This window comes from Aotus nancymaae, unplaced genomic scaffold (assembly GCF_030222135.1).
Source record: "Aotus nancymaae isolate 86718 unplaced genomic scaffold, 86718_ANA_hifiasm-v0.15.2.pri h1tg000011l, whole genome shotgun sequence".
NCBI lineage: Eukaryota > Metazoa > Chordata > Mammalia > Primates > Aotidae > Aotus > Aotus nancymaae.
The window spans coordinates 32,828,239-32,899,768 of NW_026988422.1; the positions used below are offsets into that span (position 1 = coordinate 32,828,239).

Below are 71,530 nucleotides of genomic sequence, written 5' to 3' on the forward strand. Positions count from 1 at the left end.
TTTAATTCTCACAACCACCTCATGCGGCATATGTTATTATCTCCATTTTATAGGTGAGGAAACTGAGCTTTAGAAAAATTTAATTTATTAGAGATCACACAGTATATTGCGAGGGCTGCTATAACTACAAACTACAGACAGGATCGCTTAAACAGCAAATTCATTTTATCGTAATTCTGGCGGCTAGAAGCCCAAGATAAAGATCTTCACAGGGTTAATTTCTTCTAAGGCCTTCCTCTTCCCTCCCTCCTTGGCTGACTGTCTAATTTTTGTATTTTTAGTAGAAACAGGGTTTCACCACGTTGGCCAGGCTGGTTTGAAACTCCTGAAGTGATCCACCCGCCTCGGCCTCCCAAAGTGCTGGGATTACAGGCGTGAGCCACCATGCCCAGCTAGTTTTTTATTTTTATTTTTTGTAGAGACAGTTGTTTTACTATGCTGCCCAGGCTGCTCTCAAACTCTTGGGCTCAAGCGATCCTCCCGCCTCTGTCTCCCAAGTGTTGGAATTACAGATGTGACCTACCATGCCTGGCCCCAGGAATCTATCTACTTTTAAACAATTTCAATATTATTTTACAGAGCACAGAATTTTGATGTTACCAGCTGGGAAGAATTTCATAATGGATTTTTATGAGTACTAAAACCTGGAATACAGAATGTCATAAATGAATGTTAGATATTTAATGGGAATTTTAAAAGAATATTGTACTTTCTAAGAGTTTCTGAAATCACACAATAGGAGGCAGGGCAGTGTGGTGGTTGAATTTGGGCTCTCAAGTTGGATGGCTGTTGTCTCAATCTGTTTTCTGTTGCTTATAACAGAATACCTGAAACTGGGTCACTTATTTATTTGTTTATTTATTTATTTTTGGAGACAAAGTCTTACCCTGTCGCCCAGGCTGGAGTACAGTGGCACAACCTTGGCTCACTGCAACCTCCACCTCCTGGTTTCAATCAATTCTCCTGCCTTAGATTCTTGGGTAGCCGGGATTACAGGTGTGCACCATCATAACTGATTAATTTTTTGTATTTTAGTAAAGATGGGGTTTCACCATGTTGGCCAGGCTGGTCTTAAACTCCTCACCTCAAGAGATCTGCCCACTTCAGCCTTTCAAAGTGCTGTGATTACAGGCATGAGCCACCGTGCCAAGCCTGGGTAATTTATTTATTTAGTTTTTGAGATAGGGTCTCACTCTGTCACTCAGGCTAGAGTACAGTGGCACAATCCTGGTTCACTGCAACCTCTGCTTCCCGGGTTCAAGTGATCCATCTTCCCACTTCATCCTCCTGAGTAGCTAGGACTACAAGCTCATACCACCATGCCCAGCTAATTTTTGTATTTTTAGTAGAGATGGGGTTCCACCATGTTGGCCAGGCTGTGGATAATTTATTTTTTAAATAAATTTATTTTTTTCAGTTATGGATGCTACGAAGTCCAAGGTTAAGGGGCTGTCTCTGGGTTGCATCTGAACTCCTTCTTTCTGGAAGGGACACCCTGTGGTGTTCCAAGGCATTGCAGGACATCGCATGGCCGGGAGGGTGATCATGCTATCCTCAAGTCTCTTTTCCTTTTCTTTAAAGCCACTAGTTCTCCTCCCATGATAACCTATTAAGCCATGAATAGATTAATTTATTCATGAGGGCAGAGCCCTCAGGATCCAGTCACCTCTTGAAGGGCCCACTTCTAATGAAGATTAAGTTTCTCGGCCACTTTAGGGATTAAGTTTCAATATGAATTTTGAAGGGGACATTCAAACCATAGCAACCAGGGTCTGAATTCTGACTTTGTTGCTTGCTAAATAGACAAATTCCTTAATCTCTATAACTCTGTTTCCTTTTTTCTTTGGTGAAATAGTTATAATGAAAGTGCCTACATTCTTGGGGTAATGTGAAGATTAAACAAAGTAATGAATATAAAGTGCTTAGCAGCATTCCTGGTTTATAGTAAATATTCAAGAAATGTTTTGACTCTGGAAGTTACAATAAATCACTTATGAAACAATAAAGTGGCATTTGATGCTAAATATTGGGAAATTTGGGGCAGTTAAACTCTAAAGTGGATTGGAATAGGTAATAATTTCTAGTAAGGTGGAAGCAGGGTGAATAGGATGAAATTATTAAAAAATGAGAACTACTGTGAGTTAGAATTGTATCATTTCTTCATATACCTTGAATCTTTATACTTCAAATATTTGCACATTACATGTATATTTGTACCTATAACATATATTTGTATATGCATTCCCTATTATATATTATAATGGTACTTATTAATACTATTAATACTAATGATGATGAATATTGTGCTAGTGAGTCCTCTAATTATGGCTTAAAAAGAAATCTTTCAGCTTGGGCACCATGGTGAAACCTTTTCTCTACAAAATATACACAAATTAGCTGGGTGGGATGGTGCACGCCTGTAGTCCCAGCTACTTGGTGGGGTGCTGAGGCAGGAGGATCGCTTGAACTCGGGAGGTCAAGGCTGCAGTGAGTCGAGATTGGAACACTGCACTCCAGCATGGAACACAAAGTGATACCCTGTTTCAAAAAAAAAAAAAATTTTTTTTAACACACTAAGAACATACACTTTAACTGGAGGGGGATGTTAGGAGTCAAAACAATTGCTTAATCTCTTATGTCCTCAGCACTGAAGGTCATTGTTTTGGTCTGGAGGTGTGTAAAATGTACACTTTGCTCTCTAATTGTTTATAGTCTACTTGGGAAGATAAACCTAACAAGAAATATGTAATAACAATAACGGCTAACATTGTTGAGTACTATGCACCAGGCATTGTACTGAGTACATTATATAAATTATTTTACTTAAAACTCACAACAATCAGAGTAGGAAGATTTCATAATTTTTCCCTCTTTTTATAGTTTTATAGTTTTTATATAGGCTTAGATGTGTGCAAATAAGTGGCAAGTTTCGGATTCAAAATCAGCTAAATTTTATTTAAAGCCTGAAATACTTAACCACCTATCTTTTATCTACTAAGCTTGTTAGTTCAAAGATTACCTGAAGGTAAATTTTATCAAGCCAGCTTTGGATTTTGGGGGAAAAAAAAAATGAAGGTAAATTTTAACTTGAATGGATCTAGACTGTTTATAATGGAATCTGTTGCCTAGCATCAATTGTGACCATGCTGAGGTCACAAAGGATAAGAAATTACCCTTAAGGGATGAAAATTCTTTGGAATGGAATGCAGTAGGCCCACACAAACAGGAATGTGTATAAATAGCTTAAATTAGCCTGTGTTTGCGTAAGGACATTAACTGCAAAGGAAACTTGGTTTAAGAAGTTCACTCTAAAAATTGTGCAAGAAGCATCACTGGTCCATAAAGAGAGAAGGGTGGAGTAGGTTACGTCATTTCAGCACCTTTTAAGGTAAAGGAGGAGGGAATCCTCTTGAACTCATTAGCCAATCAGGTTCTGAAGACACTTCTTGAGGCCACTTCCTGTCTCTCCACTTTCTTTCCCTCTCCGTTTTGGTGGGCTGGTGAGTGTGCACTTAATTTTGCTCTCTTTAATTGTTTTGAATTTCTCTTCCATTTATGCCATATACCGAAGTGGCAGGCCTTTATTTCAAGCCGGCATTGGAGTGTGTGTGAGTCGCAAGGCGATTAATTTAGGCTCTGTGGAGGTTGAAAGAAGACAGTGAAATGCTCTGCCTGGCTTGTTTCCACGTGGGCCTCTGCAGTACCGGGATTTGCCTTCTTTCTCTGAGTCCCGGTGACCCAGGAACAATAGATTCTGCTTCATGCGTGTGGTCTTGGAAACCGCCCGGCTTTATTTCGCTGGGAGGGAGAGATACTGTTATCATCCCAATGCTGTTTTGATTTGTATCTCCCTGCGTGAGGTCAGATCTCGGGAGAAGGCATTCAGCTCAGTCGATTTTTTTTTTTTTTTTTTTTGAGACGGAGTTTCGCTCGTTACCCAGGCTGGAGCGCAATGGCGCGATCTCGGCTCACCGCAATCTCCGCCTCCTGGGTTCAGGCAATTCTCCTGCCTCAGCCTCCTGAGTAGCTGGGATTACAGGCACGCGCCACCGTGCCCAGCTAATTTTTTGTATTAGTAGAGACGGGGTTTCACCATGTTGACCAGGATGGTCTCGATCTCTTGACCTCGTGATCCACCCGCCTCGGCCTCCCAAAGTGCTGGGATTACAGGCTTGAGCCACCGCGCCCGGCCAGCTCAGTCGATTTTAATTCTCCGGAGAGTGTGTTAAGAGGGCCCAGGTCCTTACCAGGTTTGTGAAAGCTGCAGCGGATCTTGTCTTTTTCCTGGCCTTAGCTCAGATCATTTCGGCTTTCTTGGTGAACCTGGGCAGCAAACTCTGAAGACAGATAAGCCCTAAGAGGAGCTCCTAATTTTTAATGTTGCCACAGTGGTGAATGTGTCCTAAAAAGCTTTGGAAAAAGATCCGGGGACCTTAGTTTAGGGCAAGCCTCTAGATTCAAATTCCAGCGCCACGGTTTACAGCTCTGGTGACCTTGGGAGTAGCAGTGAGCCATTCCCAGGCTTAGCTTTCCAAGATCAGATAAAATATATAAAAACTAGGCCCTAGTTGGTGTGTAATAAATGTTAGGTACCTTTAGAAGTAAGCAGCACTTATTTTCCATAGTATTTTGGATATCTGTTTTCTCATAAAAAGTTTTGTCTAGTGACCTCGAATGTAATTTCACTGCATTCCTTTCTTTTGATAAATGTTAGTTTTTATATGATGTATGTGTTGGGTATCCTTATAGATAGAAAGCATGAGAAAGACAAATAAACCAGTTAATTGAATGTAGTAATAGGCATTTGTAGGCCTCCCATAATTTTTATAATTCTCAAACGGTTATAATTGATTTTTTGAATAGGTAATATATTCACATGGTTCAGAATTCAAAGGAAATCAGTTTCTTATCTCCTTCCCTAAGCCATCCAGTTCCTCTCTCGCATAACAGTGTTACTAAGATATTTTATGCATGTAAGCAAATATGTGTGAGTATCCTTCCCTTTTTCTATATCTACTCTACTATATGTCTTACTTTTTCAACTTAATAATTCCAAGAGTAGTGTCCACATTCTTTATAATGGTAACAGTATTCTTTAAAAAAATTTTTTTTAAAAATATTTTTTATTTCAATAGGTTTTTGGGGTATAATGGTAACATAGTATTCTACTTTGTGTACATGCCATAATTTATTTAGCTTTTATCAGTATTTGGATAGTTTATGATCTTGATATTTCTCCCTAAATGAATAACTTTGTAAATAAGTCAGTTGGCATATAGGCATTTCAACTGGGTTTTGGCATATTCTTGTTTAAAGAGAATCTAGATTTTTGCACAGCTTCCTATTTATGTTTATTTTGTACACATAGTGGTGATTAGAAACCAATCAATACTTTAAATGTCTTGATTGAGCAGTAAAGGATTTTCTACTGAAAGCACAATCATCTTGATGGCTTTTATGTGGGTATATATTTATCCACTTTGGTTTGACTAGGGGATGGTTTATCTTGTTATGAGCACGTGTTTTTTTTAATCTTTCTTTATTTTATTTTTTTGTTTCTTTGAGCACATGTTTAATGTTGGGAAGAAGTGACAGCAGTGGCCAAGAACAGCCAAGTCATCTGTATTCAAAGGGGCAGAAGGGGCATGCTTTCAATGTTTTCTTAGAAAATGTGTGCTGGATATGCCCCTGAACTTATGATGTTGAGGGAGTAGACCCATTTTAATGTTAAGTCAGGAAAAGCTGAAATATGTTTTAGGATATAGATATGCAAAATGAAAAAGGAGACTGGGAATTTCTCCAAAGCTGTTTCAGTCTTAAGAGGCTTAGTTCTGGTTTGTTAGGTGGTAGTTTTGTGAGTTGGGAAAAAATTAGGTTCTTTCCAATGGAAGCCTCCTTTTGTTAAGAAGTAACTTTATGGCGAGGCACGCCTGTTAATCCTAGCACTTTGAGGGGCCAAGGCGGGCGAATCATGAGGTCAGGAGTTTGAGACCAACCTGGCTAACATGGTGAAACCTTGTCTCCACTAAAATGACAAAAAATTAGCAGGGCTTGGTGTTGAACGCCTGTAATCCCAGCTCCTGGGGAGTCTGAGGCAGGAGAATAGCTTGAACCTGGGAGGAGGAGGTTGCGGTGAGCCGAGATCGCGCCATTGCACTCCAGCCTGGGCAACGGGAGCAAAACTCCGTCTCAAAAAAAAAAAGAAAGAAAGACACAACATCTTGGAGTTGGAAGGGCCCTTATCAGTACTATATGAGTGGCCTTTCTGGCTTCTGGGCTATTGTGAGAGAATAAATTTTTGTTTTTGTTAAATTTATATTTATTGTAGATTCATGGGGTACATATGCAGGTTTGTTACAGGATATATTGCATGATGCTGAGGTTTGGGCTTCAATTGATCCTGCCATCTAGGTAGTAAACATTGTACCCAATAGAAGTTTTTCAGCTCTTGCTCCTCTCCCTCCTTCCCTCCTTTTGGAGTACCTAGTGTTTATTGTTCCCAACTTTATGTCCCTGTGAACCCAATATTTAGCTCCCTATCCAAGATTTAGCTCCCACTTATAAGTGAGAATATGCAATACTTAGTTTTCTGTTTCTATGTAAATTCGCTTAGGATAATGGCCTCTAGCAGCTCCAGTTGCTGCAAAAGACATGATTTTTTTTTAATGGCTGTGGAAAAGTGTGAAATTTTTAGGCAGAATACTTGCCTTTCTACTCATTAGCTGGTTGAGCTTGGCCAAGTAATAGAAATAACATATTAAACATTTAACTCCATGCCAGCTACAGTGTAAAGTATATTTATTACCTCATTTAATCTTCACAGAAGTTTTAAGAGGTAAGCAGTATTTGTTCTCATTTTACAGAGGTGACAACTGAGGTTTAGAGAAGTTGCATGACTTAACCCATGGGCACAGCAAATACACAAGAGAGCCAGGATTAAAATCTAGTTTTGTATTATTTCAAAATTTATTATTTTAGGGAATCTTAATTAGTGCAGCTATTATGGAAAACAATATGGAGATTTCTTAAAAAATTAAAAATAAAACTACCATATAATCCAGAAATCCCAATTTCTGGGTATATTCAAAGGAAGTAAAATTAGTGTCAGCGATACCTACACTCGCATGTTCATTGCAGCATTATTCACAAAAGCCAAGATAAGGAATTGACCTAAAGGTCCATCAACAGATGAATGGATAAAGCAAATATGATACCTTTTTATAGTGGAATACTATTCTGCCTTTAAAAGGAAGGAAATTCTGATAGTGGGAAATAAAACTCAGAGTCTGTTCTGATAGCAGTGCCTTATATAACTATCTCTAAAGAAAAGTATGCCAAGCTATCAGTTTAATATTTACTTCCTATGAACAAAATTTTATATTGTTTTCATTTGTTTCAGGTTGAAGATGAAATCCACTGAGGATGAAAGGCCTGGCTCTTCAGCACTCTGTGTGCCAGTTCAGAACTGGTCCATCTACAGACTCCCTGAAAATCAATTGGGCTTGGATTTGGACATTCTCAATAGAAAGGGTTAAAGGCTAATGGGACGTAAAGCCTGGTACTTGAATTTTGATCAAGATAAACTGTCTTAAGTTCTCTTCACTACATGTATGTGTGTCTTTTCTCTCTAAAAAGCTCAGCCTAGAGATTCTTTGAGTTACCATTGTATCCTGTAATGCTAGGTGGCACTGTGTAAATTGGAATAGAGTCAAATGGCATGGTAATTAAATCTTAACACAGTATCTGCTGATTTAGTATCAATTTGTAGTTTGTATTAGGCCTTCATGAAGCATCTGTTCACACATATAAAATGTACTTTTTGGCTACGAACACCAGTACTTTGAAGTGATTACTGCCCGCAGTCAACAAAATGTTGGGATCATTGATTGTTTACGGAGCATTTACAAAATACTTAGTAAATATGAAATGTCCTTTGTATGGTGGAATGAACTTGTCGAAGCATGCATGACTAGAATCCTGCAGGGAGCATTACACGTTGGGAAAGTTATCACATATTTAACATCAGGTTTTATGTGCTAGGCTTTGTGCTGTGTGTTAAAGACAAAAAGGCCAGGCCTCTTGCGTTTTGTTTGTGAGTTGAGATTAATAGAGAAGTTGTTCCTTTCAACCTATAATTACCCTGTAGGAGGTTTTTTTTTTTTTTTTTTTTTTTTTAAATACCCAAAGAGTCACCTCATACAGGCGGTTTTTTTTTTGTTGTTGTTAATTTCTTTTTTAAAAAAATTTATTTTAGGTTTGGAGAGATCAAGGAGTTTTAAGGTTGACATCGTTAAAACTGTAGAAACCTTTCCCACCATGTCTTGCTTCTTGTCTACATTCTCTTAGTTAATCTTGCATCCTCTTGATCTGAAAACATTTTACATAGTGAAAGCAGTGTTGAAATACAGGACAAGGATGGAGTAAAATAACATTTTGATCATATCCGTCTGAGATATTTAAAAAGCTTCAGTTTCTTTCCAACCTACTGAGCTAGTATGTCATTGCATTACATTTTAAAGCAAACTATCTTCTTTAGCTCTGTTTATTTCCAGTAGGAAGTACCATGATGAAGTAAAAAGACTATGGAGTTTTGATGTTATTGAATTTAAATCCTAGCTCTTACTAGTTAGGTGACCTTAAGGAAATTTATTTAATTTTTTTGAGGCTCCATTTTCTTTGTAAATAGGGGGTCGTAAAATTGGAATGATACAAATTCTATAGTGCTTAACAAATAGCATTTCTTTTTTTTTTTTTTTTTCTGAGAATAGGATTTTTTTTTTTTTGAGACGGAGTCTCGCTCTGTCACCAGGCTGGAGTGCAATGGTGCAGTCTCGGCTTACGTAAATCACTTAAATCCCTGCCTCCTGGGTTTAAGTGATTCTTCTGCTTCAGCCTCCTGAGTAGCTGGGTCTACAGGCTGCACCACCACGCCCGGCTAATTTCTGTGTTTTTAGTAGAGATGGGGTTTCACAATGTTGGCTAGGATGGTCTTGATCTCTTGACCTCATGGTCCGCCCACCTGGGCCTCCCAAAGTGCTGGGATTACAGGCGTGAGCCACCGCACCCAGCTTGACAGATAGGATTTCTAAAGAATGATAGCCACTGTTTTATTTCTGTCAGCTTATTTTAGACCCATCCTTAAAGGCACTGATGTCCAATGGAGCCTTCTGTTAGGATGGAAATGTTTTATGTTTGTACTGCCAATATGGCTATTGAGTAATGTAATGAGACTATGGTAATGGAGAAATTTAATTTTTAACTCTTAAGTGGTACTTATTGGACATGCAACTTTAAGGTCCACTCATGACCCACTTTTTTTGCTTCATGAAGCCTTCCTTGACCAATGCTACTTCTTTTCTTAACCTTACTTTCTTTCTACTACTTTTTTCGTGGTATGTTAATTTCTGAGTCTTGTCTTTCTGGCTATATTGGATCTGAGGTTATGGATTTTTTTTTGTTTTTGTTTAAGATGGGGTTTCACCATGTTGGTCAGGCTGGTCTTGAACTCCCGACCTCATGTGATCCGCCTGCCTTGGTCTCCAAAGTGCTTGGATTACAGGCATGAGCCACCATGCCCGGCTGAGGTTATGTATTTTTAAATCTCCATGTTGCTGCATGAAAAAGAACATAATGATACAAGTACAACTGTAGTATTTTTAGTTAACAAGTTTTAGATGATCATTACAAGTAACACAAAAAATTTTCTAGCTAGTAATTAGGTGAAGAGTAGGGAATAGTGTGAAGGTTCGCTGCAAAGATAAACTGTGTAACTAGTATGTATTTGACCTGAAAGTTCAGATTACACTCAAACGCTGGAAGAGGAAATTGAAGCCTCTTTCTTACATTGCCATTTTGTGGCAGACTTGGGTTCCAAATGATACTAATTCAGTTTTCCTGTATAAAGGGAAGATTTTCTTCAGATTATTTTGACAAAGGATTACAAAGAGTAAAGTTTAAATACAGTCCAGCATTGGCTGAAATGAAATTGAAACACACTTTGAAAGAACTGACTATTTTGGATATTTCCTCATTTATCTGAATCTTACAAGTTCTTAATTCCTTCCTTTTGCATAACTGTTTTCTTTTTATTTATTTATTTATTTATTTATTTATTTTTTAAAGATGGGGTTTCACCATGATGGCCAGACTGGTCTTAAACTCCTGACCTCAGGTGATCCACCCGCCTCAGCCTCCCAAAGTGCTAGGATTACAGGCGTGAGCCACCACGCCCAGCTGCATAACTTTTCTTACTATGAGGCTGTTGACTTTTATAGCCTTTCAGAAGTTGGTTAGACTATTGTACAGTTTTATCCAAACTTGTAAATTTATACAAAATTAAGCTAGTGTAGAGGTCCTACTCTTTTTTTTTTTTTTTTTTGAGACGGAGTTTCGCTCTTGTTACCCAGGCTGGAGTGCAATGGCGCGATCTCGGCTCACCGCAACCTCCGCCTCCTGGGTTCAGGCAATTCTCCTGCCTCAGCCTCCTGAGTAGCTGGGATTACAGGCACGCGCCACCATGCCCAGCTAATTTTTTGTGTTAGTAGAGACGGGGTTTCACCATGTTGACCAGGATGGTCTCGATCTCTTGACCTCGGGATCCACCTGCCTCGGCCTCCCAAAGTGCTGGGATTACAGGCTTGAGCCACCGCGCCCGGCCTTTTTTTTTTTTTTTTGTTAATTTTTGTTTTGAGACAGAGTATTACTCTGTTACCTAGGCTGGAGTACAGTATCATGATCACAGCTCACTGTAACCTTGAACTGCTGATCCTGACCTATTCAATATTGAGCTTGGGCATTTGATGACATTCTCTAAACAGATGAGTCAATAATTTATATTACTGAATGGAGAGGCAAATAAAGTTACTCTAAATTTCTTGTGACTTGGTGTGTAGAACATGCTGGTGTGAGTTGTCATATAATCATAACGTTTGTGAATTTACTTATTTTTTTAATTTTCCAGAGATGATCTTAGGTAATTGATAGATCCCGTGGTTCAACTTGGTTTCTAGATAGAAGCTGGATTCATGTGATGCCAGATGTAAGTGTAAGAGCAGAATCTTCATTTTTTGCCTCGTTTGAATTTCTAATCACCTAGCAAGACTTGGGACTCAGTGTTATTAGTGGATGGAATTGATAGTTGAAAAAATCCCCAGTTTTAACCTTAAGAGGATTTTCCTATTTAGGGATGAGGAGCCAGTGCTGGTTTGCCCTTCACCAGTCATTTACAGTTTGCCATGATGAAATGCATGTTAAGTCCGTGTTTCAGCTGATCAGTCTGATTAAACACATGCTCTGAGCAGACTAAAGCTAGGGGCAAACACCTACAATTGAATTCTGCTTGTTGAAATTTTTACTGAGATTTAGCCTGTAATCCCATGTAATTCTTTTTGTTTTGTTTTTTTGTTTTTTTGAGGTGGAATCTCGCTCTGTTGCCCAGGCTGGAGTGCAGTGGTGTGATCTCGGCTCACTGCAGCCTTCACCTGCTGGGTTCAAGCGATTCTTCTGCCTCAACCTCCCGAGTAGCTGGGACTACAGGCGTTTGCCACCATGCCCGGCTCATTTTTGTATTTTTAGTAGACATGGGGCTTCATCATAGTGGCCAGGCTGGTCTCGAACTCCTGACTTGGTGATCTGCCTGCTTTGGCCTCCCAGAGTGCTGGCATTACAGCCATGAGCCACCATGCTCAGCCAATCCCGGGTAGTTCTTAAATCTTAATAAATTACCAATTTGAGACTAATATTTTGTTGTGCTTTGATCTTTTGTGATATCTCTATATCCCCAAAAAATCACTTTTGTGAGTTAAAACTAGAGTCAGGAATCCTTAATCTAAAAGTTCAAACACTACAGAAAAAGCACTGATAACTGGTATAGTTCTATTAGCAATTTAGCCTGGCAGTTTTCAACTAATCACTATTCTGTTAATCTATATACATAGATTAAGGGAAACACAGAGTTGGTTCGATCAATTTTGTGAAGACTATACAATACAATACTATACAGTCACTTAAAAGTTATGATACAGGTTTATGTTTATTGAAATGGAATGGTATTCATGACACATGAAAAACAGGTTATGGAGCAATATGTTTCTGCTTAAATATTTTTATATGCATATGTTTGCTTAAGAAATCTAAAAGGATATATATGCTAAAATACTAGGGGTTATTTTCTCTAGAATTGGATTCTACAAGTAATCTTGTGTCATAAACTTCTATTTTCTAATTTTATTGTGTATTCATGTATTGTAATATAGTAAAAGTAATTTTAAGTAACGTAAGACAAGCTTATATTCTTTACCCGTGCCTGCATTTTCAGCAGAGAATTAGTTAGATATAAGGGTGAAATACAGGAAATACAAACAACTCAATGTTATATCAGAAGAACTTGAAATAATTTTTTAGCTTTTTTTGTCTTTTACAGAAGTAAAATTTCAAGAGACCAAAACCAGATCTGAGTCTCCCTGTTCCATTCTGGACCTCTTTGGTGCTGTAAATCCTTGATCTACAGTAGACAATTACTGCGTTTTATGGTAAGGCTTAGGTTGCGATTGAGAAGCTTTGACATACATGAGTCTGAAAATTCAGTTTTATGATTTCACAGCTAGCTGCTAAGGTGCTGTAAATTTCATTTTTAAAAGTCAGTTGATCCCAGGCATGGTGGCTCATGCTTGTAATCCTAGCACTTTGGGAGGCTGAGGCAGACAGATTATCTGAGCTCAGGAGTTCGAGATCAGACTGGCCAACATGGTAAAACCCCATCTCTCCTAAAAAAAAATACAAAAAGCTGGGCATGGTGTGGCATGCAACTTTTAGTCCCAGCTACTTGGGAGGCTGAGGCAGGAGAATCCCCTGAACCCAGGAGGCGGAAGTTGCAGTGAGCAGAGATCGCACACTGCACTCCAGCCTGGGTGACAGAGCAAGATTCTGTCTCCAAAAAAAAAAAAAAGTAAATTAAAGATGTTGAGAAGTAGCATTGTATAGTGGTTATATATGGGTTCAAACCCATGCTCTGTCACTTTACCAGTTATGCAACATTGGCAAGTTTCTTAATATCTGTGTCTTAGTTTTATATTTTAGAAGATGGCAATAGCATTTGACTCAGGATGGTTATTTTGAAGATTAAATTAGTTAAGGTGTGGGTAAAGCATATATGATAAATGCTCAATTGGTGTTAACTATTTTGTCACCAGAACCATGTGTATATTTATTTTAGATACTGTACTACCTGGCAATTTCTGACATCTGCATAATAGATTGACAAAAATTCTTTGTTTTGGCCTGGTATGGTGGGATTTTGGGAGGCTGAGGTGGGCAGATCACCTGAAGTCAGGAATTAGCCTGGCTAACATGGTGAAACCCCGTCTCTACCCAAAATACAGAAATTGGCTGGATGTGGTGGCGTGCACCTGTAATCCCAGCTACTTGGGAGGCTGAGGCAGGAGAATTGCTGGAAGCTGGAAGGCAGAGGTTGCAGTGAGCTGAGATCGTACCACTGTACTCCAGCCCAGGTGACAGAGCTAGACTTTGTCTCAAAAAAAAAAGAAAATTCTTTGTTTTTATTGCTTATATATCTTTCTGCTAATTAGACTACCCCTCATTACCTTCACCCGGGCCCTCAAAACTTAATTTAAGTTTTAGAATTAGTCATAGGCACTATCGTGTGTATCTTTATATAATTGTTAGAAAAACATTTTCTTTAGTTGATTAATCTTGGTTTTGGTACTAACTTGTTATCTAGTTTGTGATTTTCCCTTGCTAGATCAGTTGATATTTAATGATTCTTTCTAGTTCTTACTTAGATGTAATGATTTCTCTTATAAGAGTCCTTTGATGTCTTCATTATTACTTAAAAAAATTTTTTTTTTTTTTTAATATAGAGACTGAGTTTTGCCATGTTGATCAGGCTGGTCTTGAACTCCTGACATCAGGTGATCTGCCCGCCTCAGCCTCCCAAAGTGCTGGGATTACAGGCATAAGCCACTGTGCCTGGCCTATTTTTTTTTTTTTTTTTTTTTTTGAGACAGGGACTCACTCCATTGCCCAGGCTGGAGTGCAGTGGCATAATCAGGGCTCACTGCAGTCCCAGCTTCCCAGGCTCAGATAATTCTCTCACCTGAGGCTCCCAGTAGGTGTGACCACAGGCTACTATGCCTGGCTAATTTTTTGTAGAGATGGGTTTTTTTTTTTTTTTTTTTTTTTTAATTTGAGAAAGAGTTTCGCTCTTGTTACCCAGGCTGGAGTGCAATGGCGTGATCTCGGCTCACCGCAACCTCCGCCTCCTGGGTTCAGGCAATTCTCCTGCTTCAGCCTCCTTAGTAGCTGGGATTACAGGCACGCGCCACCATGCCCAGCTAATTTTTTGTATTTTTAGTAGAGACGGGGTTTCACCATGTTGACCAAGATGGTGTTGATCTCTTGACCTCGTGATCCACCCTCCTCGGCCTCCCAAAGTGTTGGGATTACAGGCATGAGCCACCGCGCCCGGCAGAGATGGGGTTGTGCCATGTTGCCCAGGTTGGGATGTCTTTATTTTTTATAAACGTGTCTTAAGTTAATGTGGTTGGAGGTAAACTTTGATGGCTGTTCCTCTCACTGCTTGGAGCCTTAGGCAGTGGGATTTTGATCCATCATATATAAAAAATGTCTTATCTTCACTCAGGGCACCATGTGGACGGGCTGGCTGTCCGTTAGTGCCTTCTGAATGTTGCGGAGTCAAACAATTACTAAACAGGTGGTGATTCTAGATTAAGAAAATGTACCTGTGATTAAAAAAAGAAGCAGCTTAGTTTCAGAACACAAGCGTATAGTAATTAGATAGCTCTCATCTAGCACTACGAAAGAAAGCTGTGGTCAGTTGATTCTGGGAGTTACTGAAACATTATACTCTAAAGTCATTCACGGTTAAGTTTTAAATGGTTTACTCAGTTTTCTAGAGCAGTTGTTCACACACATGTCCGGGCAGTTTTAAAAATACACTTTTTGGCTGGGTGCGGTGGCTCACACTTGTAATCTCAGCACTTTAGGAGGCCAAGGTGGGCGAATCATCTGAAGACACAAGTTTGCTACCAGCTTGGCCAATGTGGTGAAACCCTGTCTCTATTAAAAATACAAAAATTAGCCGGGCGTGGTGATGCGTACCTGTAGTCCCAGCTACTCAGGAAGCTGAGGCAAGAGAATCTTTTGAACCTGGGAAGGGGAGGTTGCAGTGAGCCACTGCACTTTAGCCTGGGTGACAAAGTGAGATACTCCATCTCAAAAAAATAAATAAATAAAATTAAAAATTAAATATATATATGTATATATACACATACTTTTCTTCGCAGTATGAAGGTAGATAATTCTTCAAGTTAAAGATGGACTTTTCTCACCAGAAATGGCTTCATAGAATCAATTTGCAAAAATGTAAGAGGTGGCAAAGGAAAGAATAAAATGATATTTTCATTTTCTTCTGTCATTCTTAGATCCTTTGGTAGATTGTAAGCTCCATGAAATCAGGATACCTTCCTTTTACTTAAGGCCTGTCCCAGAAGAAATACCAACAAATATTTGCTTATATACTAACTTAGTCTCTGGGTGTTATTCTTGGGATGTGTGCTGAAGGAGACATGTACAGAACGTTCACTATAGTATTTTTAATTGTAAACCTAGAATCAATGCCTATTATAAGAATGAGTGCCAAAACAAACCTATTTATGTGAGGAACAGATACATAAAAGCTTACTGGTATTTAGTAGGAAATCTTTTATTGTTAACATGTTTTTTACAATCTTATTTGATATTTATCATTGACTTAAATTGCACATACCATTCAGGTATGGTTAAAAACTCATTTCTGCTTTGTACTGAAGTATTCTCAATTGTTTTGGCTCAAGTATACTGTCCTATATGCAGTGTTTATGTCCATGATGGTATATTTAACATGCAAGGGATACAAAATAAAAATCCAAATATGAAAGTCGGATATACTTAACTGTTTTTGTATTGAGATTTGATACTCGTGGTTTTACCAGAATCTCACAAATGGTATGCAACTGTTATCACTTGTATTGACCAGAATATGAAACCTATTCTTTAGATTAAGATTCTTGAAATTGCTTCATCAATAATATACATTTCATGAATGTTCAGTAGTTTCTCTAAAAACAGTAAACAACTGAATTAAACCATTTCACAAATGACAAGAAATATGTTAGGTCTTCAGGTTGTCAGACTTTTCTGTTGCAAATCTCAACTTTTGGCTATAAAAACAAGGTATGAAAATAAACAGTGAGGAAGTTACTTCTGTGTGTTAAAATATAGCACAACCTACTACTTGAAACTCAATGCCTTTTCTCCTTCATTACGGTATCTTCAGACTGCTTTTCTATATAGATTCTCATTGAAAGTGTTTCATATCTTTTTGAGTCTGGTTCTGTTGCCCAGGCTGGAGTGTGTGTAGTGGCATGATCTTGGCTCACACTGCAACCTCTGCCTCCCAGATTCAGGCTATTCTCCTGCTCAGCCTCATGAGTAGTTCAGACTACAGATGCCCACCACCACGCCTGGCTAATTATGTATTTTTTCATAGAGATGGGGTTTAAACATGTTGGCCAGGCTGATCTCGAACTCCTGATCTCAGGTGATCCCCCTGCCTTGGCCTCCGAAAGAGCTGGAATATAATTTTGTTATTCTGAGTAGTTTTGTCTTTGTGGTTGGTTGTCTTGTTTTGTATAGCCAATACAAATGATTAAGTATCATTTTAAAAGCAAAGGAATTACAACATTTTGAATATTTTGATGTATATTGTATCCTTTGCATCGTAAATATAACCTAGGAATGTAACCAGACTACCACTTCCATCAAAGAGTGAAGTTGTTGGAATGTTTGCTTTCTTGAATGTTGTGGTCACTCTGGCCTTCACAACTCTTATTGTAAGTTATTCAGACTCTTTATGTTAGGAAGAATGCATTAAAGATTTATATATGAAAAGCAAAACTTTAAAACTATTGAAAAGCAAGAATATGATATTGGAGTAGACGTAAGTACAAAAAGGAAAAGTTGGTAAATTTGTGTACAATAAAATTCAAACTTATGCTTACATGCCACCATTTAACTGTTAAATGACTCCATAGAAATCAAGAAAATCATCAAAGGATATGAACGGGTAAATCACAGATGAGAATCCCTGAGTAGTCATTCAGATGAAAAAATGCTCACTCTTATGAGTAATAAAATAATTGTACATTAAAACACTGAGATACCATTTCACTGTCATCAGATAGACACCAATGAAATAAAACAATTGGACATGTCTGCATGTTGCTGAATTTATAGCATTGGGCTCTCATATACTTTGCTGGTGGCAGTGAAATTTATGCCTTTACTTTGGAGAGTGGTTTGGCAACATTTAGTTGATTTGAAGTTGCTTATATACTAACCCAGTCTCTGGGTGTTGTTTTTTGAAATGTAGTCTTGCTTTGTTGCCCAGGCTGGAGTTAAGTGGAATGGTCTCAGCTCACTGCAACCTCTGCCTCCTAGGTTCAAGCGATTCTTCTGCCTCAGCCTCCCGAGTAACTGGGACTACAGGCACGTCTCACCATGCCTGGCTAATTTTGGGGTTTCACTATGTTGGCCAGGCTGGTCTTGAACTCCTGACCTCATGATCCGCCAGCCTCGTCCTCCCAAAGTGCTGGGATTACAGGTGTGAGCTCTGGGTGTTATATTCTAGAGGAAGTTTAGGCATGTGTACTCAAGGAGACATGTACAGAATGTTTATTGCAGTATTGTTTTTAATTGTAAAAACCTGTAATCCATGTCTATTAGAAGAATGGATAAATAAATTGTAGCGTATTTGCAGTACATGGCTGTTAAAATGAATTAATGTGATGTATGTATTAACTTTGATACATCTCCCAGGAAGTGATCATATTGCAGTACAAAGGGAATTGGCTAGAATCACAAAGTTAGGTACTAGTCAAATTAGAATATTTTGCATTTTTGAACTTTAAATGAGTTGTACCTTTTTTTGTATTTTAATATTTCTACATTTGGCATAGTTAAAACCAGACATTACCTGGGTGCGGTGGCTCATGCCAGCACTTTGGGAGGCTGAGGCAGGCGGATCACGAGGTCAGGAGTTCGAGACCAGCCTGACCAACATGGTGAAACCCTGTCTCTGCTAAAAATAAAAAAATAAGCCGGGTGTGGTGGTGTGCGCCTGTAATCCCAGCTACTCGGGAGGCTGAGGCAAGAGAATCGCTTGAACCCTGGAGGTGTGAGCACAGATCAAGCCACTGCGCTCCAGCCTGGGCATTAGAGGGAGACTCTGTTCCCCCCATCCCTGCCAAAAAAACCACAAAAAATCCAGAAATTGCACAGAAGGCTCAAACAGCCAAAAACAGATGTTAGGGAGTACATGGTTTATACATGAAGATCCCAGTTTTTTGAAACTGGTTTATACCAGAATTAAGTTACTACTTTAAAGCTATCAGAAGATATTTTAGGACATGTACAAGGACCTAAATACTCTGAACCAGTTGACAAAACTTGCAGGAAGTTGCATAGTTTGGACAGTTTTTGTTTGAAGGAAAAAGGTTTGGCATTATGGAGTCACTACTCAGAAAGGGGTTTGCAGGGTTAGATGTTCATTGTGTGGCTGATTGCATCTGTTACTAATTCATAATAGGATCACAATATCTGGAAGGATGGCTACAAAAGAGACGGCATTAGGCCTGGCCTGGTGGCGCACGCCTGTAATCCCAGCACTTTGGGAGGCCGAGGCAGGTGGATCGCTTGAGGTCAAGAGTTTGAGACCAACTTGGCCAACATTACGAGACCCTGTGTCTACTAAAACACAAAAATTAGTGGGGTGTGGTGGTGCGTGCCTATCATCCCAGCTACTTGGGAGGCTGAGGCAGGAGAATCACTTGAACCCAGGAGGCCGAGTTTGCAGTGAGCCAAGATTGTGCCACTGCACTTCAGCATGGGAGACAGAGTGAGACCCTATCTCCAAAAAAAAAAAAGGACATAGTTAGCCTGAGGACCTTTCTAGCTCTCCTATTGAGGTAAATTTTTAATGTGAATTCTAACAGATCGATGTAGATTAAGCAGAAAATAACTACCTAAAGCAGCTGCTATAGGTAAGCACAGAAGAGCAAAAAAAAAAAAAAAAAAAAAAAAAAAAAGGCAACAGCATTAGAGTAGAACTGGCACAGTGCAATCATTTAAACACGGCCAGCTGTTCCAGGAGAGCACACAGGTAGAGCACCTCAAAGTTGTGTCACTCAATACTATCGTTTAATTATTTTTTTTCTGATGGAGTGTCACTCTAGTTACCCAGGCTGGAGTGCAATGGCGTGATCTCGGCTCATTGCAACCTCTGCCTCCCGGGTTCAAGTGATTCTCCTGCCTCAGCCTCCCGAGTAGCTGGGATTACAGACAGGCACCCGCCACCACGTCCAGCTAATTTTTGTATTTTAGTAGAGACGGGGTTTCACCATGTTGGCCACGCTGGTGTCGAACTCCTGACCTCAGGTGATCACCCGCCTCAGCCTCCCGAAGTGCTGGAATTACAAGCGTGAGTCACTGTGCCACGCCCACTATCGTTTAAAGTTCTGCAGTGCATATTCATAATGCAGACTCAAGGAAAATTATAATTTCCTTAAATATGTATGGAGGATGTGTGAGAGCTGGAAAGATGTCTGTTCCAAGTTGATTAAAAATAAAATGGTGGACTACGTCAACATGGAGGTGCTAACTGTCCAATTAGAGCTGCCACACCGTTTCTGGGAACTTGTGATTTTTAGGAAGCCCAAGCTGTGCTCAGCAACTCCCCACTGCCTGGCAGGTCCCAGGATGCTTCGGGGCAACCTCGCGCTTGCGTGCTCTGGCGTAGTTCCCTGACGCCCTCCCGCGCAGAGAATCCTGGAATCTTCGCTTGTGGCGCTGTGGAGGTAATGGAGTTTTTCCGCGGTTTTTCTTTCAGTCTCAGATTGAGTATTATTTGTTATTATTATTGTTGTTATTTTCTCTATTAACGACAGAAAGCTGGCCGAAAATTTCAGAGTGTAATTTCTGTGGGTCTGTTTCTCTAAAACGTGCCCTCACGCATCTCGTACAGCCATTAGATTGGCACTTACTCCCGAATCTGGTGGAAGATTCGGAATTAGCTGCACCTCTCGTGCCTGAGAGAGGGCTCAGCTTCAAAGCTTCCCAGTTCCTGTGCTTCCTCTGTGCCCATTACCCTGCCGGACGTAAAATAGGCTTCTTAACTGTGGCTGCCAGGTGACATATCTGAGGAAACTCACTCAGCGAGGCTATTGGGATAAAGGTGTCCAGGTCTCTAGTTTCCGGTCCGAGTGTCCGAGTGTTCCTGTTGACCCGGAGGACCCAAAGCACCATTTTTTTTTTTTTTTTTTTAAGGCAGAGTCCCAGGCTGGAGTGCAGTGACACAATCTTGGCTCACTGCAGCCTCTGACTCCCGGGTTCAAGCGATTCTCCTCGGCCTCCCTAGTAGTTGAGATTTCTGGAGCCCACCACCACCCTGGCTAATTTATGTTATTTTTAGTAGAGATGGGTTTCACCTTGTTGGCCAGGCTGGTCACGAACTCCGGTGATCCGCCCACTCTAGCCTCCCAAAGTGCTGGCATTACAGGCGTGAACCACCACGCCTGGCCCAAAGCAACATTCTTGACAGAATTTATCAGTTGATAAATGTGAACGTTTACTCTTGGTGTATAATTGGTGTGTCACTCATTTTATGGCTTGTTTTGGCATGTCCAGAATATTGCTGCACTTAAAAAATGTTTTCAATAGAAGCATAGCATTGAATAGTGCAGTATTTATATTAATAGGTGAAGGTTTTTTTTTTTTTTTTTTTTTAAGATGGTCTCTGTCGCCCAGGCTGGAGTGCAATGGCACGATCTTGGCTCACGACAACCCTTGCCTCCTGGGTTCAAGCGATTCTCCTGCCTCAGCCTCTTGAGTAGCGACTATAGGCTCACGCTACCACGCCTGGCTAATTTTTTTTTTTTTTTTTTTTGAGACAAAGTCTTGCTCTGTGGCCCAGCCTGGAGTGTAATAGTGCGATCTTGGCTCACTGCAACCTCCGCCTCCCGGGTTCCAGAGATTCTCCTGCCTCAGCCTCGTGAGTAGCTGGGACTACAGGCATGCACCACTATGCCAGGCTAATTTTTTTGTATTTTTTTTAGTAGAGATGGGGTTTCACCATGATGGTTGGGCTGGTCTCAAACTCCTGACCTCAAAGTGATCCACCCGCCTTGGCCTCCCAAAGTGCTGGGGTTACAGGTGTGAGCCACCGCACCTGGCAATTTTTGTGTTTTTAATAGAGACTGGGTTTCAGCATGTTGGCCAGGCTGGACCTGAAGGGACCTGCCTATCTCAGCTTCCCAGAGTACTGGGATTACAGGCGTGAGCCACTGGGACTGACCCACATATATATTATTTTTGACTTTGGTAAGATTTGTAACCACCTGTGTCTTTATCCTTAAAATATTTTTAGAAAACAGGACAAATGAGAAGCACAATTAATACTGTTGGGCAACAAATCAATATATCAATTATAATAAATAAAATGAATCTAATAAAATGTGTTCTATTTTATCATAAAAACATGCATGTTATATTTATTTTTTACTTGTTATTTATTTTCATTGCAATTTAACTTACTTGACCTTTTTATTTACCACTTATTAGGACTCTCTTCAGCTTCTGGAGACCTCACTATCCTATTATGTCTTTGTGTGAAGACATGCTGCTTTGTAATTATCGAAAGTGTCGCATCAAACTCTCTGGCTATGCATGGGTCACTGCCTGTTCTCACATCTTCTGTGATCAGCATGGCAGTGGTGAGTTTAGTCGCTCACCAGCTGTCTGTCCTGCCTGCAACAGTACCCTTTCTGGAAAGCTAGATATTGTCCGCACAGAACTCAGTCCGTCAGAGGAATATAAAGCTATGGTATTGGCAGGACTGCGACCAGAGATCGTGTTGGACATTAGCTCCCGAGCACTGGCCTTCTGGACATACCAGGTTAGTGCTTAGTCTAGTTTCTCTTGAGAGTATAATTTAAGGCATTCGTGGGAGTTTCTAGTGTCTTTTCTTCATTATTTTCTATTTATTTTTTTATGAGTATATGGGAAACTTTCTTTTTAATGAATTGTTTTATTTTCAAAAGCAATAATGTTTATTGTTGAGAATCACAAGGAAGAAAATTAAAAAAGCACTCATAATTCCATCACTCGGAGATAACCATTGTTGATATTGCACACACATGCACACACACTTATACACTCTCTCACACTCTTCTATTCAAAAGTAAGATAATACCATACATACTGTTTTATTGTTAGAGTTAACAATATATTATATCTGGTATGAATTTTTCTTTTTTTTTTTGAGATGGGATTTTCTTGTGTTGCCCAGTCTAGCCTCTTAACTCCTGGGTTTAAGCCATTCTCCCACCTCAGCCTCTTGAGTAGCCTGTGCCCCACTTGGTATGAATATTTTATTAAATATTTTTCCATAAACTATTCTATAATCATGTTTTAATGGTTATATTGTATCATAATTTATTTCTAAGTTATTAAAATGCTATCATGAGCATTCATCAAATACACATCCTTAGCTTTTTCCCTTTATGATTTCTACTTTTGGCATTTCCTTAGAAAGACCTCCCTCTGGATAACTTTAAGCATGTCCTCGAATATATGGTTATATTTTACATGTATACTTACACTTTTTTTTTGAGACAGAGTCTTTCTCTCGCCTAAGCTGGAGTGCAGTGGCACGATCTTGGCTCACTGCAACTTCTGCCTCCCGGGTTCAGGCAATTCTCCTGCCTCAGCCTCCTGAGTAGGTGGGATTACAGGCATGTGCCACCATGCCCAGCTAATTTTTGTATTTTTAGTAGAGACGGGTTTTCACCATGTTGGTCAGGCTAGTCTCGAACTCCTGACCTCCTCGTGATCTGTACACCTCAGCATCCCAAAGTGCTGGGATTACAGGTGTGAACCATTGCGCCCGGCCACATATAAAGTTATACTTCTTAAGGATGTTTGTCATCTGTCAAGTAACTTTTTATTATATTTTTCTAGGTAAGTTATTTCTCTTACATGCTCCTGTATTTTTCAACTCCTTTGGTTAAATACCAAATAGTGTGTTTGCTGGCTTATATGGTAAGAGTATGTTTACTTTTGTAAGCAACTGCCAAATTGTCTTCCAAAGTGTCTGTACCAATTTACATTGCCAGCAGCAATGAGTGAGAATTCCACGTCCTTGCCAGAATTTGGTATTGTCCATGCTCTGGATCTTGGCCATTTTAATAGGTGTATAGTGGTACGTCTTTTTAGTTTGCATTTCTCTGATGACATGTGATGTAGAGCATCTTTTCATATGCTTTTTTGCCATTTGTGTGTATATATATACACACATAAAAATACACAGACACACACACACACACACACACACACACACGCATATATCTATATATATTTTTTGTTGTTGTTGTTTGTTTGAGATGGAGTTTCATTCTTGTTGCCCAGGCTGGAGTGCAACAGCATGAACTCTACTCACTGCAACCTACACTTCCCGCGTTCAAGTGATTCTTCTGCCTCATCCTCTCGAGTAGCTGGGATTAAAGTCATGCACCACTATGCCCGGCTAATTTTGTATTTTTAGTGGAGATGGGATTTCACCATGTTGGTCAGGCTGGTCTTGCACTCCTGATCTCAGGTGATCTGCCTGCCTCGACCTTCCAAAGTGCTGGGATTACAAGTGTGAGCCACCGCGCTCGGCCATTTGTGTATGTTTTTTTGGTGAGGTGTATGTGAAGTTTTTGGTCTGTTTTTAAATTGTTTTCTTATCGTTGAGTTTTAAATGTTCTTTGTATATTTTGGATAGCAGTCCTTTATCAGATCTATCTTCTGCAAATATACTCTCCTGATCTGTGGCTTGTCTTTTCATTCTCTCACAGGGCCTTTCACAGAGCCGAGATTTTTAACTTTAATGAAGTCCTGCTTATCAGTTTTCTCTTTGATGGTTTATACCTTTGGTGTATTTTAAAAGTTGTTGCCAAATCCAAGATCACTTAGATTTTCCCCTATTATTACCTTCTGGGAGTTTCATAGTTTTGCATTTTATATTTAAGTCTGTGAACTATTTTTAGTTTATTTTTGTGAAAAGTGTAAGGTCTGTCTAGATTCATTGGGTCCTCAGTTTTTTGCTGGTTCTTAGTTACTTGCCTCTTGGACCTTCCTGACATAGCTGCTTTCTTTGTCAAAGCCAGCAAGGGAGAGTGTCTCCTAGTAAGACCTTACAGTCTTAGGTAGTAAACTCACGAAGTGACAATCTGTTACATTGTTTGTAGTATTCTAGTCACAGGTCCTGCCCACATGCAAGGGGACAGGGAGTTACACAAGGGTGTACGTACCAGGAGACAATGATAATTGTTTTAGAGTCTGTTCTTCATGCTCTGGATTACTTGAAAAATGGGATTATATTTCTTAAAAATCTTTGAAAACCATGTCATGTATTAAATTAAGACAAAAACTCAGTTCTTCTGGTGGTATAATGTTAGTGGTTTGAGAGTATTCTTCCAGACTTTTTTTCTATGCATTTAGTAACATAACTTACTGTTTTCTCTAATTCCCTCATTGTATATACTGATTGCTTCTTAAACTGGGTTCTAAATGTTAAAATAACATCCCTGTATAAGCATCTTTATTTTCCTTTTGTGTTTGTGTAACATTTTATAGTATATAACTTGGAACCCAATACCTTAAAAATCCTTTCTTTTTTGGAACCAGGTACATCAGGAACGTCTCTATCAAGAATACAATTTCAGCAAGGCTGAGGGCCATCTGAAACAGATGGAGAAGATATATACTCAGCAAATACAAAGCAAGGATGTAGAATTGACCTCTATGAAAGGGGAGGTCACCTCCATGAAGAAAGTGCTAGAAGAATACAAAAAAAAGTTCAGTGACATCTCTGAGAAACTTATGGAGCGCAATCGTCAGTATCAAAAGCTGCAAGGCCTCTATGATAGCCTTAGGCTACGAAACATCACTATTGCTAACCATGAAGCCACTCTTGAACCATCCATGATTGCACAGTCTGGTGTTTTTGGCTTCCCATTAGGTAAGAAAGGACATGTGATATCCAGTATCCATTCTTTAAATCAATGATTTGTTATACTGCTCTGCCCACTTCCAAGCTAAACTCCATCTCAAAAAAAAAGAAAAAGAGAGTATAGGCTCTGAAAATAGTGTAGGGATATTGACCAAATTACTTAACTTTCTGTGCCTTCTCATCTGTATAAAAGAGGGACTAATACATACCTCATAAAGTTTTGTAAATTATATGAATTTATATAAAACACTTACACCCTAGCACTTAGGAATCAATAATGGCAGCTAATAACTATGTGGCTTTTAATTTAACGTAGCAATTTTTGCAAGCTTTCATTTTGCAGAGATTAACTCTGCTCAAATTAAAGCTTTAATTTAAATGTAAGCAAATAAAATAGATAAAAGTGATGATGTACAGGTTGAAACATGGGTGAAGAATTCATAGCCTACCACTACTCAAGACCCTTATAATCTCCACTGAATGCTATAGGACAGTACAATGTAATATTACTTCTCAGGGCCCCTGTGCAACCTTTCATTCCCTAAGCTACGTTTCCTAAAATTTGATTATAGCAAATGACATGAAATGAAATAGCATACTTATTTGAACGGTTGCAGTAATCTGACTTTTTGCCTCTAATTTCTTTTACTTTCCTTTTTTTTTTTCTTGAGATGGAGTTTCCCTCTTATTGCCCAGGCTGGAGTGCAATGGCTTGATCTCGGCTCACCGCAACCTCCACCTCCTGGGTTCAAGTGATTCTCCTGCCTCAGCCTCCTGAGTAGCTGGGATTATAGACATGTGCTACCATGCCAGGCTAATTTTGTATTCTTAGTAGAGACGGGGTTTTTCCGTGTTGGTCAGGCTGGTCTTGAATTCGTGACATTAGGTGATCCGCCCACCTTGGCCTCCCAAAGTGCCGAGATTGCAGGCATAAGCCACCATGCCTGGCCCAGAGCCTATACTCTTAACCATTTGCTATGCTGTGAGAAGGCCATCTTTCAAATTTTTTCACCTGCCAATACCGATTGTACAGTTTTTAAGTTATTGTCAGTTTGGTTGTTTTGTTCTTTTGTTTATTGATTTTTTTCATTTATCAAATATTTAGCAAATATGTTTCATGTACCAGGTTGTTAGGTATGATCCTAACCAATGAGGATATAAAGATTATCCAAATAGGATTCCTTCTTTCTGGAAGTTCACAGTCTAACATGATGCCACCATCTCTTTTCCGCTTGTTAGGTGCCTTGCAGACGGAATAAATCTCAATTCTTCCTGAGTTCTGTTCTTTACAACAGAATCCGGTAGATTTTTGCAATGCTATTAATGGAAATTGTTTTTGGCATACAAAAAAGTAAAGCTTCTTGTGCTGGATTTTCCTAATACTCATTTTTGGATATTTACTATGGGCTGAGGAAAAAGGTTTAGTAGGGGAGGAGATGATGTTTTAGAAAAGGTATGAGGTGGTCAGGTGTGGCCTAGCACTTTGGGAGATTGGGGTTGGAGAATCACTTGAGCCCGGGAGTTCAAGACCAGCCTGGGCAATATAGTGAGATGCTGTCTCTGAAAAAAAAAAGAGAGGGGACAGGTGTGAGGTGATGAGCAGTATCAGATAAAAGAAAAAACCTAAGTTTCTGCTTAACTTTCAGTTACTTATATAATGTAATTTAGTCAGAGTGTTACTGTAAATGGGCATTATAGATATACTTATTTTTTTTCTGCCACTGTCCACATTTGTCTTTTTTTTTTTTTTTTATATTCAACAGTTCTTTTCCATTCCTCCTTTTGTACACACTTAATTTTTTTATTTCCTGCTACCACTGTTAGCTTGAAGGATATATAGTCAGCATTTACCTTTAGTTGCTTGATCCTTTAAAACCTGTAAAAGCCAAGGAAGGGTTCAGTGGAAGTAGTTAAATGTTCATTTAATCAGATCTATAATCTGCTTTGTCTTAAGCCTGTGCTAATTGGTATTGGATCATGGTATATGCTGGTATTTCATAGTTATATTTTTTCTAGAATGTTTATTGCAATTTTTTTTTTAAAAAAAGTAACCTGGGGCAAAAGATTTTATATGTCTGTTTTTTTCTAAGACAAATATTGGAGAAAAAAATGTATATTTATATATATATTTGACGATTCCTCTGAAGTAAATTATATAGATAACAAATGAATAAAATTATGATACTATAAATTCTAGCTGTATTAGAAGCATGTTTCATTGTGTCAAATTACTTTTAGTGATAGATCATGCTACCATTAGAAATTGAGTCACAGTATATGCTATAGTCAGAAGATAGAGTAGGGAATATTACTGTCTTTTTCTTATCCAATATTAGGTCTGTATTTTATCCATCTCGTAGGTGTTGAGCTCTGTTAAAATTTTTATTGAATACCTTTTGTCGTTTTGTTCCTGAAGATCTATGAGGAGATAGATGCTTATGTTTTTCCCCTTTTTCCCCCCTAGGTAACAACTCCAAGTTTCCTTTGGATAGTTCACCTGTTCGAAATCAGCGAGATGGAGATGGAGATTTTCAGTTCAAACCATTTTTTGTAGGTTCTCCCACAGCACCTGAACCCAGCAACAGCTTTTTTAGTTTTGCCTCTCCAAGTCGTGAATTAGAGCACCAGCAAGTTTCTAGCAGGGCTTTCAAAGTAAAAAGAATTTGAGCCAGTTACGGTTTCAAGCACCTGTGATCCCAGCTACTTAGGGGGTTGAAGCTGGGAGGATCACTTGTGCCCAAGAATCTGAGGCTATAGTAATCTAAGATCATGCCACTGCACTCCAGCTTAAGCATAATAGAATGAGACCCTGTTTCTTAAAAAAAAAAAAAAAAAAAAAAAAGTTAAAAGTAATTTAGCCAACTTTACAGAATATTTCTACGTTCACCTTCAGTGATTTCATTTAGCAAATACTTTTCTGGATAAGACTCCTGAAGCTGCCTTGTGCTTTTAAGTCTCTGAAGTTGTCTTCACATTATCAACATAACCAACTCATTAGCAGTGGGGAGTGGTTTAGAGTCTGGTTTTTTTGTTTCTATTATTTAAAGCATGAGCATTTTATTAATCTCTATTCCATTGTGAACTGCTGAATTTTCATCCCTAGTGAGAAGGTTACAACAGCATTTGTTTCAATGGATAACTGTTGCTCTCTGGGCTGTTTCTGACTGAGCTGTGTTTATGCCTTAAGTACCTGTGTTATATGCTACATGTCACTTAGACTTCTGGTATTTATACATGTCTATGTATGTAAGCATATTAATTTCCAGTGATATTTTGCTGTATTTGCCAGTATGTTTATATGAAAATTTTGGTCTTGGTGGGTGCCGTGTGGCTTATTATTTGGGTATGTGTATTTATTTGTATATATTTATGTATTTACCTTTATATTAACTTATTTGGAGGTATGCTTATGTCAGTGTATGAGAGTACAGTTTGATGCGTGTATGTTCAGTCCCCATTTGTATTTAAGAATAACTCACGTTGCTAAAGTTATTTTTTAAAAAGTTGATTTTTTTGGCGTTTATGGTTGGCCCTCTATCCACACGTTCTGCCTCTGCAAATTCAGACAACCATCTATCAAAAATATTCAAGAAAAAAATAAAAAATAATAATCTAACAATAAAAAATACAAATTAAAAACCAATACTGTATAACAACTATTTGGATAGCATTTACATTGTAGGTATTATAAATAATTTAGAGGTGATTTAAAGTATTTGGGAGAATCTGTAGGTTATGTGCAAATACGATGCCATTTTATAAAAGCGACATGAGCAATCCAAGGTTTTTGGTATCTGTGAGGGTTCCTAGAACCAGTCCCCCAAAAATACCAAAGGATGCTATTTTAAAATAAAGCTATTTCTTTCTTTACCTTTTTGTCAACTGTTGCCTTGGGTTTACTTATTTAGGAATGCACTTCTGCCGAAAGTTTACCAATGTGTTACTGCTCTCAAGAGATTGTATTAAAATAATTTAAAAGATTAATTCTTGTTTTCCTTTATTAAGTAGTGAGCATTTCTGACTATTATTATGCACATTATGTTATGCATTTGTTTAAAATGTAGAGCCATAATAGAAATTTGAAGGACATTCTCAGTAACTTGTTTTTTGCTTTCTCATGATGCCTTTATTCCATTCTTCTCATCCTTCAGGTAACCATGTTTATTAGATCTTGATTTAGGCTTCCAGTGTTTCTTTTTTCTTTCTTTAAATTATACTTTAACTTCTGGGGTACATATGCAGAACGTTCAGGATTGTTACATAGTTATACACATGCCATGGCCATTTGCTGCATCCATCACCCCGTCAATCTACATTAGGTATTTCTCCTAATGCTATCCCACCTCTACCCTTCCACCCACCGAGGGACCCCAGTGTATAATGTTCCCCTCCCCTGTGTCCATGTATTCTCATTGTTCAACTCCCACTTATGAGTGAGAACATGTGGTGTTTGGTTTTCTGTTCTTGTGTTTGCTGGGACATTCTCAGTAACTTTATGTCCTGTTACAGGAAAGACTTGAAAACATACTGGCTGGGGAGACAGAACATCTGGGTTCTGGTTATGGTTTTTTCTACTTAGTTTAAACTTTCTTGGACTTAGTCTCTGTATCTGTAAAATGAAGGATTGAATTAAGTTATCCTTATGGCCTTTTCTAACTCTTAAATTTTATGATTGATTCTTACTAGTTTAGGATGTGTTAACAATGGAATTACCCTAAATGCCAAATCCCATTGTTTTTTAGTAATAAAAATTATACTGAAATACTTTGAAGATATTTTATATTTAGTTATTGTAGAAAGGCAATTAAATATCTCTGCTTTACATAATTGAAAAGCAAGTAGTTTCCTTCACTAGGAATATAGAGTATAAAATCTCTTAAAAATTATTCAGTGTGCACCAAAGTTATTTATTACTGCTTTTTTTGAGACGGAGTCTTGCTGCGTCACCCAGACGAGTGCAGTGGTGCATCTTGACTCACTGCAACCTCTGCCTCCTGGGTTCAAGTGGTTCTCCTGCCTTGGCTTCCTAAGTAGTTGGGATTACAGGTGCATGCCACCACACCTCGATAATTTTTGTGTATTTAGTAGAGACTGGGTTTCACCACATTGACCAGGTTGGTCTTGAACTCCTGACTTCAAGTGGTCTGCTTGCCTTGGCCTCCCAAAGTGCTGGGATTACAGGCATGAGCCACTGTGCCTAGCTTAGTGTGCACCAAAGTTAAATTGTCTGAGAAAGAGGATGAAAAATTTCAAATTATAAATTTTAAAACATCCCTCATTTTATAGCTAATGACATAGATTTTATAGGTTACAATACAAACTGTTGGAAAATGATTTGAGGAAATGATTTTATGTACATACATGATTTCTGCCTTGAAAGTTTTGCTTCTTTGTTAGGTTCACAGAATCAGCTTGAAGCTGTAATTAAAACTAAGAAAGTAAAGTGAAACTGTCAGGAATATTACATGACACTTTAAAAGATATATTCACAAGGTACAAACTTGAAAGTTACAAAAGCATAGAGTGAAAAGTCTACCGCAGTCCCCTAGTCACTCATTTTTGCTCCAGCCACTCACTTCTCTTTGTAAACAATAGTATTGCCAGTGTCTTGTGTCTCTTTCCGGAGACTATGTAAAAACAAATAATTTATTTAAAAATTGTTTATATTTGAATAGGTGATGCATATAGATGGCAAGAAAATTCAAAAGGGCAGGCAGTAAAAATTTTCTTTGCTTACCTACAGTTCCCCTGTTTCTGTTTCCCTCTGCAGAGACAGTCATCATTTCTTATGTATACTTCTGGATGTTGTCTATAAATATGGAGGCATTATTAGTGTACAAATGATGGTTTTATAAGCAATCCCAAGTGTAGTATTTATTAGGATAGTGCATTAAAATGATAAAGTTACTCATACATAGGAAATTATTGCAAAGTTTGGCAAAGAGTCAATAAAGTAGCCATTGTACATGGCTTTCAAAATTTCAAACACAGGTATGCACTTCTTAACCTCTCTTCTTTATGGAGTATTATAATCTTGGTATAAGTAAGTAGGAAAATATGAAACAAGAATATAGTAATTAGGCTGAGAACATTTTGTTTCCAGGATCTGGGAAAGAAACAAGCTTATGAACTCAAGTGATTGTAGAGCATATCTGTGCTCTACGACATGGGTTAAGTTGGTTTCAAGCAGTGCCCTTCAGGTGCAGATAAGCCTCCAGAGCGTCAGATGTCGCTGTGGTTCCGCGGTGTGAGAGGGCGTGCGTCTCTGTGGTTATAAAGTTGGGGGCGGAGAAGCGTAGAGTAGCTGGGAGATGATGGCTGATGAAGAGGAAGAAGTGAAGCCGATCTTGCAGAAATTGCAGGTGAGGCCGTAGATTAAAATCTGTATGTGCTTTTGTTCCTCCGAAAGAAGCAGGGAGTCCAGTTTACGTAGTGCCCGCGAATTCCCTGGCACATAGGCGAAGCTGCGTGCGTCTGTGCGGTTACTATAACAACCCTCGAAGGTGCAGCTGCAGCCAGCCAGGGAGCCTCCTAGCGTGCTGGGACCTCCTGCTGCCGACCTGACTGCGGTTAATTTCAGTCCTGTATGGAAGAGGATTTGTTGCTCCTAACTGTTCATGTATATTTTTAGAGAGGACGTTGTTTTCTTGATTCATCCATAGCGAATAGCATATACGTGTGTATTTCAGATCTGCATGAACTATTATTACATGTTGTTTTGATCCCTACAAAAGCCATTTAACACCTTTCCGCTTTGAATTTGGCAACAATCACACTAATGACCTGCACCGCAAGTATCCTGGTTACTCTTCTTAGGACTTCAGTTTTGATTTTCAACATGTGTAATCCCACTTTGGGGTCCGATGCAGAGGTTTCCAGATTCCACGTAGTCCACAGGTGACTGTGCTTCTGAGTAAGACTAGTCTTTTGGACTCGGTAGTGTGGCATTAACTAGTTGCTTGGCTGTTTGCCTTTAAGGATCCAAGATTTTCCTTAAACCTCAGGAACTCAGTTCTTCGTTCTAAGACAGCCTGTGATTTAAATATTAGAACTATGACAGGCTTGTAACTTGCCCAAACGCAAAAATTTAAATATTGGTGAAATTTGTTTCTTGAGTACATTAAAATAGTAACACTTTTAGAGTGTTCCAACTGATTTGGATTAACTTCGTTTTTTTCCCTAATTGTGACTGGCTGAAATCAGAGATTCTCAATTCTGGTTCTATATTATAAACATTATTTGTGTATATATGTTTGTATCTGTACAGAAAATAGTCTGAAAAGGTATACAAATCAGTGGTTATCACTGAGGTTGTTCGGGGGTTTTTTACTTTCTGTTTTTTATATGTATCTATTTGAATTTTAACAACTTACATGTATTGATTTTGCCGTGAGAATATAAGTTTCTACAAATGTTCGGTCCAGGGGAAAACAAAACCAATTTCTTGAATATTTGTTTTAACAACTAAAAACGATCAATAAGCCCCTCTCTAAAACTCTTAATTTGCAGCCCTGTTGATTGCAGGACAAAAGGAAATTAGTTGTTATGTTTTATGAGAATTGCCTTTTCCTAGGTTCATTTGTGGTAAATGTCCTAAGCAGCTTGGGAGAGGATACTTAGGTTATCTTGGTGTGGGGTAGGTGCAGGAATGGAATGAGGGAGAGAAGAGGAAAAGGATTAGATAGTGGTGTTGCTGTTCATGGAGATGGTGGTAAGCTTTTATTTTATTGTTATAGACATTTTGGTGTAAAAGGAATGTATAAAAGGATATTTCTCAAAGTATTTTTTACAGACAGTTTTCATTACAGTCATCTGGGGTGCCTGTTAAAAATGCAGAATTTTGAGTTCTGCTAAACTGTTAAAATCAGAGTCTCTGCAGGCTGAGTCCTGGATGTAATACAATAAAGTGTGAAAAGCATTACTGCAGAGAGTGCTAGTCTGTTCTCTTCATTCTGGGTAGGATTTTAAATTAAGTATAGCACATATATATTTGTTAGAACAGGGATAGTTAATCAGCTAATTAAATCAAGTATATTGAATGAGAGTCTAGCATGGCCCAAGCCCTGTTCTGGTGCTCAAGTGTAGCTCGAAACAAAACAGATTAAAGGTCTTTCCATCATGGAGCTTACATTTCAGTGGTGGAGGCAGACAATAGACAATGATAGGCCACATAATTTTAAATGGTAAGTATGAAGAAAAACGAGTGTGATTTAACAGTATAGGAGAGAAGGAAGGGATTCATTTAGGTTGAGTAATTAGGGAAAACCTTTCTGAGAGTTGATATTTGAGCTAAGATGTAAATGTTGATGAGGAATAAGTCATGCAGAGATCTGGAGAAAGTGTCCAGGCATAACGAAAAGCATGTGTGAAGGCTTCCAGGTGGGCTGAGCTTGATGGGTTTGAGAAACTGCATGAAGGCCACTGTGGCTTGAGTATTGTAGGAGAGAGAGTGGTGAGAAGTGAAGTTAGTGTCAGGATGGGTGGTGGTAGGTCAGCTCATATAGTCTTCTAGGCCATGATAAAGATTTGGATTTTATTCTGTCTACGATGGGAAACTATTTGAAGGTTTGTGATATGATGTACATTTTTTATAAGATCACTCCCACTACAGTGGGAGAATGGGAGAGTACAGAAACAAGATGACTGGTTGAGAAGCTCTTGCAGCCGGGCGCGGTGGCTCACGCCTGTAATCCTAGCACTTTGGGAGGCCGAGGTGGGTGGATCACCTGAGGTCAGGAGTTCAAGACCAGCCCGGCCATCATGGTGAAACCCCATCTTTTAAAAAAAAAATAAATAAATAAATAAATAAAAAAAAGAAGAAAAAAAAAAGAAGCTCTTGCAGTTCAGGCAAGTAATGAAGCTGATGTAATCCAGAAATGGTCATAGTGAGATAGAGAAAGGTGGATGAATTCAGGATGTGTTGTGAAGAGAGTTGATTAGACTTGATGGGAAGCGATTATATATTTCTGCTGCTATCCAGTTTCAGGAAAGAATAGGGTGAGTATCTCTTATCTGAAATGCCTAGGACTAGAAGTTTTTTGGATTTTGGATTTTTAAAAATTTTGGAATATCTGCATATACATAATGAGATAACTCAGGAATGAGACCTGAGTTATGAAATATGAAATGTGGTGGCTAATGCCTGTAGTACCAGCACTTTGGGAGGCTTAGGTGGGAGGATTGCTTGAAATCAGGAGTTTGAGGCCGGGTGCGGTGGCTCACGCCTGTAATCCCAGCACTTTGGGAGGCCAAGGCGGGCGAATCACGAGGTCAAGAGATCAAGACCATCCTGGCCAACATGGTGAAACCCCGTCTCTACCAAAAATACAAAAAAATTAGCTGAGCGTGGTGACGCGCGCCTGTAGTCCCAGCTACTCGGGAGGCTGAGGCAGGAGAATTGCCTGAACCCGGGAGGCGGAGGTTGCAGTGAGCTGAGGTCATGCCACTGCACTCCAGCCTGACGCCTGGTGACGGAGTGAGACTCTATCTAAAAAAAAAAAAAAAAATGAAATCAGGAGTTTGAGACCAGCCTGGGCAACCAAACAAGACCCTGTCTTTTAAGAAAGGAAAAAAAAATTGTTTCATTTAGACTTTATACACATAGGCTGAAGGTAATTTGACACAGTTTTTAAAATAATTTTGTGCCTGAAACAAAGTTTTGACTGCGTTTTGACTGTGTGTCAGGTGTGGAATTTTCTACTTGTGGTGTCATGTCAGCATTTAAAAGGTTTCGGATTTTGAAGGATTTCAGATTTTTGGATTAGGGATGCTTGGCCTGTAGTGCAAAAGCTTTGCCTGGTATGACAGGAAGACTCGGAGGCATTTAAGAGGAAAGAGAATATTTACTTGTAAAAAATCCAAGACAGCCAGAAGATGACTTGACAAAAAAATCAATTAAACAAAACCACAATAAGCATTTCAAAGAACAAAATACTGCAAAAATACCAAAATCACCAAGTTCAAATTGGTCTGTTTGTGATGTAAAACAATGACTCTCTAACATGTTTATCATATTCACAAAGGTTGTATTGTATTTTCAGATATCAGCATATGAAAAATCAGGGATAAAATGGTTTTAGTTAAGAAGTCCAACTTTAAGCATAAATTTCAAAGTGTTATTCTTTAAGGACCAGAACCATATAGAATGATCTTATTAATTTTTGGTTTATGTTAAGTTGCATGTTTCCCTCCTCGTGACTGTGGTATGTGAAGTGCTTAGTCATATTAGGAGATCTGCTGGGGCAGGGAGAGAAAACGGTCATCACAGTACAGACACTGGCATGGGACAAGAGGGGACCATGAGAGCTGGCCTGGAGTACTGGCTGCTTTTCCTCATGATTTGTGGCATTTTGGTAAACCTGTCTACCTGCCTATTGTGCCATTCCTAAGTGAGATAAGATAATTGGTATTTTCTAAACCAAGAGCTGGTATGGCTAGCCGATTTCAAGTTTCCCTGTCCAGTGCTCTCTCCACTTAATGGTTCCATTGTCATACTTTTTAGGAACTAGTGGATCAGCTCTATTCATTTCGAGACTGCTATTTTGAGACACATAGTGTTGAGGATGCTGGGAGGAAGCAACAGGATGTGCGAAAGGAGATGGAAAAGACCCTACAGCAGATGGAAGAAGTAGTGGGTATGAGCCCTAGAGATTGTACAACCCCCCATCTGTCACTGAAATGTGATCAACCTCTACTCTCTCTTTGTAGACTCTTTGGTATGCTACCTGTTACTGCTACAGGGTAGTACAACGTAATATTACTTCTCAGGGCCCCTGTGCAACCTTTCATTCCCTAAGCTACTTTTCCTAAAATTTGATTATAGCAAATAGCATGAAATGAAAGAGCATACTTATTTGAACTATTGCAGTAATCTGACTTTCTGCCTCTAATTTCTCTCTCTCTCTTTTTTTTTTTTGAGATGGAGTTTCACTCTTGTTGCCCAGGCTGGAGTGCAATGGCATGATCATGGCTCACTGCAACCTCTGCCTCCTGGGTTCAAGCGATTCTCCTGCCTCAGCCTCCCGAATAGCTGGGATTACAGGCATGCACCACCACACCCGGCTCATTTTGTATTTTTAGTAGAGATGGGGTTTCTCCTTGTTGGTCAGGCTGGTCTCAAACTCCCTACCTCAGGTGATCTGTCTGCCTCAGCTTCCCAAAGTGCTGGGATTACAGGCGTGAGCCACCACACCTGGCCTCCTTTACTTTCAAATCCGCTTGTATAATGACCATGGCCATGGTTATCTTTCTAAATCATTACTTCATGCATTTAACCTTACCCTCCTATCTGCCTTTTTGCTCTGGTATCTTTAAAGATTCATACTATTGACTAGCTGAAGTCCAACCCCCTTAACCTGGCATTTAAGTGTCCATTGTTTTACTCTGTTTTCTTTCTTTTTTTTTTTTTTTTTTTGAGACAGAGTCTCGCTGTATCGCCAGGCTGGAGTGCAGTGGCGCCATCTCAGTTCACTGCAACTTCCGTTTTCCGATTTCAAGCAATTCTCCTGCCTCAGCCTCCCGAGTAGCTGGGACTACAGGCATGCTTCACCACGCCCAGTTAATTTTTTGTACTTTTTTTTTTAGTAGAGATGGAGTTTCACCATGTTGGCCAGGATGGTCTCGATCTCTTGACCTTGTGATCCACCCGCCTCTGCCTCCCAAAGTGCTGGGATTACAGGCGTGAGCCACCGCGCCCGGCCTTTACTCTGTTTTCTAACCTTATCTATGACTAATTACTTATAGAGGAACTTTCTGTTTCATCCAGGTTGAACTGTCTATTCTCCTGTGATTATGGCCACATGTAGTTCTGCCTCTGTGTCTTTGTTTATATCATTTTCTAACCTGGAGGATCTTTTCTTCTCTCTTTTTTTTTTTTGAGACAGAGTTTCGCTCTTGTTACCCAGGCTGGAGTGCAATGGCGCGATCTCGGCTCACTGCAACCTCCGCCTCCTGGGTTCAGGCAATTCTCCTGCCTCAGCCTCCTGAGTAGCTGGGATTACAGACACGCGCCACCATGCCCAGTTAATTTTTTTGCATTTTTAGTAGAGACGGGGTTTCACCATGTTGACCAGGATTGTCTCGATCTCTTGACCTCGTGATCCACCCGCCTCGGCCTCCCAAAGTGCTGGGATTACAGGCGTGAGCCACCGCGCCCGGCCTTTTTTTTGTTTTAACAGTAGCTGTTTGTCTTGATTCTTCTTCTCTTGACTTTTTAAAGCCCATTTGTTGGGCTACTGTCATATGCTCTTTTTCATGGTTTTAATTTTTAATGTCTATACTTTGTCTTCTCCAGCCCTCTAGGAAAGTTAGCAACCAAACTGATCCTTGTAGATAGGGGCCCGAGACACAGATGGCAGAAGCTCTAGGAATAGTGCTTTTTTTGCTTGGAGATTCTCCAGAAAATTAAAAAGAAAAAAAATAATGCTTTCTTTGTTGCCCAATTAGCTAACATAGCATTCTGCTTATGGTGAGCTTTTAATAAATGGTTTCTTGATAAAGATTTTCATCAACTCTTTTTATTCTTAAAACTGACATGTAATTAGTTATTTTTTGAGAGCAGGTGCCCTGGCATTAACTGTTGCTTTTTTCCACTCTATCTTTTTTTCTTCCTGTTAGGTTCTGTCCAGGGCAAGGCACAAGTTCTAATGCTAACTGGGAAAGCACTAAATGTGACTCCTGACTATAGCCCTAAAGCTGAGGAGCTTCTGTCAAAGGCTGTGAAGCTGGAGCCCAAGCTGGTGGAAGCCTGGAACCAGCTGGGCGAGGTGTACTGGAAAAAAGGGGATGTTGCAGCTGCCCACACCTGCTTCAAAGGAGCTCTCACCCATGTGAGCTGCCCACGATTCCTTTGGAAAACACAGATGGGAACGATGAATTTCTTTGGTTCTATGAGTTTCCCTAGAACATGAAAACTAGAGTAGAACTGAGTTTGTACTAGGAGAAGAGAATCAGAAGGGAGAAAAGGTCAGAGGAAAAGCAGACCTAGAGGAGGAAAATAGAGGCAGAGAGCTGGGAAAGAAAGATGATGATGGGATCAGGTTCAGGTGGAGAAAGGAAGTGAAGAAAAGTTAGCAACTGGCCGGGCGCTGTGGCTCACGCCTATAATCCCAGCATTTTGGGAGGCTGAGGCGGGTGGATCACGAGGTCAAGAGATCGAGACCATCCTCGTCAACATGGTGAAACCCCGTCTCTACTAAAAAATACAAAAATTAGCTGGGCATGGTGGCGCAGCCTGTAGTCCCAGCTACTCGGGAGGCTGAGGCAGGAGAATTGCTTGAACCCAGGAGGCGGAGGTTGTGGTGAGCCAAGATCGCGCCATTGCACTCCAGCCTGGGTAACAAGAACGAAACTCCGTCTCAAAAAAAAAAAAAAAAAAAGAAAAATTAGCAATTAAGCTGATCCTTGTAGATGGGGGTTGAAGATACAGATGGCAGCAAGAATTTAGATGAAAAAATTAGGGCTGGGTGTGGTAGCTTACACCTGTAATCATAGCACTTTGAGAAGCTGAGGCAGGAGGATCACTTGAGCTGAAGAGTTTGAGACCAGCCTAGGCAACATAGTGAGACCTTGTCTCTTTAAAAAAAAATATATATATATATATACACACACACACAAACACACACATATGTATGTGTACATATATGTGTTATATATACATGTACACACATATACACACATACGCATATATGTACACATGTACACATATATACACACATACTCATATGTACACACATATACACATATATGTACACATATATACACACATACTCATAGGTACACGCATACACACATATGTACACATATATACACACATGTATATACACACAAATATATACACATATATGTACACATATAAATACACACACACATACACATACATATATATGCCAGATGTGGTGGCTCATGCCTGTAATCCCAGCACTTTGGGAAGCCAAGGTGGACAGATCACTTGAAGTTAGGAGTTTGAGACCAGGCTGGCCAACATGGTGAAACCCTACCTCTACCAAAAAATACAAAAATTAGCTGGGTATGGTTGCATGTGGCTGTAATCCCAGTTACTTGGGAGGCTGAGGCACAAGAATCACTTGAACCCAGGAGGTGGAGGTCACTGTGAGCCAAGATTGTGCCACTGTACTCCATCCTGGGCGACAGAGTGAGACCCTGTCTTAAAAAAAAATTATAGCCAGGTGCGGTGGCTCACGCCTGTAATCCCAACACTTTGGGAGGCTGAGGTGGGTGGATCACTTGAGGTCGGGAGTTCGAGACCAGCCTGGCCAACATGGTGAAACTCAGTTTCTACTAAAAATACAAAAATTAGCTGGGCGTGGTGGTACATGCCTGTAGTCCCAGCTACTTGGGAAGCTGAGGCAGGAGAATGCTTGAACTTGGGAGGTGCAGGTTGCAGTAAGCTGAGATCGCGCCACTGCACTCCAGCCTGGGCGACAGAGCAAGATTCCGTCTCAAAAAAAAAAAAAGATTAAAAATTAATTGTAGAAGATTGAGTTCAGAATAGATTTAGAAAGAGGAGATAGAATCAGGAAACTTGAGTATATGTGTTTTCTATTTGCAGTGCAGGAACAAAGTCTCTTTGCAAAACTTGTCAATGGTGCTTCGCCAGCTGCGGACTGACACTGAAGATGAACATTCTCAGCATGTCATGGACAGTGTCCGACAGGCTAAGTTGGCTGTTCAGATGGATGTCCATGATGGCCGCTCCTGGTGTGAGTGCTCTCAATTTTCAACAGGTTTCTAGAGCAGATGTTTTCAATCATAGCAACATTTGCAGTCTATCTTTTGAGTCTGACTCTGAGGTTTAAGCCAGGGCATCTTTGCTTTGAAGACACATGAGAGACATTTTGGTGAACTACTTTTCTAGGAACTCTTAGATCTTTTGATCCTAATTTTCACATAAGCAAGGCAGGGCTTTTGTACAGTCTGTTCAAATTTCAGTTTGGGGTCCCTGTTTGTTGCTGTATACTAGTGGAATTTTGGGTGTACTAAGTATTGTATCATTCCTGGTTTCGGTTTCATGTGGGACCTTTCAAATATACTTTCAAGGATGATCAAAATAAGTCGTATCTTGAACTTGGGCTGAGATGATTCATCACTGTGTTTCTCTTTCAGATATTCTTGGGAATTCATATCTTTCTCTTTACTTCAATACTGGCCAGAACCCTAAGATCTCCCAACAAGCCCTCAGTGCCTATGCCCAAGCAGTAAGTACTTACGGTCACCAGGGCAGATGAATAGGCAACAACAGAAGCAAAAGCATCATTCAGTCTTCTCCATGGCCCTTTAGCAAGCATCATGGGCAGTGGCAGTGTTTGCTGGCATCTCGTGTGTGATTTTGCAAAGATATGTCTGCAGAGGTGACTGACTTCTTATAACTTGAGTGTTAGGAACGACTTGCATTGTGGTACATTGGTGTTGGATAGCTCCTTGACCTGTCTAGGTTTCTTACACGATGTGCAACCAAATCACAGAGCTGCCTCAACGTGTTCATCTTTTTTTAATGGGAAAAAATCTATTAAAATAATGCTTATTAATATTTTTGTACATTCATTTTAAAGAAAAATGAAAACCTATACTTCAGTGTAAATTAAGTGCTATCCCCAAATTAACTGTTAGACAGTATGGCTCTGGATTTTCTGTGGGCTAAAAGAGAAAACAGTGTGTAGCTTGTTCTGCGTCATTTCCTAGGAATTAAGTGAAATAGGTTATTTAGGTTTTCAAGAAATTTAGGTTTTCAGGCATTTTTATGTTGATAGACATTTGCATAAGACTTTCCCTCAGACTTTTAGCATCTTTTTACTCATTATTAGAATTGGTTGCTCAGTTAACATTGACCTTTGAGCACTTTTTATTTAGCTCTCATATTTACCTTTCTTCTTCTGCTTTCTTGTTTCTCTTGATATAGATAATTGCTTTTTAACTTATCATTATTTATTCTGCTCCATGTGGTAGAATAAAGAACACAGCCAGTGTATGTTCATGTTTGCAATTCAGGGACTGCCGTTTAAAATTTTTTTTTTCTCCCCGCTCCTGTCATCCTCCCCACAAGTCTACCTTTGACTTTAAACTGCTCTTTTCCAACTTGGAAACTTGTAGAGCACTTATATTTTACTCTAATTTCTTAATTTGATGTTTACATTTCAAAGAATAGTATGATGTATTTCTTCAATATTTTATATTTGGCTTCTGCTAAATAGTCGCTTTTTAATCTTAATTTTTTTGCCCAGACCTGCATTTGTAAACATATCTGAACCAGCTATTTAAACAATTTTAATTCATGGTGTTTTGCTTTTACAATGCACCAGTAATGAGGAGAATTAAAAAAATATAGTGAGCATAGTCATGAACATAGCCAGCAGTTTCTTCACAGCACATTGCCTGCACTGTCTTGTGGCATCTGGCCATCTATTTTATCTTTTTTAAAAAAATTCTTTATCTGGCCATATATTTTAGTTAGAACCTGAATTTGGCTTTCTATGTGTGTTTTAAGGGGACTTGGATGTAGAAACATGATTCTGCATGTGTCTGGAGCCAGGTTTATGGGGAGAGGAAATGCATGAAATGGACATCATTTCCAGCCTAGCTTTTCTTCATTTATTACCAGCACCTCACTATTTAAATTTTTAAAAATAAAAATGATTTCACCTATTTCATTTATTTATTTATTTATCTTTTTTGAGATGGAGTCTTGCTCTGTCACGCAGGCTGAAGTGCAGTGGCACGATCTTGGCTCACTGCAACCTCTGCCTTCTGGGTTCAGGCAATTCTCCAGCCTCAGCCTCCTGAGTAGCTGGAATTACAGGTGCATGCCACCATTCCCGGCTAATTTTTGTATTTTTAGTAGAGACAGGGTTTCGCCATATTGGCCAGGCTGGTCTTGAGCTCCTGACCTCAGGTGATCTGTCCACCTCAGCTTTTCAAAGTGCTGGGATTACAGGCCTGAGCCACTGTGCCTGGCCCACGTATTTCATTTATATAAAGATTTATTCTGTCTTTATAATATTACATGGATAAATTATAATCACATTTGAAAGTCTCATACATACAAAAACACTTATATTCATAAGGTTTTAGGGACTAACATTCCCACACTGTTATACAGTAACTGCTTCTGCGGTGTAGGTAACATTTTGGCAAGGAAGAAACTTCCATTTTTCTAGGAAGAGGAAGTGTAGCACATGTTGGGCATGGCAATCATTAACATTGAGACAGGATCCACTGATAAACTTTTTATCCCATTATAGGAGAAGGTTGACAGGAAAGCTTCTAGCAATCCTGACCTTCATCTGAACAGGGCGACGGTAAGACCTCTGGGGTGTAGTCATCTGAGGGTCAAATAAATAAGACACCTAGGTCTTAGCTTGTGAGGATAACTGAGTGTACATAGGGACAAGATTGGGTACAGACTGCGAGAGGAAAGCTGTGCTATTTCTGTAAAGAATTAGCTTGATTTGGCTTCAGTATCTGGTGTAGCCACTGGAGGGAAAGGAGAAGGGGCTGAGGAGGTGGAAGAATATGTAGAAAATGGGGAGATCTTTTAGAAGACTTCTGAAATGTTAAGTAAATATAAAGGTCAAGTGACCCAATATATACAACTTAACTATTTTAGAATTTGGAAATTAGCTTCTTTGAAATGATTCCATCTTTGGGGTTGTGATCATCTTGGGTAGGAAGAAGGCTGTAAGGTGCTACCAGCTCTTCAGGCTGTTCATGGTAGCATAGGAAAATAACAGGAAGGAAAACAGTTTATTTGTCTAGATTCCTAGCCCATGGTGCCATTATTCCCTCAGCATAGTTTGTTTGGATATACCTGTAATTGGGATATACTTCTTGTACAGTTGCATAAATATGAAGAGAATTATGGGGAGGCCCTGGAGGGCTTCTCTCGGGCTGTAGCCCTGGACCCTGCCTGGCCAGAGCCCCGGCAACGAGAGCAACAACTTCTGGAATTCCTGGATAGATTAACCAGCCTCCTTGAGAGTAAGGTAAAAATGTCTAAAGGGCTGAATTCTACTTTTTTTATATTTTGCCGTGGGTCAATAAAATAAGAATAACTAGGTTTAGGAGGTAGTAACCCTATAGAAGTGGTGGGAGGGAAGGATTAGAATCTCAAGGAGGGTGATTAGTTTCCAGCTTCTTATCTGTTTTGCCTTCTTTGCAGGGAAAGGTGAAGGCCAAAAAGCTGCAGAGCATGCTGGGAAGCTTGCGCCCAGCCCATCTAGGCCCTTGTGGTGATGGACACTATCAGTCAGCCTCTGGGCAGAAAGTGACCCTAGAGCTTAAGCCACTGAGTACACTGCAGCCTGGGGTGAACAGTGGTGCCGTCATCCTGGGAAAGGTGGTATTTAGCCTCACCACAGAGGAGAAAGTCCCCTTGTGAGTTTCTCTTGGATTTTCCCCTTTTTACCCTTTTGAACAAATTGCTCTCATTTCTTCTTTCTCTGACAGTTGAGGACATTGTTAGTGGTCACAGATTTGTGACTTCTGATTTCCTCTGTGACTATCCCATGGGCAGATATTGCCTAGGTGATATTTAACAATCTTTTGATCACAGAGGCTTTTGTAGATTCTGTCACTGCCCATTTTTTAGCCCTGAGTTTGGTGTCATGTGGATTCCTATATCCATAGTTGAAATTTGGCAGGACCTATTTTTTTTTTTATAAGACAGAAACCTTAAAATTCTGTCCTTTTGTGTTTTCATGATCACAAAAGTTAAAGGAGGACAAATTCTTTTTTTTTTATTTTTATTTTATTTATTTATTTATTTTTATTGCATTTTAGGTTTTGGGGTACATGTGAAAAACATGCAAGGTTGTTGTATAGGTGCATACGTGGCAGTGTGATTTGCTGCCTTCCTCCCCTTCACCCATATCTGGCATTTCTCCCCATGCTATCCCTCCCCAACTCCCCACCCCCCTGCTGTCCCCCCACTCCCCCACAACAGACCCCCGTGTATAGTGCTCCCCTCCCTGTGTCCATGTGTTCTCCTTGTTCAACACCCGCCTATGAGTGAGAACATGTGGTGTTTGATTTTGTGTTCTTGTGTCAGTTTGCTGAGAATGATGGTTTCCAGGTTCATCCATGTCCCTACAAAGGATGTGAACTCCTCGTTTTTAATGGCTGCATAATATTCCATGGTGTATATGTGCCACATTTTTCCTGTCCAGTCTATCATCGATGGGCATTTGGGCTGGTTCCAGGTCTTTGCTATTGTAAACTGTGCTGCTATGAACATTCGTGTGCATGTGTCCTTATAGTAGAACGATTTATAATCCTTTGGATATATGCCCAGTAATGGGATTGCTGGGTCAAATGGAATTTCTATTTCTAGGTCCTTGAGGAATCACCACACTGTTTTCCACAATGGTTGAACTAATTTACACTCCCACCAACAGTGTAAAAGTGTTCCTATTTCTCCACATCCTCTCCAGCATCTGTTTTCTCCAGATTTTTTAATGATCGCCATTCTAACTGGTGTGAGATGGTATCTCAATGTAGTTTTGATTTGCATTTCTCTAATGGCCAGTGATGATGAGCATTTTTTCATATGCTTGTTGGCCTCATGTATGTCTTCTTTTGTAAAGTATCTGTTCATAAAGGAGGACAAATTCTTACTCCTGTTTGTACTTAGGTATACTTAGGCAGTTCTGAAAATTGAGCTTTGAGTTATAATTTAAAGTCTGGTTGGGAGATTGTCTTAGATGTCATTCAACAAATATTTATTGAGCATGCATATATGTCAAAGGGAGTGAGAAAAAAGAAATGTAAAGGACACGGGTGCAGGTGCTTCTAGCAGCAGAGGAAATGAATTAAGAATATTTATTTGGAAAATTTTTGGATCTTGAAAAGTTAGGGTTTAGTGAGTGCCACCATTCCTTGATCCTTCACTTACTTCCTAATCCCTGGTGGACTGGCTTCCCCCTTCTCTCTTCTACTGAAATTGTTATTTTCCTAGGATCACCATTGTCTTTATAGGCACTGGATCCAGCGACTTCCATTGCATGGTTCCAAAACATTCTGACTATTGAATATGTCTCACTATTGTCTTTCACATCCCTTCTGTTCCAACCAAACAGAAATATTCACAATTCCCATTATATGCCCAAGCTTTCTCCATGGTATTTTCTACGGGTTTGTGAGTTTGATGAGTTGAAGAGCAAAAAGATGGTTGAGAACAGTTTGGTTAACTAGAGCAAACCCTAGAACTGAGAAGAATTATAAAGGGATATAAACAAAGAAAGGTTTTGGACGACTGTCAGAACAAACAGATATTTTGCAACTTCTTGGTTTCTCTTTTTCTGCCCAACTTTTAAATCTTGGGTTCCCAGGACTCTGTCTTGTTTTTTTTTCTTTTTTCTCTTTATACCAGGCTGGCCTCTAGTTGCCAACTTTGATCACTGGTCAGTGGTTGCGTGACATACTGTGTAGAAGGATTCTGAGGCTTTGACTGGATCCATTAGGAGAGTGCTTTGCTTGATTAGAGTGTTTCCTGTGAATTTAGGTGTGTCATGTGATGGCATGAGTACAGTTCTTCTTCATCCTATCTATAGATCATCATGCCTTGTGATGTCGTGTAAACCCAAGTCTCCTGTATGCTCACAGATATATCTCCAGCCCAAGCTTCATTTTCAAGTTTTGGATCCCAATAGCCAACTGCCTCTGGGTTCTAATAAGAAATCTCTAACTCAGTATTTCAGTATTACTCACCGAAATCTTTCTCTGTAAACCTGCTTCTCTTCCTTGGATTCCCTGTGAATGAATATCACCTCTCAGTCACTTAATTAAGACTTTTGGAAGAATAGTCTTCTCCATTCTCTTGCATTGAGGCCATTGCCAAGTTCTATAGATTTGCCTTTTTTTCTTCTGTAGACTTGACTTCTCTGTCTATCACCTTAATTCAGGCCCTTATCACTTCTTTAAATAGGTCTTCCTGATTCCCTGGTTTACTCCAGTGTTCCACAGTGCTGTCAGAGAAATGTTTCTCAGATGTAAATCTGACCATTGTTACTTCTTATTTAAGATCCCTTATTGGTACTACATGTAGCTTTTGGGTTAAAGTTTTTTTTTTTTTTTTGAGACAGAGTCTTGCTCTGTTGCCAGGCTGGAGTGCATTGGTGCAATCTCGGCTCACTGCAACCTCCGCCTCCTGGGTTCAAGCGATACTTCTGCCTCAGCCTCCCGAGTAGCTGGGACCACAGGCGTGTGCCACCACGCCTAGCTAATTTTTTGTATTTTTAGTAGAGATGGGGTTTCACCATGTTGGCCAGGATGGTCTTGATCTCTTGACCCTGTGATCCACCCACCTCGGCCTCTCAAAATGTTGGGATTACAGGCGTGAGCCACCACACCTGACCAGCTTTTGGGATGAAGTTTGAACTACCTAGCTTAGCATACAAAGTCTTTCATGATTTGCTCCTTGCTTTTTTTTCCATTATCTTCTGTCACTTTCCCACTTGTGCCTTTTGTTTCAACCATGGAACTATTTTGTTGGTTTTAGAACAGCTGTTTTCAGGCCTCTGTGTCTTACATACAGTTACTCTGCCTGGATAATCTCTAGCTTCTTGACATAGCTAACATCTCCTGCCCCCAACATTTTGTTATAAAAATTTTCAAACATACAGCTAAGTTGAAATAATTTTACATTGAATGTCTGTGTTCTCAACCACTTATATTCTACCATTAACATTTTATTTTACTTAGCTTATCACATACCTGTCTGTTTATCCTGTCATCAGAGTAAATTACAGAGATCAATATACTTTCCTCTACATAGTTCAGCATGCAGTTATTAACTGAGTTCAGTATTTGTTTCGACTTTTTCTTTCTGGTTTTGAGATGGAGTTTTGTTCTTGTTGCCCAGCTGTAGTGCAACTGGGCATGATCTTGGCTCACTGCAACCGTCACCTCCCAGGTTCAAGTGATTCTTCTGCCTCAGCCTCCCAAGTAGCTGGGATTACAAGCGCCCACCACCATGTGGTGTAAAAAAAATTACACCACTAATTTTTTTTTTTTTTTGTATTTTTAGTAGAGACAGGGTTTCACCACGTTGGCCAGGCTTGTCTTGAACTCCTGACCTCAGGTAATCCACCTGCCTCTGCCGCCCAAAGTGCTTGGATTATAGGCATGAGCCACTCCGCCTGGCCCAATTTTTTCTTTTTATGTAAAATTTACATACAATGAAATGTACAAATCTAAGTGTACATTTTGTGGCTTTTGATAAGTGGAAAATATTCGTATAACCTGAATAGAGATCATTATCACCATTCCAGGAAGTTCCCTCATGTTCCCTCTAAGCCAATCTCTGTTCCTTTCCCCCTAGAGGTTTTTAAAATTTTGACTGAGAATGAATTTTTCTGTTGTAACTCAGGTGGTTTTTCACCCTTTTAAGATGCACTTTGAGTGTCTCCTCCTCAAGGACATCTTTCCTGCTTTCCAGTTTTGATTTAGATATTTCTCCTCTGGGTTCTCACAGTCCAATCTGTGGCTTCACTGAATTCAACACAAAGGAAGAGCTATGCTAGCACCCATCACACTGTACTGTTAAGTGATGACTTCATTGTCTGACTCCTACACTGTTGTTTGTTCATAGCTGGATTGGTATCTTACTACTAAACACAATGCTTGGCACATACGTAATATTTGGTGAAAGTTTGTGGAATTAAACTACACAGACAGTGATGGTTAGAGCTTTGGTTAAGAGTATGATAATTAAATTGATAGATCAGGAATAATGTTACAACTGTAACATTTTGGTCTAGTTCATCATTAATATTTGTTGAATGGCTTCAGTGTGCTTTGTCTAAGTTCTTAGCAAAGTGACAGATTGATGAGTTTCAGAAAAATGAGGACTCAGATGTACAAAGTGGAGGATGGTACCTCATAGGTTTTCTAAGTAACTGAGAAAAAGCATTTGTTTATTTTGTTAGTATTTTATTTTAAAAATTTAATTAAATTAAGTTTTCCTTTTTTTGTCCCCGTCCCCAACTAAATTAAATTTTATATTTTACTTTAATTACCCAGTATTTTGCTAGTATTTTTAAACCACTGCTTCTGCTCTTCTTTCCTACCCACCTACCTTTTTGTTTTCCTCTCTCCTAATCTGTCTTTACCCGGCAGTACATTTGGCCTGGTAGATTCAGATGGACCTTGCTGTGCAGTGATGGTGTACAATATAGTGCAGAGCTGGGGAGTACTCATTGGAGACTCGGTAGCCATCCCTGAGCCCAACCTGCGGCTTCACCGAATTCAGCACAAGGGAAAGGTGAGCAATGGCTAGGATTTTCTTCCAACTCATAGGCTCTAAAAGTAGAACCAAGCTTATCTTTTTATATAAGATATAGAAATAATGTATATGTGAGTGTGTGTGTAGGCTATGTGTGTATATATTTGTGTGTGTATATGTTTTTTATATATATATATTTTACTAAAAAGGTAAACTGGTAAGCAAAAAAAATAAAAAAATGGAGTGAAATATTATCACTCAGCTGTTATATTATCACTCAAATGTTACTACTGTTAATAGTTTGGTGTGCAAACCTGAAGTCTTTTTTCTTTTCATAAATATATGCACATATATTTTTATCTGTGTTTTAAATCATGGGTAGGATATCATATGCAAATACTTCTGAATACTTCCTATGTTTTTACATATTTCACCACATTGAGTAGACACAGGGTGATGAAGATGGTAACCGTTAACATTTATTTCACACTTAATTGAGTGCTAGACACTGTGCTAAGAGTTTTATTGCCTGCCTTGCCTCGTTCAGTTCTTACGAAAACCTTATGAATGTATTTAACCACTGTTTAACCATTTAGATCAGGGATTGGCAAAGCCCATTAACCAAATCTGGCTTACTCCTTGATTTTATTTAGAATGGTTTCTAGGCTGGGCATGGTGGCTCATTCCTACAATCCCAGCACTTTGGGAGGCCAAGGTGGGAGGATCGCTTGAGTCCAGGAGTTTAAGACCAGCCTGGGCAACATAGTGAGACCCTGTCTCTACAAAAATAATGTTTAAAAATGTAGCCAGGCATGGTAGCACATGTCTGTAGTCCCAGCTACTAAGGAGGTTGAAGTGAGAGAATCACTGTATCTCAGGAGTTTGAGCCTACAGTAAGTCATCATTGTCTCATTGCATGGCAGCCAGAGTAACAGAGTGTCTCTGCCTCAAATAAGGAAAAAGGAAAAAAAGAATGGTTTCTATGTTCTTAAATGAAAAAAATTGACAGAAGCATAATATTTTGTGATATGTGAAAATTACAGGAAATTCAGATTTTAGTGTCCACAAATAAAGCTTTATTGGAACACAGCCACACTTATTTGCTTACTACTGTCTGTGGCTGTATTTGCACTATAGTGAGAGAGGTGAAATTCTGTAACAGAGACCATATGACCCACAAAGCCTAAAATATTTACTGTCTGGCCCTTTACAGAAAGACTTTGATGACCTCAGATCTAGATTATTTCTAATTTTTTTATATTATAAAAGTACTGCAGTGAGCATTTTTATGTCTTTGCTTACATCTATGATTATTTCCTTAATTAATTTATAATATAGAATCCTGGGTCCAAAGGGTATGCAGAATTCTGAGGGTTTTGATACATACTGCCAAATAGTTCTTTGGAAAATTCTACTAGTTAGTTGTCACTACCAACAGTGGATGTAAATAAGTGTTGTTCTGTAGTTTTTTTTCTCAACTCTGGGTGGAAACCTTTGAAAAGTTATTTTCTAATTTTATATGAAAAATATCGCATGAACATTATTTTAATTTATAGTTCTTCTATCAATTGCCATTTTTTTGTGTCACTTGTCCGTATTTCTGTGAAGATTTTTTTTTAAAAAATGATTTATGAGAACTTTTGAATTTACTTTACTTGTAAAAGAGCCTGCTTCTCACAGCCATAATTTTTGGATAAAGATTATTTAACATGTTTTATAACTTAAAATACACTGGAACTGATAAAGTGAGCTGATACCCTTTTTGTTAAAATGGCTACATTCTGTTACATATTCTATTTTTTCCTCTTGATGTAAAAGAGAAGTAACTTTAATTTGTATTTGGTGGATTAATTTAGGACCTTATAAACATTTGGACTGAGATTTTCTCAGGATTCCCACTGGCTCTGGCCAGCTACTGTGTGTATCTAGTTAATTATCAGGAAACACTGTGGGAAAGGGAAGATTCTGTGAGAATTGGTTGCATTCTTTTGTTACGCAATGCCAGGAACCTGCGTTTTTTGAATCAAAGAAGTGTCTCATTCTTGTAGTGACACTACATGGCCTTACATGCTTTGTTTTCCTTCTGAAGATTGAAAACTTTGGGAAAATTTCATCTCCTTTGTTAGCTCAGTTTTGTCTGATGTGAGATGGAAGTAGAAGGGGTATACAATGGGGTATGCAGTGGGGGAGATGGTCCAGAAAGTTGAAAGTAGTGTATGTATCCCCATGCTGGAGCTTTTTCCATCTTGTGATCTGTAATGAACTTCTTTCTGTCTTTTCTAGGACTATTCCTTTTCCAGTGTTCGAGTGGAGACGCCCCTCCTGCTAGTGGTGAATGGGAAGCCTCAGGGCTCTGGCAGTCAGGCTGCTGCCACAGTGGCATCGCGACCACAGTGTGAATGACCTTCTTTGACTTTTGTGCTCAACAGGGAGTGGAGGAGAGGAGACAAGGCCCTGGGCAGCTGGTCCAGCCACATTCAGTGATTCAGTAGGGATGGGAGGAATGTTTTAAATGAAGACTTTCCTTTTCCCTGCCTGTATTACACTTTGTATTTCTTCTCTATCTGTCCTCATGATGTTCCAGCTGTCTCCAGAGCCACATACTCTTCTGGCATATCTCTCCTGCCTCTTCTACTGCTCTCTATGTTTTAAGAAAAGAACATGGAATTGGTAGAAGTCTTGGGAGCTTGCCATGGGACAGAGTCCCCAAGGCTCCTGTTCTCGCCTCCTCCTTAAGCCTCGTATGTATATATCAGTTCAGTATTTATTGCTAAAGGAGGGGGCTTAATTTTATAATGGCTTTTTTTTTTTGAGCAATTTTTATTTTTATTTGTAAAATTTAGGTCCTTCCCCTTCTTCGGGGCTGGAACAGAATTAAATTTGTTTGGAAAAAAAAGTACCATGTAGTTTGGCCTACTTTATTCTCCCTAAGCTTGTAGTCTTGGTTTTAGGATCACTTCAATTTATTGGAGTAATACCACCCCCTTTTTTTCTTTATATAAAGTAGTTTATTTCTCTCCCAGTGAAAAGAATTCTGACAATAGACAGCCCAGGGCAGGAATGGAAACTCCACAAAGTTTCTAGAGACCAGCTTCCTTCCATTTTCCCATTCTGTCATTCCCCAGGGGTGGTCTTCACCATGGTCCAAGATGGCAGAGCAGTACTGTTCTAATAGTGTTACTAGGCTGAAGGACTAGAGACAGTTAGATATTCAGTTTCTTTAGAGTGTAGTGACATGCTTTATAACAGTTTATCTTAATATCCTTGTGGTAAAATGGAGAAATGTGAGTATTAGTAACCAACTGAATGGCTATAATACATTAATGAATACAGATGAATTTAGAAGACTTATAGTGAAATGGCTCAGATCTTTGTTCTTGGTCCAGTCCTGTTCAATTCTTGATCAGTGACTTGAATATCATTGATGACTCATTAAATGTGTAAAGAATGCAGAGGACTCAGAGAATGGATGATAGAAATCCATTGATAAGAGAAGTTTATCTGTCAAGTCATAAAGACTGAGTCTATTAAGATAAAATTTTCAGTCCATTCTTTTGGCCCAAAAAGGCTAACTTTCTTAGGCATAGCTTCAACATCATATATGAAAATTACTAGAAATTTTAGTAGATAAGCTGAAGTCAGTATGAGTAACCAATCTGATAGAGTTTGCAAAAACACTCTTTGTAGACTGTACCAAGAAACCTGTGGTAGACAGTTTTTATTACAAGTACTGTCTGTTTTTTCCCACATATGGAGTCTTAATTTAGTTTTCAGTGTTGATTTTGAGGCCTAGAGCCATAGAAGAGTGATTAGAAGCTTGTGCACTGTAAAAATACCTTGAGAAATGGCTGAAAGCAACTAGGGAAGGTGGGAGTAGTAAGTGGTGTGTGAAAGCATTTGAGGAAGTAGAGATGTGGGACCCAAATACTGTTTCCCTTTTACTCAAGTTCTGAGATGAGTTGACATGTTCTGTGTAGGGCTAGAGAGTAGAAAAATGACCAGTAGGTGGTAACCAGAGAGAAGCAGTGGATGCAAACAAGTAAGTATGCAAAATATGTACATATGGTTTCAGGAATAACTGGAATACCCATAAAATAACCACCTGCCTTAGAAACTAGTACACCATTGATACCTTGGAAGCCCTTGTGTACCTCCCCATGATCTCATTTGTCTTCACAGCTTTATGATATCTCATTGTATGATTATACCACAATGTATTCATCCTATTGTTAAAGGATATTTGGGTTTCCGGTTTTTCCTTTTTGGTAGCAAAGCACTAAATTATTAATATTCTTGTATATGTCCTGATATGTAAGTGCAAAAGTTTCTTTTATAGCAATGGTTCTTGAAGAATGGTTCCCAGACCAACAGCATCAGCATCCTTTGGAACTTCTTTGAAATGCAAATTATCAAGCCCCCTACTCAGACTTACTGAATTCAAAACTCTGGGGGAAGAGTCCAGCAATCTGTGTTTAGTAAACCCTCCAGGTGACTCTGATGCACACTAAAATTTGAGAACCACTGTTTAAGAGTATTGACATAGAATGGAATTGCTGGGTCATAGAGTTCAACTTTTTTGAGAAGCACTAAACATTTCTAAAGTTTATATCAGTGAATATCTCTACTATCAATGGATGAGTCTCCCCAGTGCTCTCCATCCTCTTCTGTGCTTGGTATTATCTTACCTTTTAGATATTGCAAATACAGGAGATTCGAGTATTATTTCCTTGTGGCCTTAATTTTTTTTTTTTTATTATTAATGAGCTTGAGCATCTTTTTGTACATTTAGAAGCCACTAATATTTTCTCTTGGTAAAATGCCTATTCATTTCTTTGCACACTTCTATATTGGATGTCAAATTGATTTATATATTCCCTGTACTAATCTTTTGTCATTTTATGTGCTCAGACACCTAACAGTTTTAGCTTGTCTTTTTACTCTATTGGGTCTTTTGCTGAACAGAAGTTCTTAATTTCAATGTCATCGAATTTATCCATCTTTTATGGTAATGATTTTTGTTTTAAGAGGTTCTTAGCTATCCTGAAGCCATATTTTCCCTATCTATTGTTTTATGAAGTTATATCATTTTGTCCTTTTCTTACAGTATGACTTTATTTTTGTTATGATGTAGGTATATAATTTTTTCATAATGAATAATTAAGTAGCCTAGCACCTTTTATTAAAGAATCAATCCTTTCCTTAACTGATTTTTAAAGCCCAGTCTGTCTTAAACCAACTTTCCATCTCTCTCTCTCTCTTTTTCTCTCCCTACCTATCTGTCCATCCATCTGTCCATCCGTTCATCCATCCATCCATCCATCCATCCATCCATCTATCCACACTGATCTTTAAAGCCCAGTCTGTCTTAACCAAACTTTCCATATGTATCTCTCTTCTTGAGTTCTCTGTTTTTTTTTTTTTTTTTTTTTTTGACACAGAGTCTCACTCTGTTGCCCAGGCTAGAGTGCAGTTAACACAATTGTGGCTCACTGCAGCCTTGACCTTCCAGGTTCAAGCAGTCCTCTCACCTCAGCCTCCCAAGTTGCTGAGACTACAGGTGTGTGCCACTATGCCTGGCTAATTTTTTAAGAATTAGCTGTTCAAGCGATCCTCCTGCCTCGGCCTCCCACAGTGTTGGGATTACAGTTATGAGCCACCATGCCTGGCACTCTATTCTGATCTGTTCTGCTCTGTTTATTTTTTTGCTAGTACTACATTGCCTTACAGTTTTATAAGAAGTCAGTATCTAATCACATAAGTTCTTTTATGTTGTTCTTCATAAGTGTCCCATTTACACTTTAAAATCAGCTTGTAACTTTTTGTGAAAAATTCCCTGGAACTTTAATTGGGATTGCATTGAATCTATGGATCAGTTTAGGAAGAATAGCATCTTCATAACATTGAATCTTCTTACCTATTTTCTTTATGTAAGTAAGTCTTCCTCATTGTCTCTTTTTTGGTGACTGTGTAATTTTACTGTTTCTGTAGTAGTTGCCAAATAGTGATATTCTAATTTCATTATTCCTTCTACATTTACTAACTGCAATCAGACCCATCTATTTTTTGAATCCTGGCACTGCCCGTTGAGCTGTACAATCTTAGGATACCAATAGGAAAGAAAAAAATGGTCAGCCCAGAATTTTGTTTGCAGTAAAAATGTATATCTTTCCCTTGCTCTTCCTTTTCTCTCTTCCTGTTTAATTTCATTCCTTCTGCTTTTGGCCATGGAGGTTGGCCTTGGTTGCTGGGTTACCTTAGTAGTAGGATTAGAACACTCTAGAAGGCAGTGCAGGGAGGGAAAAGGTGAGCAGAGATGTGTGTTGTGGTGTATTAGCCAGCACTCAAGGATTCAAATAGGAAGTGGGAAGTAGTCACATCGAGGCACATTGGCAGCCACGTTGGCAGCCAGCTAGCATGAGTACATGGAGGTATTAGGAGAATGTGAGATAGAGGCAGGGAACATTGGTGGTGTGGTTATGAGATTGGATTTTGAAACACATAAGGTACAAATAAGTAGATATATTAAGGTAAATGACAGCCAGTTTCTGACTGTTGAAAGAAGTATAAACATGGAAAAGAAAAAATGTCTATAAATAATTCTAGTAGGTCAGAATTGGAGGCATTGTGAAGACCTCTGGTTTTTGATATGTACACACTGACAAATATATACGTGTCTGTGGTATGTGTAAGAAATATATATGGTTATTAGCTATATCTACTGAGAGGGTCAAATGCTTCACTGGTAGGAGTGATCATAGGTAATACTCTTGGTTTCTGCATAACATAAGAGGGAATCATATTCCTTAATGAAATTGCCAGTATCAGCATGGCATCTGAAATTGTCTAAGCTGAGAATAGAACTTCCTATGAAAAATATGAACTTTAAAAGTCTCCCACTGGCCAAATCTGGCACATAAGCATGAAAATAAGTGATTGTAACAAAATGAAGCCCATTGGATAATATACTAATTCAGGAGTATTTTTGACATGAAGGTAAATTTAAAAAAATAGGTAAATGGAAGAGTAAGGAGGAATACTCCTTTGAGTCGATGTCAACTACAGGATGTCTAGAGCTGCCATTAGGCAATCATCATAGTATTAGATGGTTTAGATAGGAGTTAATACAAAAAAAGCTGGTTAGTGAAGATGTAATGAGGAGCAGCTTACAGGCATTACCCTAGAATATCTCTTCACAAAATACTATTCAACATAAAGTAAAAAGTGTAAATTAAAGCTGGATAGGCCTGGCAGATACCAACCAGACCAGGTCATTAATGGTTACATCACCGGGGTGGGAGGGATAGCAAATGTGACCCCTGGGAGTCACTAAGGGCACAGCACCATTTCTGTATTCTTCCTGCCAAGGGAACATCACCGAATCTGGTCATGAAGAATCATCAGAAAGATCCAGTAGGGGATCATTCGATTTCATGTAGGATATTGAAGGTGAGAAGTACAAGGAATGATGAAGAACAGTTTGAGATTGGAGAAGAAGAAAATGGTAGGACCCCCAAGTGCAACACATTTTCCAGGGTGGGGATCCTGTAGCAGAAAGGAAAAGACACTGTCACTTATGATGGAACATTTGAAGGGCATCTGTGGCTTGGGCAGTCATGTTTTGACATTGGCTTTTGACTTAAATGGTAGCATGATTATGTAGAGAAAATTTTTACTTTGGGGAAAACTACAATAGGAAATTTAGGGGTGGACACCATCCCTGCCCCTTTTATGTTTTAGAAAAAAAAATGAATAAAATGCCATAATATATAAAGCAAAAAAGGTTATAAAGCAAATAAGGTAAACAGTTTAACAGTTGAGGAATATGGGAAAGGGATAAATATCCACACATTTGAAATTATTTCAAATTATTTTAAAAATTAAAAATGATTAATTGGCATTTGCTATAGTCCAGATGTATTCCCCAAATTTCATATGTTAAAACTTAATTACCCATGTGATATGAGGTGGGACCTTCAGGAGGTGATTAAATCATAAAGACAGAGCTGTCAGAGATGACAGTCGTGTCCTTTTAAAATGGCACGAGAGAGTAGGTGCATACCCTTTTGCCCTTCTGCCTTCTGCCAAGTGAGGATGTAGCAAGACACCAGACGCTGAATGCTGGCACCTTCATCTTGGGCTTCTCAGCCTGCAGAACCATCAGAAATGATTTTTTTTAAAAAAATCAATTATCCACTATCAGGTATTTCGTTAGCAGAACTAACAAACTATGGAAACATTGCATAGTTTTGATTGCTAAAATGAAGTGGGATATTGTTAAATGTATTCGAATTCTTTGATTTTCCTAAATACAATGGAATGATCTGCATTTTTTTCCCACCCAGTTTTCTTTTAACATTTGTATAATTGTGAGGAGTACAAGTGCAGTTTCGTTACATGGATGTATTGCTTAGCAGTGAAGCCTGGGCTTTTAGTGTAGCCATCACACAAATAGTGTACATTGTACCCATTAAGTAATTTCTCATTCTTTACCCCCCCATTACTTTCCCACCCCTTCCAAGTCTCCATTGACTATTATTCTACACTCTGTATTCATGTGTACACATTATTTAACTCCCACATATAAGTGAGAACATGCTCTATTTTACTTTCTGAGTTGTTTCACTTAGGATAATGGTCACCAGTTCCATCCATGTTGCTGAAAAAGGTATGATTTCACTTCTTTTATGGCCAAATAGTATTCCACTGTGTATATATAGATACATATATACATACATACACATACACACACCCCCCACATTATCTAGTCATTCATTGATGGACACTTAGGTTGATTCTATGTCTTTGCTATTATAAATAGTGCTATGAGAGACATGACTGTAGGTGTCTTTTTGGTATCATGATTTCTTTTCCTTTGGGTAGATAACCAGTAGTGGGATTGCTGGGTTGAATGGTAGGTCTATTTTTAGTTCTTGGAGAAATGTCCATACTGTTTTCTATAGAGGTTGTACTAACATCCATTCCCACCAATAGTGTGTAAGAGTTCCCTTTTCTCTGTATCTTCTCCAGCAGGTTTTTATTTTTTGATAATAGCCATTCTGACTGGTATAAGATGATATCCCCTTATGGCTTTAATTTGCATTTCTCTGATAATTTGTGAAGTTGGGCATTTTTTCATATGCTTGTTGGCCATTTATATGTCTTCTTTTGAAAAATGTCCACTAATTTCCTTTGCCCATTTTTTAATGGTATTTTCTTTTTTCTTCCTTTCTTTTTTTTTTTTTTTGAGACAGAGTCTTGCTCTGTTGCCAGGCTGGAGCACAGTGGTGCAGTCTCGGCTCACTGCAACCTCTGCCTCCTGGGTTCAAGCGATTCTTCTGCCTCAGCCTCCTGAGTAGCTGAGACTACAGGTGTGTGCCAAATGCCTGGCTAATTTTTGTATTTTTAGTAGAGATGAGGTTTCACCATATTGGTCAGGATATTCTCGATCTCTTGACCTCATGATCCACCTGCCTTGGCCTCCCAAAGTGCTGGGATTACAGGCATGAGCCACCGCGTCCAGCCTTAATGGAATTTTTTGTTTTCTGTTATTGAGTAGCTCGAGTTCCTTGTAAATTCTGGATATTGGTCCCCTGTTAGATTCATAGTTTACAAATATTTTCTCCCATTCTACAGGTCATCTGTTTACTCAGTTGACTATTTCTTTTGCTGTGTAGAAGCTTTTTAATTTAAGTCCCATTTGTCTATTTTTATTTTTGTTGCTTCTGCTTTTGAGGTCTTGGTTATAAATTCTTTAGATCAATGTCCAGAATAGATTTCCCTGGATTTTCTTCTAGCATTTACAGAAGTTTCAGATCTTAACATTAAAGTCTTCAATTCATCTTGAGTTGGTTTTTGTATATAGTGAGAGATAGGGATACAGTTTCATTCTTCTGCATATGGCAATCCAATTTTGCCAATACCATTTATTGAAAAGGGTGTCCTTTTTTCTCGTGTACATTTTTGTCAACTTTGTCAAAGATCAGTTGACTGTAGATATGTGGCTTTATTTCTGGGTTCTCTATTCTATTTCATTGATCTATGTGTCTATTTTTATACTAGTACCATGCTGTTTTGGTTACTATAGCTTTATAATATAATTTGAGGTCAGGTAGTGCAAAGCCTCCTGCTTTGTTCTTTTTGCTTAGAGTTGCTTTGGCTATTTGAGCTCTTTTTCTTTGGTTCCATATGAATTTTAGGATTATTTTTTCTAGTTCATGGAATATTTTTCCCCTTGTTTGTGTCATCTACAGTTTATTTCATCAGTGTTTTGTAGTAAAGATCTTTCACCTCCTTGGTTAAATATATTCCCAGATATTTTATTTCTTTGTAGCTATTGTAAATGGGATTACTTTTTTAGTTTGGTTCTCAGCTTGATTGTTATTGGTGTATAAAAATGGCACTGACTTTTGTATATTGATTTTATACCCTGAAACTTTGCTGTATTTGTTTATCAAATCTAAGAGTTTTTTTAAAAGGAATATTTAGGGTGTTTTAGGTATAAGATTATATCATCAGTGAACAGAGATATTGGGTTGGTGCAAAAGTAATTGTGGCAAATGGCAAAAACTGCAATTACTTTTGCATCAACCCAATAGTTTGACTTCTTGTTTTCTAATTTGGATTCTGATATAGTTTGACTGTTTGTTCCTTCCAAGTGTCATATCGAAATGTAATTTTCAATGTTAGAGATGGAGCCTGGTGGGAGGTGGTGCTTGTGTCATGGGGGTGGATCCCTTATGAATGGCTTGGTGCTGTCCTCAACATAGTGAGTTTTCATGAACTCTGATTGTTTGAAAGTGTGCGGCACCTCCCCACCACTCTCCGCTCCTGCTCTTGCCGTTTGATATGACTGCTCCCGCTTCACTTTCTGCCATGATTGTAAGGTTTCTGAGGCCTTCACCAGAAGCAGATGCTGGAGCCATGCTGGTACAGCCTTCAGAACTGTGAGCCAATTATACCTCTTTTCTTTATAAATTACCCAGTTTCAGGTATTTCTTTATAGCAATGCAAGAATAGCCTAAGACAGAAAACTGATATCAGGAGTGGGGCATTGCTATAAAGATACCTGAAAATGTGGAAGCAACTTTCAACTGGGTAATGGGAAGAGGTTGGAAGAGTTTAGAGGGCTCAGAAGACAGGAAGATAAGGAAAAGTTGGGAACTTCTCAGAGACTGGTTCAATGGTTGTGACCAAAATACCGGTACCCAAGACTGGATAATTTGTTAAAAAAAAAAAGAGGTTTAATTGACTCACAGTTCAGCATGGCTGGGGAGGCCCCAGGAAACTTAGAATCATGGTAGAAGGAGAAGCAAACACATCCTTCTTCACATGGTGGCCGGAAGGATAAGAATTCAGCAAAGGCTGAAAACTGCCCCCATGATTTACCTGGTCCCTCCCATAATATGTGGTGATTATGGGAACTACAGATGAGATTTGGATTATGGGAACTTCGAGATGAGATTTTGGTGGAGACACAGCCAAATTACATCAGTCTCAGATGGAAATGAGGAATTTATTGGGAACTAGAGTAAAGGTCATCCATGTTACACCCTAGCAAAGAACTTGGCTGTATTATGTTCATGCCATAGGGATCTGTGGAAGTTTGAAATTAAGAGTGATAACTTAGGGTACTCAGTGAATGAAATTTCTAAGCAGCAATCATTGAAGACATGACCTGGCTGCCCTTAACAGCCTATGATTGGATGTGGGAGCAAAATCACTTACAGTTGAAACTTATATTTAAAAGGGAAGCAGAGTGTAAAAGTTTGAAAAATTTGCAGCCTGGCCATATGACAGAGAAGGAATCCAAGCAGGTTGTAAAGCAAGCACTTGCTAGAGAGATTAGCATGAATAAAAGGGAGTCAAGTGCTAATATCCAAAACAGTGGAGGGAAAAATGGCCTTGAAGGCATTTCAGAAATCTCTGAGGTAGCCTTGCCTATCATAGGTAGAAGCCTAGGAAGAAAGAATGGTTTTGTGGACCAGTCCCAGAGCACGGCTACCCTGTGCAGCTTTGTGACATTACTCTCCACTTCCTGGCTGCTTCGGCTCCAGCCTTGGCTCAAAGTCCCCAAATACTGCTCATGCTGCTGCTCTGAACAGTGTAAGCTGCCATAAGCCTTGGTGGCTTCCATGTGGTGTTAAGTCTGTGGGCGCATGGACTGCAAGAGTGAAGGGGGCTTGGCAGCTTCCCCCTAGATTTCAAAGGATGTATGAGACAACCTGGGTGCCTAGGCAGAAGTCTGCTGCAGAGGTGGAGCCCTCATGGAAAACCTCTACTAGGGTGATGAGGAGGGTAAATGTGGGTTTGGAACCCCTACACTGAGTCCCTACCAGGGCACTCCCCTCCAGATACCAAAATGATAGATGTATCAGCAGCTTGTTCCTTGCTTCTGAAAAAGTCACAGACACTCAACTGCAACCTGTGGGAGTAGCCATGAGGGCTGTACCTTGCAAAACCACAGGGGCAGAGCTGCCAGAGTTTGGAGACCAACCTTTTGCATCAGTGTGCCCTGGATATGGGACGTGGAGTCAAAGGAGATTATTTTGGAGCTTTAAGTTTTGATGACAGTTCTGCTGGGTTTCAGACTTGTGTGGGACCTATTACCCTCTTCTTTTGGCCAATTTCTCCCTTTTGGAATGGCAATGTTTACCCAATGCCTGTACTACCACTGTATTTTGGAACTAAATAACTTGCTTTGATTTTACAGGCTCATAGGTGGAAGGAGATGAGTCTCAGGTGAGATTTAGAACTTTGGGTTTGATGCTGGAATAAGTTAAGACTTTTGGGCACTATTGGAAGGGGATAATTATGTTTTGCAATGTGAGAAGGATATTAGATTTGAGGCACCAGGGTTGGAAAGATACAACTTTGACATTTGTTCCAACCACATCTCATATTGAAATGTAATCCCCAATGTTGTAGGTGGGGCCTGGTGGCACGTGTTTGGGTCATGGGGGCGGATCTCTCATTAGTAACTTGGTGCTTTCCTTGAGATAGTGAGTTCTCATGAAATCTGATTGTTTAAAAGAGTGTGACAGTTCCTCTTCTCTCTTGATCTCACTCTCACAACATAACATGTTTTGCTTCTGCTTTACCTTCTGCCATGATTGTAAAGTTTTTGAGGCCTTCACCAGAAGCAGATGCTGGAGCCATGCTGGTATACTCTGCTGAACTAAGAGCCAAGTAAACTTCTCTTGTTTATAAATTACCCAGTCTCTGGTATTTACAGCAATGTAAGAACAGCCTAACACAGATGCCTTTTATTTCTTTCTTTTGCCTGGTTGCTCTGGCTAGGACATCTAATACTACATTGAATAGGAGTGGTGGAAGCTGGCATCCTTGTCTTATTTAATTTCTTAGGTGGATTGTGTAAGGCCGGTTGCCTTGCCAGGAGCATGGACACACCCCCCCCCCCCGCCCCACTCACTGGGAGCAAGGACGCACACCCCCTCTCCCCCCATTCCAGAAGCTCGGACGCACCCCCTTCCCTCACCAGGAGCCCAGAAAAAAGCCCTGCCAGGACCTACCCGATAGTATTTTGTCCCATCTGGGCCCCACTCCCTGCCTACCACTTTGTCCCATCCGGGCCCCACTCCCCACCTACCACTTTGTCCCATCCGGGCCCCACTCACCTTGAGCACAACCAATCAAATGCCTCCACTCCCTATAAACCTCCCCCCACCCCCGGACTCAAGAGGAGTCCGCTCAACTTCTCCGACTCCGACCCCTCCTTTCGGACCACAGAACCTCTCCCGGGAGCCTGAATAAATCCTTTGCATTGGATCTTCTTGTGCTGGCCTCAGTTCTTCTTTTTAAACTCAGCAAGAACAAACCTTACAGATTGCTTTCAACTTTTCCTCATTCAGTATAATATTGGCTGTGGTTTGGTACAAATGTCCTTTATTATTTTGAGATGTGTTTCTTCTATGTCTAGTGTGTTGAGGGTTTTTATCATGAAAGGATGCTGAAGTTTATCAAATTCTTTTCTGCATTTGTTGAGATGATCATAGGGTTTTTGTTTTTTAAGTCTGTCTATATGATGAATCACATTTATTGATTTACGTATGTTGAACCATCCTTGCATCTCTGGAATAGAACCCACTTGATTATGGTGTATTATCTTTTTGATGTACTGTTGGATTTGGTTTGCTAGTATTTTGCTGAGGATTTTTGTATCTATGTTCAGCAGAGATAATTGGTCTGTAGTTTTGTTTTTTAGTTGTATACTTGCCTGGCTTTAGTATTGAGATACTGACTCCATAGAATGAGTTAGGGAAGATTTTCTCCTTCTTGATTTTTTGGAGCAGTTTCAGTAGGAGTGTACATTAGACAGAATTGAGCTGTGAATTCATCTAGTTCTGGGATTATTGTTGTTGGGAGGATTTTTATTATTGATTCACTTTTACTACTTTTTATTGTTAAGTTTAGGATTTCTATTTCTTTCTGGTTTAGTCTTTTGATATAATTGTATACTTTCTCCAGAAAGTTTGTTTATAACTTTTATTAAATTTATTCCTAGCCTTTTTATAGTTTTTTCTGCCATCATAAATAGTATCATTTTTAAGAATTAAATTTTCTAACTTTGCTTTGGAATAGAAACACAATTAGTATTTCATTTATTTTTTGCAGCTATGGCCTTTTTAGAACTTTTTCATTCTAATAATTTGATGATTCCTTTGGGTTTTCTGTATACAAATAAGGACCATTTGATGTCTTCTGCAATCCGTTAGCTTTTGTTTAGTTTTTTTTTTTTTTTTCCTGCACTACTTAGGACCTCTAGTATGCTTAATAGAAATGTTGATAGCAGGCATTCTTGTCTTGTTTCTGTACTTAAAGAAAATAATTTCAACATTTTCTTGTCAAATAAGACGTTTGTTTTGGGGTTTTATATATAATTGCTCTTAGACACTAAGTTTGTTATGAGCTTTTATCAAAAATTTTAAATTTTTCTAGTTTATCTTTTTCTATCTAATGCTTTTTTACTGTATTTATTGAAATAGCAAATGATTGTCTTCTGTTCCTTAACCTGTCAATGAGGTGAATTAGAGTACTCAACTTTCAATCAATAAATCAAATTTGCATTCTTGGTACAAACTTTACTTGGTCAAGATATATATATATACACATACACACACACACACACACATATACACACATATATGTGTGTGTGTATATATATATATTCTCGTTTTTTTTGAGATAGGGTCTCTCTCTGCTGCCCAGGCTGGAATTCAGTGGCACGATTTTGGCTCACTGCAACCTCTACCTCACAGGTTCAAGTGATTTTCCTGCCTCAGCCTCCCAAGTAGCTGGGATTACAGGCATGCACCTCCATGCCTGACTAATTTTTGTATTTTTAGTAGAGATAGGGTTTTGCACCATAGTTGCCCAGGCTGGTCTTGAAATACTGACCTCAAGTAATTCACCTGCCTCAGCCTCCCAAAGTGCTGGAGTTACAGGTGTGAGCCACTGTGCCTGGCCTAGGACATATATATTCTTATACATTGCTGTATTCATTTAATTAGGTTTCTGTGTCTATAGGGGACAAGTGAGTTTAGTTTAGTTTTTATTTCTTGATGTATTCTAGTTTGGTTTTTGTATCAAATGTAAACTTGCCTTATACAATGAGTAAATAGTTTCCTCTGTGTGATTATTTTAAGAATTTATATAAAATTGGTTTATCTCTTTTTTTGGTACAATTTACATGGAAAGTCATCAGCACCACACTTTTGTTTTAAATAGAAAGCTTAACTACTGATTTAAATTCTTTGATACTTATCGGTTTGAATTATTCAATTTTTCTCTTGAATCAGTTTTAATATTTTGTATTTTTATACTAACTTATCCATTTCATTTACATTTTCAAATTTGCTCCTCTAAACTATTTGTAATATATGCCCATAACATCCTCTCATTTTTCTTTTTGTGGGAACCTGTGTCTCCATCAAACCAAGAATCTTCTTTGGTGATATCCAGGACAGATTGTTCCTCCTCGTCTGTCAGTGACCCATCAGCCTGTTGAGTACTAGGGAACCACAGTGCCTGGTACTGGCAGGTTTGTTGCTTTCATTCTTTCTAATCTTGATCTTTTATGCTGAAGAGTTAGTTTATTTATCTATTTTAAGAAGATATTTGGACAAAGATACTATTTTTAATTTCAAAATGAAAATTATTTTGTTAGGATTAGCCTCTGTGTAAGTCAGAGTCACATTTTAAATTTTCCTAAGACTTGGTTGGTTTTCTCAGCACACTCCCAGCTCCTGGCAGGTTTGCACAGAGCAGGCAAATAGGAAAGTTCTCATAGAACATTTTGCATGTATATGTGGATAGGGAGGTGATGGAATGGGGCATACGTGGGAAGATACAGGAAAAAGAAAACTGTTCTTACTCCTTACCCCCCCCCCATAGGAGATGGTGCCATACAGTGGGAAAGAGAACTAGATTATAGTTTTCTGCTTCCTAATTGTAACTTTCTTTTTCATTTATTTCAGGAAGTTATATATACAATGGTGTAAAATTAAAAAGTTGTTCAAAACTCCCTTTTACCTGACCTCTACTTCCCAGTTTTTAATAACTTAAAAAACTCCCTTTCACCCCTGACCTCTACTTCCCTTACTGGAGTAACTACTCCATTTTCTTGTTTTCCTCCAGAGATATTCTATCTATATAAGCATAGTAGTATATTGCTTAAAAATATACAAATAACACTGCCCGTGTGATTTTAGGCAAATCTCTTGAACTTCATTATTAACTTCTTTCAATTCCTAGATGAAAATATTTATACAGACCTGGAAAAACTCACAGTGATTTTGTAGAAATCAATCAAGTCATGTTTATGAACATGTAGAAATCAATCAAGTAGTGTTTTGAAAGTCATCAGGTATAAGTGTGAGATGGAGGAGAGGTTAGTCATGGAAGTTTTATTGTTCTACACAAAAGACAATGAGTCACATGGGATGTGACTTGACAAGAGTGATTCTGAATTGGTAGCTGGGCTGTGTTTCAGTAGCCCCCTGGCTAACTCCTTTCATATTGTGTTGGGATTTTCTTCATGGCTAATGAAGAGATCTATCTATTAGCTTGGGATAGGAAGTGGAAGCTTGCCAGAGTGTGAGACACCTCACCTTCCCCCTTCACTCCTTCCCTTTGCTCCTTCCTCACGTTCAGGGAGTTAGTATTGGAACTTGGCTGATGCAACAGTTTGAGTCACTGTCCCTCTGTGCTGTGGGATCCACTCACTTTTAATTGGGAGTTGATGGAATCACTTCTCCCTCCCTCACCCTGACTTCCTCCTTTAATTGACTCTCAGGGGACTGCAACTCCTGCTAATCACCCAAGGCAGAGCTGCTGCAGAGAGCCCTCAGCTGGCACTCGGGGACCCCAGGTTCTGTTGTGACTCTGCTTCTTCAACTTTCTTATCTGTTAAAACAACTTTGCCTTTGGATTAGGCCTGGGAGAATAGGGTTCCTTTGGGCATTGCCTTTGCAGAGACAGCGTTAATAATACCAATGTCTTCTAGATTTTGCCAACTATTATGTTCAGCCTGAACCTTTTTGTTCATGCTGGCAGAGAGGGGAAAAGATTATCTGGTTCATGTGTCCAAAGCTGGGGTGGTGAATGATGGGAGAAATGAGTAGATGTAAAAGTACATCATTTGAGGGATGGGAGCCTCAATATTTTGGTCCACATTCTGCATCCCTATTAGCAAAAAGCCTTGTGGAAAACTTATCTTGTCTGCTTCTTTTTGTCATTGTCCAAAGGAAAGTGAATCTAGTTGTGCAGCTTTGGCCAATATTATTATTGGGTTACATTTTTAAAAATTATTTAAAAAATGGACTTTGTCTTTTAAAGCATTTTCAGGTTCACAGCAATACTGAATGGAAAGTACAGAGGGTTTCTATATACCTCTTCACCTGCCTCATGCCCAACTGTCCCCACTATCAATATCCCATCCCAGAGTGTACACTTCCTATAACTGATGAACCTACATTGACACATCATTATCATTCCAAGTCCATAGTTTACATTAGGGTTCACTCTTGGTGTTATCCATTTTATAGGTTTTGACAAATGTATACTGTTATGTATTTATTAAACTATCATACAGAATAAGTTTCATTGCCTGTAAAATCCTGTGTGTTCTACCTGTCTGTCCTTATATCCTCTCCTCCTTCACCCCTGGAAACCACTATCTTTTTTCATTTTTTTTTTTTTTTTGAGATGGAGTTTCGCTCTCATTACCCAGGCTGGAGTGCAATGGCGTGATCTCGGCTCACCGCAACCTCTGCCTCCTGGGTTCAGGCATTTCTCCTGCCTCAGCCTCCTGAGTAGCTGGGATTACAGGCATGCGCCACTATGCCCAGCTAATTTTTTGTATTTTTAGTAGAGACGGGATTTCACCATGTTGACCAGGATGGTCTCGATCTCTTCACCTCCTGATCCACCTGCCTCAGCCTCCCAAAGTGCTGGGATTACAGGCGTGAGCCACTGCGCCCGGCCTCTTTTTTCATTTTTTAATATATTTTTTTTTCTTATGCCTCCCAGACCTTCCTTGCTAGAAACCACTATTTTTTTTTTTTTACTATCTCTATACTTTTCCCTTTTTCAGAATATCGTAAGGTTGGAATTAGAGTTTGTAGCCTTTTCATGTTGACTCTTTGCTCCTTGGATTACATTTCAAAATGGACATTTAAAAATCATTTTAGAATGATTCTAAAGCTACAGTAGAGGGAAAATATATCTATAGCATACCATAGTATATTTGTGTAACCTCTGTTTTGGGGGGTGAGGGCACAGGGTCTCGCTCTGTTACTCAGGTTAGAGTTCAGTGGAATGATCATAGCTCACTGCACCCACAAACTCCTTGTCTTAAGCAATCTTCCTACCGCAGCCTCCCACATAGCTGGGTTTACAGGCATGTTCCACCATGCCTGGCTAAGTTTTAAAAATTCTTAGTAGAAATGAGGTCTCATTGTGTTGCCCAGGCTGGCCTCAAACTCTTGGGCTCAAGTGATCCTCCTGCCTCGATCTCTCAAAGTGCTGTGATGATAAGGGTAGGCCACTGTGCCTGGCCTGTAACCTTTGTTTTGACAAATGGATAGTATTAAAGAAAATTTTCTTGGTACCCAGTCTAGTCTGTTCTTGCAGAAGCAATGCAGTAGGTTTGACTTTGAGTGCTTTATTACCAACACTTTCTGACCAGGCCACAGTTAAGGTCCAGGTTGGAAAACACTTGTTGAAGGTTGAATTGTAATCTTTTTACTGGATGATAGGGTAGTTTTTAGCCCATAGATAAACTTGCTTACAAAACCAAGAGAGACATGAAATCTCAGTCTATATGTAGTTTTATAAGTGTTTATTGGAAACTGTGTTCTGGATAAAGAAATCATATGTATACATTTTTATTATGTAATGTATAAGTGATTTGTAAATTATAAATATCTTCTAAGATACTGTTGTGTTTTCTAGATAGAAAATGTATCTTTCTAAAATGTATGCCTAACTCTAGTGTCTATTTATAGTATACAATAAATGTTGAATGAATAAACATTATTCTGTTATTGATTATAATTCTCTGAACACATATTTTCCTATACCTGCTTGCTTTAGATTTTAAAAATCAGATTCTCACATTTTTCCATGCAGTTACATATTTATATCAATAGAGAGGGTAAACAAACAAACAAACAAAAAAGGCTTCATGGTCCTGTTTATCTTTGCTCAGGGCAGGATGGCTGTAGAGGAAGTTACACCAGAATCTCAGCAGATAAATATAGAAATAGATCCAGGGTGTTAGGATTTTAGAGCATGGTCCCACTGAATGGGAGAGTACATAGTTGACCAGTGTGGATAGGGAAACAGCAATGCTTCCCAGGATATATGGAATCCCAGTGAGTGAATATGCCCACTATACTTTTCACGTTCTCCAGTTTTGCTTCTCTTTGTACTCCTTTTCTGGTGTGGTCATTTTCTCTTTGATATGTACTAGATGGTTAAACAATTGGGAGGGAGAACTATACCCTTCCTTTTATTTATTTGCCTATTGCTGTAGCACCACTCGTAAGTTGGCAGGCAGAGAGGAGACCTTTACTTCACTAGTTCTCTGAGACTCAGTTCCTAAAGTCATAAGTGTTTATGGAACATCTTCTCTTGTATGGATATAGCAGTATGAGGGTTTGAAGACAAATAAGGTCATACAGCTGGTAAGTGGTAAGCCTAGGCTTAAGTCTGGGTCTCCTGCCATCAAGTCAGTACTTGCCACCAAGTCAGTACTTTTATGCCAGGCTGTTTTGTGGGGTTATTATGTCAAAGTAAGAAAGTGAAAATAATTGTTTTCTTATTTAAACCCATGAAAAGCCAACGCAAGAGAGATTAAAATTCTGTTTAGTGAATATAGTGCCTAATTCTCCTTAAGTGTTTAGATTAAATTTTTAAATGTAGTTTTCCATATATTTGATGTTTATACTTTCCTGTTTTATAGAAAAATATATAATTGAGGCTAAAACTGTGTTAGTCTAGCCTTTTAATAAAACACTTCTGCTGGATTTCTAGTTCCTAAAAAAAAAAAAAAAAAAAAAAGAGAGAGATGCTTGCTTAGGGATGGTATGTTTGGAGTGCAGTGGCATAATCACAACTCATTGAAGCCTCAACCTCCCAGGGTTAAGGATCCTCCCACTTCAGCCTCCCAAGTAGCTGGAATGATAGCACATGCCACCATGCCTCGCTGATTTTTTTTAAAGACAGGGGTCTCCAACTCCTGGCCTCAAGTGATCCTCCCTTCTCAGATTACAGGTAAAAGCCACTGCACCCAGCCTGGAATGTTTTGATACTCAATATCAAATTTTTTTTTTTTTTTTTTTTTTTCTGGTCAGCAGTTAACTAGAAAATTCTATTAACCAATATACTCCTTTCTTTTTTTTTTTTTCTTTTCTTGAGACAGGATCTTGCTCTATTGCCCAGATTGTAGTGCAGTGGTGTGATCACAGTTTACTGCCGGCCTTAAGCTCCTGGCCTGATGTGATCCTCTCACCTCAGCCTCTCAAATAGCCAGGACTACAGGTGTGTGTATTTTTTTTTAAATTTTTTTATTTTTGCAGAGATGGGGTCTCAATATATTGCTTAGGCTGGTCTCAACTCCTGGGTTCAAGTAATCCTCCTGCCTCAGGCTCCCAAAGTGCTGGAATTACAGGCAGGAGCTGCCATACCTGGCCTGTACTCCTTTTCATATTACTTTTGGATGGGTTGAGGTTTTTCCTGTTGCATGCTTAGGCATACCATAGAAGCATAATGGCCATTAGAGGTCAGTAGAGCACATGTAGATAGGTAAGACCAAGTTCTGTCCTATAGTAGAAAATTCGCAGAGCTAAGATTTTTCTTCCAGATTTATTTGGAGAACAAAGATAAACAAAAAACACTTTATTGAGATATGATTGACATGCAAACATTTGTAGGTATATAATATATACAACTTAATGCCTTTGGAGAGAAGTATACATCCGTGAAATCATTGCCACAATCTAGGCCAGAAACATATCCATCACCTTCAAAAGTTTCTTCCCATCCACTTATTATTAATCATTATTATTATATTGTGATAAGAACATTTAACATAAGATCTACTCTCTTGGCAAAATTTTAAGTATATGAAGCAATATCATTAACTATAAGCATGGTGCTGTCTAGTAGATCTCTAGGGACTTATTTTGTATAACAGAAACTTTGTACCCTTTGAGTAATATTTCTGTGTTTTGCCCTCCCATTAATCCAGGCAAGTACCATTCCAGTCTCTGCTTCTATGAATTTAACTATTTTGCATTCATCATTTATGTTGTATTTGTCCTGTATCTGGCTTATTTCACTTAGCATAATGTCCTCCAGATTCATTTGTGTTGTTGCACATGGCAAAATTTCTATTCCATTGTGTGTGTTTACCACATTAAAAAAATATCCATTCATTCATCAATAAACATTTGGATTGTTTCTGTGTTTTGGCCATTGTGAATAATACTGAAATGAACATGGGTGTGCGGATATCTCTTCGAGATCCTGATTTCTTTTTTTTTTTTTTTTTAGATAGAGTCTCTGTCACCCAGGCTGGAGTGCAACGGTGTGGTCTCAGGTCACTACAACCTCCGCCTCCTAGGTTCAAGTGATTCTCCTGCCTCAGCCTCCCGAGTAGCTGGGACTACAGGCGCATGCCACCGCATGAGGCTAATTTTTGTATTTTTCATAGAGATGGAGTTTCACTATGTTGGCCGGGCTGGTCTCAAACTCCTGACTTTATGATCTGCCTGCCTCAGCCTCCCAAAGTGCTGGGATTACAGATGTGAGCCACTGCACCTGGCCTTGATTTCAATTCTTTTGGATACATAACCAGAAGTGGAATTGCTGGTTTACATGGTAGTTCTCTTTTTAATTTCTTGAAGAATTTCCATAATGTTTTCTACACTGGCTGTGCTAATTTACATTCCCACTGACAGTATTTGAGGGTTCCCTTTACTCCCATCCTTGCCAACATTGGTTATCTTTGGTCTTTTTGGTAATAGCCATGCTAACATATGTGAGGTAATATCTTATTATGGTTTTGATCTGCATCTCCCTGATGAAAAATTTACTCTTTCAAAGTATGTATTTCAGTAATTTTAGTATATTCACAAGGTTGTCAACTATCACCACTATCACCACTATCCTATCAACCACTATCGCCACCAACTATCACCACAACGATCTATTTCCAGAACATTTTTATCACCCCTAAAGAAACTGAGTACCCATTAGCAGTAGTCCTTTCTCATCCTCTCCTTCTAGTTCTTGGAAACTACTAACCTACTTTTGGTCTCTAAATGTTAGGGGCTAAAAAACTTGTTGTCTTAGTTTGTTCAGTTTGCTATAAGAAAATACCATAAACTGGGTAATTTATAAACATAAATTTATTTTTGACAGTTCTGGAGATGGGGAAGTGCTAGATCAATGCACCAACAGATTTTGTGCCTAATGAAGGCCCATTACTTAGGTCATAAATGGTGCTTTCTTGCTGTGTCTTCACGTGGTTGAAGGAGCGAATGAGGTCCCTTGGCCTATTTTATAAGGGCACTAATCCCGTTCACGAGGGTTCCACCCTCATGACTTAATCAAATTTCAAGGGCCCCACCTCCCAGCACTATTGCCCT

The 71,530-nt window shown here is 39.1% G+C and overlaps 2 protein-coding genes and 2 non-coding genes across 9 annotated transcripts; all 4 read left to right on the top strand.

Moving 5' to 3' along the window:
- The first annotated feature begins 3,429 nt into the window (after positions 1-3,429).
- CCNB1IP1 (cyclin B1 interacting protein 1) lies at positions 3,430-29,110 on the top strand. Of its 5 annotated transcripts, none has more exons than XM_012465631.3 (8): positions 3,430-3,500; positions 7,400-7,608; positions 10,961-11,038; positions 12,422-12,530; positions 19,785-19,931; positions 21,694-22,027; positions 24,802-25,135; positions 27,591-29,110. In XM_012465631.3, the coding sequence occupies exons 6-8, from the start codon at positions 21,731-21,733 to the stop codon at positions 27,791-27,793; spliced, it is 834 nt and encodes a 277-aa protein (XP_012321054.1). In that variant the 5' UTR covers positions 3,430-3,500; positions 7,400-7,608; positions 10,961-11,038; positions 12,422-12,530; positions 19,785-19,931; positions 21,694-21,730; the 3' UTR covers positions 27,794-29,110. The 5 variants fall into 5 exon arrangements, with proteins under 5 accessions (XP_012321054.1, XP_012321062.1, XP_012321081.1 ...); XM_012465639.3 differs by having other exon boundaries at positions 19,826-19,931; XM_012465658.3 differs by having other exon boundaries at positions 7,400-7,558.
- Positions 11,227-11,303, top strand: LOC135274482 (small nucleolar RNA SNORD126). The gene has a single exon (XR_010342304.1). It is a non-coding gene; the product is annotated as a small nucleolar RNA SNORD126 (small nucleolar RNA).
- Positions 14,575-14,722, top strand: LOC135274472 (small nucleolar RNA SNORA79). The gene has a single exon (XR_010342295.1). It is a non-coding gene; the product is annotated as a small nucleolar RNA SNORA79 (small nucleolar RNA).
- Positions 29,111-31,225: 2,115 nt separating the features above from the next.
- On the top strand, positions 31,226-51,444 carry TTC5 (tetratricopeptide repeat domain 5). Of its 2 annotated transcripts, XM_012465620.2 has the most exons (10): positions 31,234-31,488; positions 35,628-35,760; positions 37,742-37,953; positions 39,696-39,846; positions 40,250-40,341; positions 42,382-42,438; positions 42,976-43,122; positions 43,299-43,513; positions 48,254-48,398; positions 50,643-51,430. In XM_012465620.2, the coding sequence occupies exons 1-10, from the start codon at positions 31,438-31,440 to the stop codon at positions 50,760-50,762; spliced, it is 1,323 nt and encodes a 440-aa protein (XP_012321043.2). In that variant the 5' UTR covers positions 31,234-31,437; the 3' UTR covers positions 50,763-51,430. The 2 variants fall into 2 exon arrangements, with proteins under 2 accessions (XP_064230886.1, XP_012321043.2); XM_064374816.1 differs by lacking the exon at positions 35,628-35,760 and having other exon boundaries at positions 31,226-31,488; positions 50,643-51,444.
- The last annotated feature ends 20,086 nt before the right edge of the window (positions 51,445-71,530 follow it).

What these genes read in the sequence shown, in the direction of transcription:
- CCNB1IP1 (XM_012465631.3), top strand. Translation starts at nt 21,731, where the DNA reads ATGTCTTTGTGTGAAGACATGCTGCTTTGTAATTATCGAAAGTGTCGC. An exon ending in TGGCCTTCTGGACATACCAG is followed by an intron (nt 22,028 to 24,801) that starts GTTAGTGCTTAG and finishes TTTTGGAACCAG; the next exon opens with GTACATCAGGAACGTCTCTA. An exon ending in TGTTTTTGGCTTCCCATTAG is followed by an intron (nt 25,136 to 27,590) that starts GTAAGAAAGGAC and finishes TTTCCCCCCTAG; the next exon opens with GTAACAACTCCAAGTTTCCT.
- TTC5 (XM_012465620.2), top strand. Translation starts at nt 31,438, where the DNA reads ATGATGGCTGATGAAGAGGAAGAAGTGAAGCCGATCTTGCAGAAATTG. An exon ending in CGATCTTGCAGAAATTGCAG is followed by an intron (nt 31,489 to 35,627) that starts GTGAGGCCGTAG and finishes CATACTTTTTAG; the next exon opens with GAACTAGTGGATCAGCTCTA. An exon ending in CCAGCCTCCTTGAGAGTAAG is followed by an intron (nt 43,123 to 43,298) that starts GTAAAAATGTCT and finishes CCTTCTTTGCAG; the next exon opens with GGAAAGGTGAAGGCCAAAAA.